Consider the following 72,089-nt stretch of genomic DNA (forward strand, 5'->3'; position numbering starts at 1 on the left):
AATATCAGGTAAACATGTATATTTTGTGTTAATTATTTCTCATTAACATATTTGTATTTCTCTTTTTCATCTATGCACCTCCCCATGATTCAGAAAAAAACGATTGCTGATAAGCTGTCTCTTCCCAAAACAGCAATTTTCGCCTCATCCATCTGTAATGGTTGGTTACAGTGGTAACGGGAGCGGTTATCCCCCGTATATGTTCCCATGGATACCAATCGCTTCCAATTAAAATTCCGCCAATGTAGTTATGCTTTTCACAAATAGCTATTGGTTTTTTATATTGTTGTTATAGAATCGTTTGTCGTGTCAAGGCATTTGAACCATCATTCAGGAGCACATAAAGCCTTTGTTAGTTTACGCAGTGGAGGATAGGTTGAAGAGACCATTCAAGGGCAGGTTAACCAATGCCAGGAAAACTGCGCACGAGTTAACGAGTGACAAGCGAAAATAAACGATATCTTGAAGGGATTCGTTTGTGATGAACAGGAATTGACGAAAACATTGTGATAGAGCAGGAAAAGAAACAGGAACTTGATAGAGTAATCGAGAGATTCGAGCGTTGGGAATGATGTTAAATAATTTCTTTATAATGTATTGTTATTATTATTAATGTTTATAGAATGATTTGTAATTATATACGAATGAAACACAAATTTCTGCATAACTCGAGCAATCGGAACCGAATTTGACATATGGAGTATTCAGGGGACAATAAATGTTTCTATGATAAAACTATCTTTCAAATATCAGGTAAACATGTATATTTTGTGTTAATTATTTCTCATTAACATATTTGTATTTCTCTTTTTCATCTATGCACCTCCCCATGATTCAGAAAAAAACGATTGCTGATAAGCTGTCTCTTCCCAAAACAGCAATTTTCGCCTCATCCATCTGTAATGTTTGGTTACAGTGGTAACGGGAGCGGTTATCCCCCGTATATGTTCCCATGGATACCAATCGCTTCCAATTAAAATTCCGCCAATGTAGTTATGCTTTTCACAAATAGCTATTGGTTTTTTATATTGTTGTTATAGAATCGTTTGTCGTGTCAAGGCATTTGAACCATCATTCAGGAGCACATAAAGCCTTTGTTAGTTTACGCAGTGGAGGATAGGTTGAAGAGACCATTCAAGGGCAGGTTAACCAATGCCAGGAAAACTGCGCACGAGTTAACGAGTGACAAGCGAAAATAAACGATATCTTGAAGGGATTCGTTTGTGATGAACAGGAATTGACGAAAACATTGTGATAGAGCAGGAAAAGAAACAGGAACTTGATAGAGTAATCGAGAGATTCGAGCGTTGGGAATGATGTTAAATAATTTCTTTATAATGTATTGTTATTATTATTAATGTTTATAGAATGATTTGTAATTATACACAGCATTTAAATTAATAATTAATTTATAAAACAAAAATCAAAAATATCGTCTTCATCCCTGATGTTTATCCCAAAAAAAATTTCTCTGATATTGTGCCAACAAAACAGCCATTATCGAATCGACGAAACGCTTTCGTTGAGTCGATTTTGAACCAACATTGTTCCACAAACCACAATATTACTTGACATGTGTGTTTACCATTTTTCTCTCGTAAAATGTACCAATGATTAGTACGGTAGAAAATGACTAGTGAATTGGTACACTGGAGAAAAACTTTAGTAAATGCAGCTACCAAATCTTTAGTAGTTGAAACATTGGTAAAATGTACACATTTTTTGTACATATTACCAATCTTCGGTAAAACTGATGTCAGATGCAAAGTACATTCCTACCAAAGATTCGTATATTTTACTACATAGCATTTGTAACCTTGTGTGTTTTCATGCCTAGCAAATGTGTGTGCAGTCGCCTTTTTTCTACTAGAAGCGAAGCGATTTGGAGGTAAACGTTTTGTTTTTGCTCTGATTCACTATATCTAAATATCTTTTTTCAGCTTCTAAGCGTAGATAACAATTTATTTACATATTATATGGCACGTTGGAGCAGCGTAACAGTAACGAAAATCAACGAGTGGAAAAACTAAAATTAATCAACAAAAATAAAATCCGTGCTCCGCTTGTTCGTAAGGATTTCACCAACAGCACTTCCTCGCGATCGAATTTTTCAGGTAAACAGGTTCATGATACAATTATAAACAAGCCTCTTTTGCTAAAATCCGCCACTTCTCCATTTCTACAGAAGTACTCTAGCGAAAACACCACACAAGGGAGTACCGAAAGACACAATTCTTTCACTATTTTAACCCCTCAGGAAGCGGCGTACAGCTGGGATGGATAAATCTGACTCCGAGGAGATTTGCTAGACAACAGCTGGACAACAGTATAATTGCTTATGTGCAATTTGGAATTCGGAGGTAAGTATTTTGTTTTCATTAAATATAAATTTGAATCCGTGGACCAATAAATCTGTCATTATTAAACCGACGAATCGCTTTTGTTCGACCAATATTGATCCAATATCGGTATAACAAATCGTAATTTTTGCTTGACATATTTGCCTACCAATTGTTTTTCGTAAAATGTACCAATGATTAGTAGGGTCGAAAATCACTAAAGAATTGGTAACATGTACCAAAAAATTGGTCATATTTACTAAAGATTTCTCTCAGTGTAATATTAACCAAAAAATTTGTCATATTTACTAATTATTCCTCTCAGTGTATGAACGCTAGTGACTATTTCACTTGAAGTTTATCGCTGCAAATGTATGCATCTGTGTTTTTGATGACGCGTGTTTGATGCTTGTTGAATGGCGATGCACGGAAGATGACTCGTTAAATACTCAGTGCAATGCGTGCATTGATTTAAAGAAACAAATTGCGACAACAATTCTACGAAACTACACAAGTCATTTAACCTTTTCAGGGTCTCCGGAACTTTTTACTAAAGAGTTATTTATGAACTTTCGACGTATTCACAAATGATGTTCGAAATGATAAACCAACAAATTAAAAAAAAAAAAAAAAAAGGTTGCGTAGTCCTACGTCCTAAGCGGTCGTGTCTCGGATACAACCCCTCGAATTATTTCTAAATCTGCAAACTACATAATTACATTTGCATTTATTTCATATCTACATCTCGATTATCTCGGTCATCTTGCTGCCAAGATGGGAGACGAGAAGGATGGAGATTTTTTTTTCTTCGATAACGATGGTATCATAAATGTAAACGGGTAGTTTAAATCGGTGCAGCTCCATTGCCTCTGCCAATGCTTACTCATACGATAAATGCTGAATGTTGTTTCTGAAAAGTTATAAAGCGGGTAGCTAATAAATTGTGGTTTGAAAAGTATAAACTGAAAATAGTACTCCAGTTATCATGAGTCATTCATGATCTACATAATCTGCCTGTATCTACAAATATATGTGATATCTCTCTTCCTCTGGACTTATTTGAGCATCGCTTTTATTTTGAATTCTTAAATCTTTGATGTTAATGCGATGAATTTGAATTTCTTATTTGATTTCTAAACGCTATAGTCTCGTATCTACAAGATCTCATTATCTGTATTTATATCATAAAGATACCAACAGACGCCAACCAATAGCGCAGATTACGCTTGTGTCCTAAATAAACATAGGTTCCATATAGCTTCAAGAGGATGTGCCGTATTAAAAATATATGACTATGGATATGGGAACAAAAGCAAAGGTATAAAAATGGGGTTTTCTTTCATCTAGGGGATTCCCTATTTCGGATGAGTTACCCATCTTTTGTCAAAGCACATTTGGTGAAAATATTTCATAGGGGATTATCAAATAATTTTTTATTTTGTTTCTGTCATTTCAATAAAAATTTTTATAATTAAAATTCTGTGGGAAATATACTTATTCATAACGTTGCTTAAATTTGTAAATATAAAATGTCTTATTGGAATCTAATGTACTCTACTAAGCATCCAGCTAGCATTTGCGCAAAAAAAATTATAATTTGGTTTTTCGTTCTGCTAATCAATCACTTGCATTTTTCATTTGAACACTTATTGCATTTTTCTATAGAAGCGATTCATGAATGTTACGTGAGGTCAACAATTTCTATCGTTGGCTCCACAACAATTACATCCGAGCTGTTATTGTTCAGTGGCCTAAGTAATTCATCCAAGTCTATTTTCTCAAGTAGCAGATCGAGATTGAGTGGTTCTAGCTCTACTCGACAAGGACGAACATCGGTGTGCTTTGCAAGACTTTGTTTATCATCAAAACATGCATCACAATAGTCACATTTATATGTGGGTATTTCGTCATAGCACACATACTCGAAAGGATCAAATTCATCCTCGATGAAACTCCTAGATTGAGTTGATTTCCGCCTTGGCCGACTGCCACTTGACGGATAATCACTGCCATAATCAGAGTTTATCGATGGTGTTCGTGCCGGGCTGGTGAAGCTATGGCAAGATGTTCGTCTTCGTGGATAGACAGCCTCCCCACAGGCCGCCCTATGCATCAATGATTTGTAGTGCTGTTGAAGTCCATTGAATGAGGTAAAGAATCGTTGACACCGTTTACACTCATACGTTTCAGGTTTCGCGTGTTTATGTCTGTAATGTTCGCTCAGTTCTTCTGCTGTGAGAAATGTTTTTGTGCAAAACTTACACTCTAATTCATGTTTCTGCTCAGAATGGTAGAGATCGATGTGTTGTCTTATTTGAATACGATAAGGGAATGACACATCGCAAAATCCACATTGAAATAGATTACTATCATCGATAGAACCAACGGTGGAAGTGCGAGATATCCGTCCATTTGAGTTTCTTATCGATGAATCTTTATTCAAACGAGCGAGAGGAATTATTAAAGAAGGAACTTTGCTTTCCCCAATACTTGGTCCTCGATTTTGCGGTGACTCTTGGGTGTCTGTTTCATAAGCAGCTTGTCGAACTGGAATATTTTCGTCCGCATCTTCATCACATTGTTCATCGAAATCACTCCACGATATATCACTTTCGCTCGTTGAAGCCTCCATCATGCTTCGTGTCGATTTTCTGCGCGAGTTTGCGCGTTTCCTTTTGTTAGCTGGACTTGGATCTGTTTGTCCAGGGACGGTGCGAATAACTAAACGAATTGGTTCATGCTCAGGAAGCGATTTTTCATGATTGTTCAACAGATTTTGTATGATCTTATTGTTACGCTGACACATTTCCAGAAATTGATAACTTCTATATATAGATGTTTTACATGAAACACAGATTGATGTGGGTCCTATCGCCGCATTCTCATCGACCTAAAAATCAGTCGCATAATGAGTATTAGACAATATATTAATTTGGCTTCACTTCTCTTTATTTGTAAACAAATACTTGAGAAAGTATGTCAGCATTACTTACTTGTACGCCGGTGCATGCAAAAATTTTATAAGCCATTGTATTATCTCCAGGGTGAATGAATATTGGTTCAGTGTCTTCAGCCCGCATAAGACATAATCGACAAATGTATCGGAATGATGCTGATCTGTACAAATTCCAGCATAAGTAGAATGATTGGTTAATGGTCTCTGAAAAAATTCGTGAAATTCAAAATATTTACCCGGACCCAGCAGGAGGGTTTGTGGTTTCCTTCGGTAAGTTACATTTGCAACAGGCTTCTTTCATTTTGGATGGAAACAATAAAATTACGATAATTTTATCTAGAATGCAACTTCTGTTAATCTTTCAAGGCGCCATGTTTTCATTTGCTTCAAATTTCATGCCCAGCGGGTGACGTATTATTGTTTGAAATGGATAAACATATGAATAATGGCTTGCAGAACACTGGTGGGCCAATTCGATTAAACAGTTGTGAGGCCGTTTAATACCAGGGACAGACATACAGCTGTACTTGCGCTGTAAAAGTACAGCGTTGTACAGGTACTATCGTACAATGACAGACATACTGGTTGGTTGTACATTGTACCGTATGTCAAACTGACAATCAGAATTTTTCCAATTTTCACCACATATTTCAATGAAACATGTGTTCTATTTAGCGTCTAAACTATCAAACACAACAAATATGTTTCCAATCTGAGTTATTAACTCAAGAGAAAGTCAGTGAAAAGAATGTTTGCCAAGTGTTTTGATTCGATTGTTCATGCTACCCACCACTAACCGTCTATGGGGCTGCGCACAGTACAACTGTAGCCATGTACAGCGGTAATACTTATGACAGACATACAGCTGTACTTGCGTTGTACTTCGAAAATTGTATGTCTGTCACCATGTACAGCGCTAGAACCATGCAAGCAACTCGGTACAATCGCTGTACCTGTACCGACCTATTTTACCGCTGTACATGGCTACAGTTGTACTGTGCGCAGCGCCATAGACGATTAGTGGTGGGTAGCATGAACAAAACGAATCAAAACATTTGGTATACAATCTTTTCATTGACTTTCTCTTGAGTTAATAACTCAGATTGGAAACATATTTGTTGTGTTTGATAGTTTAGACGCTAAATAAAAACCTTTTTCATTGAAATATTGGTGAAAATACAATGCAATAACTTCAAACTTCTGATTGTCAGTCTGACATGCGGTACAATGTACAACCAAAGTATGTGTGTCATGCTATCGTGGTACCTGTACAACGCTGTACACGTACAGCGCTAGTACAGTTGTATGTCTGTCCATGGTATAAAATAGGTCGGTACAGGTACAGCGATTGTACTGAGTTGCTTGCATGGTTCTAGCCAAGGAGCTGGAATTGCCAGGTGGTTCGTTTTCGACAGTCTGAGGATTAGGCATGGAAGATGCGAGAGGGGATGAAAAATGACAGCGACTATTTTTGTTTATAAACAAACCAGGTCCAATTTGTATGCTACATAGCGTTTCCTGCACACAATTACCTACGCTGGGCCGGTTTCAATCGAACTAGCTATTGTGCCCACAACCCGTACGATCAGTTGAGTCTCTAGCTGAAGCAGCAGTCGCCGGGAAACGACATGCCTGGATATCCGCAGCGTACCGCTGCGCTCACTCAATCGTAATGGGTCGTCAACGACTAAAGTGATCAAAGCGAATGGAACTAAGAGCAGTACGGTACAAGCCCGCCGGTTTCATATACCCACTAGCACAGCTCCCACAATCGCTGAATTACCAATCCCAGCAGCAACGGCAACAACCCTCAAGTCCCGTAAAACAGCAATGAAGACAATATCTTGCAGCAGTCACCGAAACACAACAATGATACCAACAGCGTAAACATGCAAATACATAGCGGTATGTACTCCTCGATTGCATGGCATTTGTAATCCTCTTTCTCGGAAACTCTAGCCGTTTATTTGGCCGCTGACAATTCGAACTCAAGTAATGGCTGAACAGCAATTCTGACATAACGTTCCACCTTATTATACCGCCTTGGTTCTAGCGCTGTACATGGTGACAGACATACAATTTTCGAAGTACAATGCTAGTACAGTTGTATGTCTGTCATAAGTATAATACTTATGACAGACATACAACTGTACTTGCGCTGTACTTCGAAAATTGTATGTCTGTCACTATGTACAGCGCTAGAACCATGCAAGCAACTCGGTACAATCGCTGTATCGGTACCGAGATGTTTTACCACTGTACATGGCTACAGTTGTACTGTGCGCAGCGCCATAGACGGTTAGTGGTGGGTAGCATGAACAAATCGAATCAAAACACTTGGTAAACGTCCTTTTTATTGACTTTCTCTTGAGCTAATAACTCAGATTGGAAACTTGTTTGTTGTGTTTGATAGTATAGACACTAAATAAAAACCTTTTTCATTGAAATATGTGGTGAAAATTGGAAAATTTTCTGATTGTCAGTTTGACGTACGGTACAATGTACAACCAAAGTATGTCTGTCATGGTACGATGGTACCTGTACAACGCTGTACACGTACAACGCTAGTACAGCTGTATGTCTGTCCATGATATAAGGGGATATTCTAGTGCAGAGGCACGAATTTCGAACGTTTTAATAACAAATAACACAAAGAATACCTTCACTATTTATTTTCCATTTTTTGTTTTTTTTTATTCTTTTAACAATACGACAAGGATTAAACGAAAAAAAAAATTCAAAATAAGAATAGTTACGAGCAAGGCGTTTTACTATAGGTGGACCGCAATGTCAAAATTGATGTCCGGCCATTGCTCGTGAAAAAACAAATTTGTTTACAAAACAAATCGTATCTTTTGGTGACAAATGTATTCGTTGGCAAAATAGCTGCTCGCGCTTTACTGTAGCTACTGTCCTCCCGTGGCCGAGTGGTTAGCGTCCCACATTATCATGCCTGGGGTTCGGGTTCGATTCCCGATCTGGCCGGCAGATTTTTCATCAAAGAAATTTCTTCCGACTTGCACACGCGTATTCTAGAGCTTGCCACTTCAGAACTAATGTATGCGTGTTTTTCGGCATAGAAATCTAAACTAAGTACTACTAATAAAAAAGACGCAAGTTATACCTACGTTGAGAAGGCAAAAGTTCCACTGGGAACGTTAGAGCCACCCAAGAAGAAGAAGAGCTTTACTGTAGCTAGGTAATTTTCAAGATGTCCATTATAATAATTTCTCATAATTGCTTCTATTTTTTCAGATATCTACAATTAGCGGTCGAATCATGACAGTGCAGAAGGATGTTTTTAGTATATCTTTTCGCTCCTAGCCGCGCAATCATGTTCTTCTGTTTGACTCTCATCGGTGGGAAAAGAGTACTATCAGCTTACGGCGATGGTGACAAAAAATAACGCTGACTTCAGGACTAGGACTAGGGTTTAGAACTAGGGTGGAACGAGTGAGATAGTTTGGCTTTATGAGTGTCACGGATAGAAAGTTCATATCAGGGCCGGTAGGAGACATATCAAGTGATACTCATATGGCTCACATCGCAAAGGTTCATGCCCTCGAAATTGGAAAAGATGTAAATAGAATTTCCCACATGTGCTGTGTACAGCGGAGGTATATGACCTCAAAAGGAAGCACTTATTTGAATAATTGACACCAAGCTCATTTGTATGCGATAAACGACTCCAGGACTAAAGATAGGAAATCTACAACGAAGCGTGAAAAACCATAAATAGAGCAAAAATTTAAGATCCCGAAGGCAAGTAGAAAACCATAACAGCGCAGGAAATCGCTGTCACACAGCATAGATGTAATTGTTTATGTTCCTGAAAACAAAGAGAAAGAGAAAATAAATATGCTGCGCATGGGTACTTATCGCCCATCTGTTCCCACGCGCTAAGTACAGCATTGGAAGAATTTATATTAGATGGAGCTGATCGGGAGGCGATCTGATGTAGTGGTAACATTCGTACCTCTCACGCTAAGGTCACGAGTTCAATTCTCACTCCCGACATTCTTCCAAAAAAAAAGTGGAAGTAAAGTGACGAACCAGCCAAAAGTGTTAAAAGTCACTATAATAGAGAAAACAAAACGGAGCCGGACGTTTATCGCTCACAGACGGGAGGTCTGGTAATAAAAAGAATAAACAAGGAATAGTTCTTTCCTGCTTTATGTTTGCGGTGGAAAACGCTAGCAAGAGTACGCGATATTGGTTATCGGTAGGTTAGGTTAAGTCTGAATATATGAGCTGAAATTTGACTAATAAACTCTCTTGCATTTGTGGTGTCCGGTTGGACACTTGCATTTTTAAGAGTAAACGACTTAGAACGTTACGAAACCTCTTTGGGAACTTGAGAAAACAACCAAGGGCTCTAGCAAGATTCGTTCAATCCAATTAGATCTCAAGTCTACGATTGACGCGTCTAGTCTACAGTTCTTTCTCTCTGAAGTGTTCGTAATTATTGTATATATACCTTGACTGGTATAATGTATAAATTGTAATTAGTGTGTATATTCTGTTTAACGGTCACCAACACAGTTATGGTGAAATCCCATAAACGCAGACTAAGGTCTGAACGAAGCGATAATAAAATGAGAAGTCATTTATACTCGAGTGCTCAGATCAAAAGTCGAGTTTCTATTATAAACCCGAAACAGAATTCAACACTCTGTTTCGGTCTTAGCAAGTTCCCGTTCCATCCAGCTTCGCCCCCTCGATTTTAGACGCCACAAGGAGGTTAGGGTCCACTGTAATTCATCATTAAATATTTATTTGCATTCGAAGAGCAATTCACGCTTAACTTTTCAATAAGACCCACAATGAAAACGATGAACTCTCGTCAATTGACCGAACACCTCAAATGCTGCGTGTAGTGATCCCCGATTTTTGAAATTAATCGTTCATCAGCTAATCGAATAGTTTTCAGCAGTTTGTTATTCGATACGATTAATCGACCCAAATAATCGATTAATCGATTAATCGCAACACTGAGAGAAATAATTAGTTAGACTAATACCTAAACCTCATTTGCTAGAAAACCATGTGGAATCAAAAATATGTTCATTCCGCCTGAAAATCAATTATTATCTTTACGCTCCCCTAAAATCGTAAACGAAGCTCAATTCGCGTTGACGGCATTGAGCTACGTTTATGAACTTAAGGGAGCGTCAAAGATAATGATTGATTTTCAGGACAAAACTGCAGCAGCCGTACGTTTTTTCCTCTCTGCGTTTGGATCGATTAATCGACGTAAATTATTCGTTCGCTTCGATTATTGGTTATGCAGTATTCGTTCGATTAATAATCGATTTCTGTAGGAAGTATTCGATTAATCGATTAATCGAACGATTATCGGGGATCACTAGCTGCGTGTACTGAGCGAAACACTATCATAGCAGCAGTTGCTTTTTGCATCTCTCTCTGAGCTATCATTCGAGATACAACGAAGAAATAATCGAGACTCGAATTGTGCAAGTATGAACAGTTCTAATTTATACTTGTTCAATATAATCATTGTTCTTCAATTTAATTTCAGAAGCCGATTGATCTGAACAGAGGCAAAATATGGATGACGACTCAAGACTTGCTGAAACTAATAAAAGTCACAGGAGGGTTGTGTCCAAGACACGACCGCATAGTTGACATAGGATTCCGTTAGGCTATTTGTTGATTTTGGATACTTTTGAAGAATTACATAGTTAAACTCATTGGTAATGATTTGGTGGCCCTGAAAAGGGCTGTTTTGTTGGGTTGTTGTGTATTGTTTGTTCACCACCAGTACTTACCAAGCGATGATGACAGAAGGATGGTAAACAGTCGTTGGATGGTGCGTATCAGATAAAAGATACCGAAGTGGAACGAGATATGATGAAAACCGCCCTGTTATCTTAGACGAGAAACCTCCTGTGTTATGAATTGATGAAGTAAAGAAAAAAAACTCACCAATGTAATATAAGATAATTACCAAGACCGAACACAATTATCAATTTTTCTCATCTGTAAAAACATGTTATAGAGAATACATATTTGAAATCGAAAAGACAATTTTCTTTTATAATTTTTACTTTCTGAGTGTTTATTCAAACCAATTCGAATTTCAATTGGACTAACAATACCTAATACCATGGATGGTTCCAATCGTATCAACGAGCGCTTGTTCAATTCTCTTATTTGATTCATTCAACGCACACAATAATATGTTTTAAATCACTCATGAAACAGAAAAATGACGCGTCAACGAAAACACTGAATGAACACAGCGTGAGAGTCATCGTTTGGTATTTGTGCGCGTGTTCATCGATGCTTGCTTATATCATTTTATGATTCGTTCGTTAGTTTCTGCCGTCGCTTTACTTTCGTTTCCTGATCCGATTGGGTGCTTAGCCTCGGAGCTTTGGATCGAATCGCTTTGTGATAGAGTGGTGTCGCTCTCAGAAAAGAATTGAATCGCAAGGCAAAAATGCGATGCGATGAAAATATAACTTTTCGATGTGCTAATGCTCGCAGGTGCGCACCTAACAGTTGTGGTCTAATAACTTTTAAAAAGAAAGCCAATAGGGTTCAGTTTGCTTACTAAACAGTAACTATATATAACCGCAATCTATAAAATAGAGGCGAATGAACTGAAAAGTTTAAAGCCTCTTTAATCCAACATCATCATCATCTATAAATGCTTCGAGTTTTGCTTGTCCAATATTTATTATAATACAAATTGTCAAAAGCGGATTTTTGTCCAATAGTGGAGGCACAAGTTCGCAGCCTATGGGGCAAACGATCGCACTTATTGAAATAAGCTTTTGAGATAACTTGTATCAAAAATCAATGATTTATCATTGGTAGCGTGTGAAAAAAATCATTAATAGCGTGTGTAGGCATCATCCAAGTGCTCCCTTGGCCGAGTGGTTAGCGTCATAACTAACATGCCGGGTTTTCGGGTTCGATTCCCGTTCTGGTCGGGGGAATTTTTCGTCAAAGAAATTTCCTCCGACTTGCACTGTGATCACGCGTATTCTAGAGCTTGCCACTCAGAATGCATTCAAGGCGTGTTATTTGGCATAGAAATCTCAACTAAGTACTAATAAAAATGACGCAAGTAATACTACGTTGAGACGGCGAAGTTCCTCTAGGAACGTTAGTGCCATTGAAGAAGAAGAAGAAGGCATCATCCAAGAGGGGATGGGTAGTTGATTACTTGCTGGCTAGACTGATTTGTTGTAAATTTCGAAAAGGCATACGATGCATCCTCATGAAGCTAGATCTCGTCCCTCTAGTTTTGTAACCTGGTTGTATCCGCGCTGGACTTTGATGGCTTTCGCAAAAACACCAAATCTTTGAAGAAATCGTTTTGTCCAATGGTCTGCAATGGATGATCAGTTTCTCAGACTGCTCACTCTCGACTAGAGATTAAACGGAATGTTGATTTTATTTTCACTCCGGATAATCGAATTTTCCGGATAATCGAATCATAAGAAAATTAAAAGGAAATCTCTCGGTAAACGTAAAATAACTATGATTTGCACTGACTTATTTGTACAATGCAGTATCTTAGCCACAAATTGACTAGCGCCCCATGGGGGAGGAATAATGTTTTGAAATTCGAAAAAAACATTGCCTTGTAACAGCTCATGAACCAAAATATTATTCAAATGATCAAGTCCAAATACAAGCAAAAGCTTGGCATCCAGGAGCCAAGGAGAGTTCGATGAGATGGTTAAGCGAATCAACATTAGGGATGCTATGTTTTGGGTGGCCGAGGCTTGGTACGAGGTACCGAATGATTCCATTGATCCCGTTGTCGGCTGTAAAAGAACGCATGAACGCATGAACGGTGATTCTGTGGTTTCCGGATGACTCAAACTTTGGCGTCTTTACGACAACAGTAAGTAAAGTCTGAACGAACTAAAATATTGTATAGTGTATTTTTTCGAGGTAATCTTTTTTTCAGGAAGTCCCATTCGTAAATTTGAGATGACCATTCTCATTGGCACTCTGCACATCGTTACTCGTGAATTTATTTTTAAACCAAAATAAATAATAATTTGCAAGAAAAAAATTAAATTAAATTAAATCTATTCTGCGATAATATCATAACATATGAAAATGCGAAATAGACATCTTTTGAGAATCCAATAAATCAAAGAACTATCTGATTCAAAGATTAATCACTTATTTTGTATTCTTTGCAACAATCTCAACACTCCTACCCCAACTTTTCCTTTTCCTTACTACATCCATGATTGTTCGAAAGATCATATGATGCACTGTTGATAACCGAATTAAAACATACTAAACAGACATTGCTCATCCTAACTATATCCATATTTCATCAAATTATCGTATTAGGTATATTTAAATATTAAATCGATGTATTCATTTAAATTTGGAATTGCCAACGTATATAAATTTACTGCAGATAATCGAAACTAGTTGTATAGATAATAATTCCAGCTAATAACCCCTTTTCCAGCTCTCTTCTCTATCTAGCTTCGTACAAATTTGTTCAAATAACCATATTTATAAAGTATATTAACAAATTGTTCAAAACTTTCGATCAAAAAAAATGGGTGGGTTATATCTATGATATAACCGCAAGGTTGACGTGGGACTACCTTAGCTTAGTAATCATTTGTTCGTATTGATCAAATTTTTGATTGAATGAAACAATTTCCGAATTCAATTGAATTTAATATATTTGCGTTGTGAGACCGTGTTAGGGAAACGCACTCTAGTCTGCACAAAGGCAAGCGAGTACAAAAGTACTCGCGGTTTGCATGTATTTGCAATGCCGATTTCCCCAGACACCTTGGTTTAGAAATCTTTATAGGTAAACAGATTCAGTCGGAACAAGAATACTCCCGAGCTGCATGAATTTGCAATCCCAATTTCCCTAGACACCTTGATTCTGAAGCCTATGTTGAGGAAACACATTTTAGTCGGAACAAAAATGCCCCCGACTTGCATGAATTTGCAATGCCAATTTTCCCAAGCTCCTTGGATTTGAAGTCTGTGTTAGGGAAACACATTTCGGTGGGAACAAAAGCTCCCCCTACTTTCATGTATTTGCAATGTCGATTTCTCCAACGCTGCTTGGTTTTGAAGTCTGTGTTAGGGAACATATTTCGGAGAGAACAAAAGTCCCCCTACTTTCATGTATTTGCAATTCCGATTACCCCAAGGCTGCTTGGTTTTGAAGTCTGTGTTGGGGAAACCGTAAAGCGGGCCAATCAAAACGAGGCAGTTTGGGCGTTTAGATAATGCTAAACATTTTAAAGTTATTCAATTATTTATCTAATGAAAAATAACATTTTATTAATTGTGATAGATGCGTAGAAATATTCCCTATCAATTGATGCAAACATCTTTCCGATCCAGTAGAAAATGTTCGAGTTATAAGCATTCGAAATCTTGCATTTTTTTCCTGCATGTTCAGTGTTTATGTTTCATTTTACCCCCCATATATTCCGGTTAGACGTAGTCCCACGTCAAAAAAAATCAAAACCAAAATACTCCGGATGATCGAGTCCGACCTGTACTTACTCTTTCTTAACTTATATTAAAATTATTTCAATATAACCCCAAAAAATCATAATTGTAACCTTTTCTGTTATTAAGTTCTTAACAGAAGAAAAGCTGTTCAATATTTCTTGCAGCATACGTGATAATCTATTAATATGTGTTCTTCGCCTTAACTCAGTTTTTAAAGTGATTTAATTCATCCTCTTTAAAACAAAATTATTGATTGTCGGTCTGGGAGACCATTTGCGCGAGTATATTAGGATTAAAAACAGGTTAAAAACGTTTTGTTGGGAGAAGTAATGGATACAATCTGGAACGTAACGTTATTTGATGGTGTGAAAAGTTCTTTCGGATTTACATTAGAACTTCATTTCTTTCCTGAAGAAACATTCCGCAAAAACTGAAATATGTATATTCGGAAGATTACTGTATCGTATTTATTTTCCATCGATTGGTGAAACGCTATACTCCATGCGAAAACTGGTAAATATTGACCATCCGGATAACATAAAAGACGGGTGGGTAATGTCGGGGACATAACCGGAGTGACGTAGGACTATACAAACGGAACAGCTTTTGTTAAATATATATTTTAAATATATTGTTTTATTTTCTTCTCCTACGTGAATACCTACCTATCTACCTGAAAAATTGATTAGTTTACTGTTTACTCTTTATGAACATGTTGATGGTTCTGAAAAGAACCTTTGGTGTTGTGTTTTTGTTATCACTCGATATTCCCATCTTGTTCGGTTAAACCTTCCTGTTTAGCTATTGCGTTTGCCACTCGTCACAGCTTTCACAGTTGGAAAATTTCTTCCTATCCAGCTTGTACATGTTGTTCAGTAAATTACATTTAATGCGACGTGCCGGAGAAACACTTTGCCACTCACTGAAACTAATTGTTGCCTTGATGAGCGCCGAACCGAAGCTGCTCTGTTCTTGATGCGGGTTTTCTGATTGTCGTGAGCAGCTTTGCAAGCCAACTCGAGCACTCCTACGGCCGAAACTCTATAATCGCTGCTAGGAATATTGGTGCTCCGGCACCAATCCGTTCGGCCTAGTTACCCTTGCGGAGCAATCAGTGAATGCGACCAACAGGGAACTGGAGACCTGCACGGTTCGAGTGAGACTTTGCCTTTCCCTTAACTTGTCCTCCTTTGTTACGTCCACGATGCCGATGCCGTACAACCACACGGGTTTACGGTTTGAAAGAAAATAAGATATTTTTTTGGGGTCCGCGTGTTTTATACTCTAGCGGTACACACTCACAGAATAGAGACAAATCGGCAGACTCAGCCAGAGTGGCGAGTCCAACGAGACGAACGAATGAGCGTTAAAAGGGAGCGATGGCAAAAAAATACATTCATTACGATTTGTTCGCTCGTTGGATTCACATGCAGGCTAAAAAGGGTCCTTTTCAGGATCACAAAATTATCTTCAATCTAAAGAGTTTATTGTTTTGTTATCACTCGATATCCCCATCTTGTTCGGCTAAACCTTCCTGTTTAGCGATTTGTTGCCACTCGCCACAGCTTTCACAGTTGGAAAATTTCTTCCCATCCAGCTTTGTGACATGTTGTACAGTAAATTACATTTAATGCGACGTGCCGAAGCGCCACTCAGTGTCGCATTGGAGGCGATTTTAACCTGTAATTGAACATTTGCGATGACAGTGGTACAGTGTCGACTTTCAATGTGGGGTCATAATTTGGATCTCTATGTTTACAAAAATGTCCAACTAAATAAGTCGCATTACATGTCCGTCCAATTAGCTAACTGTCGAACTAATTGTAAATTGCTGTACTTTCAATCTGGAAACAATTTAAGAATTGGTGAAAATTGAATAATCAGGAAAGTCCCCAACTATCAATAAGCTCAGAACAACTGCCAAATTCACATACTCATCAGATCCTGGCAAACAAATTATGAAAAAATCAATTTGTGTTTTATTATTATTTTGGATAATGTTTTAGAAAGCATTGAACTGTATTTCGTAAACTCTTTTTTGGAAGGTTTAATGGCCCTGAAAAGCGCCTTGTTTTATGGAATGGTTCCAATTTAGACAACTTAGTACTCGTGGTTTTGAAAAAAAACCATTTCGAATGCCCTCGATGCCGCCTTGTTCTGGATTTGCCACCAACGCAGTTAGTATAAAGAACAAACTTTTTTCTTCTGGTACCTGATGCCGTTTTGCGATTGCGTTTGCCACTCGCCACTCGCTGCAACTGCCTGTTGTCTTGATGTCCACCGAACCAAATGTGTTCTGTTCCGAATGCGGGTTTTCTTATCGTCGCGAGCAGCTTTGCTAGCTAACTCGATCACTTCGGCGGCCGAAACTAAACACGGTTCGAGCGGGATTTTGCCTTTCCCTTCATTTTTCCTCCTTTACCATGTCCAGACATGGCTGCTTGGGTTGGTTTGTTGATGTGTTGTGATGCGAACCGATGTGGTGTACGGTTTGAATGAGAGTGATCGTTACGGAAGGAAGGAAGGTCTTGAATTATAGAGACTTTAAACTTTTGCAGTTCATTCGTCTCTAGCCTTGAGAAAGGCCCTTTGAAAACTCTACTCTATTCTACTCCAGCGCTACCACCTCCGCCCTCTTGCCTTGAGAAAGGCACTCGATCCCTCGCCGTCCAGCCCGTCCAGCAACGATGTTGTCCAGTCGGTGTCCACACAAAGAATGATCGTTACGGAAGGAAGGAAGGTCTTGAATTATAGAGACTTTAAACTTTTGCAGTTCATTCGTCTCCAGCCTTGAGAAAGGCCCTTTGAAAACTCTACTCTACTCTATTACTCTACTCCAGCGCTACCACCTCCGCCCTCTTGCCTTGAGAAAGGCACTCGATCCCTCGCCGTCCAGCTCGTCCAGCAACGATGTTGTCCAGTCGGTGTCCACACAAAGAATGATCGTTACGGCAGCGGAGCGGGGATTTTTAAGCTGACTGGCTGGCTCGAGAATTACGCATGTGTGAGACTGCGACCAATGTATCGTTCATTTTTTTCTTTTTCCTTTCCAAGCGTGCTTCATTCTATTTCGCTGCTGCCGCTGGTTGCCCGTTTTGGTCGGTACGATTTGAGGAGCACAAAATGGACCAATCAAAAATGGGCACATAGTGCATTTTGACAACGCTTGATATTTCACAATTATTCAATTATTTATCTCAAGAAAAATGAAATGTTATTCGTTATGATAGATGCGTAGATATATTTCCTATCAATTGATGCAAAAACCTTTGCGATCTATTGAGAAATGCTCGAGTTATAAGCGTTCCAAATCTTGCATTTTTTCCTACTTGTTCAGTGCCTAGATTTCCATTTCACCCCCTATATCTTCCGGTTAGACGTAGTCCTACGTCAAAAATTCTTGCTATCAATTTCATATCATATCTGTGTGTATTTTCTCATGCACCAGACTTTTTTATTCGATGTTTTCTTCTTTACGTTACCGGTGGTCCTGTTTATTTTGGTCGTTAAAAGTTACTTGCTGGCGGTTTTCCAATGTCCTTTATGCTGCTATTCTTCGGAAGCAAACTACTGTACCACAAGCATTTACAAATCATAACATCTTTTATCGCATATACAATTAACCCACATTAATCTAAAATATGTATTACACCTGATAAATTTAAAGAATAAGTAGGGGACATTCAAAAACAACTGATCGAATAAAAATCGCCGCCCTGCTTATAAATATTTGTACGGTATGCATCACAATATACAGACATTTGCTGCATTGGCCCTTAAAACGCTTGCTGTCGGTATGATAATTGTTCAAATGAGTACAATCACGGGAAAATTATCGCTTGGCGATCCTTCTCTGTCTCATCCGCACACAAATCCGATTTACGGAGAGTGAATCATTGGTCGACAGAGCTGCTGTTCTTTCTACTTACGAGACAGAATGAACTTGTCTACCACATGTTTGGATTCGCTCACTCACTGAGTGGTATCGTATGATGCGAGACGAACACATTGATTGAAGAAGTTTTTTTCACATGCTGAAAAAAGTTGGATGCTTTCGGTGATTCTCTCGTCAATCGCCAACATTGCCTAATACTACTTGTAGATCATTAGGAAATCACTTTTTCTAATATTTCTTCACTATTACAATTATTCTCGCCGTATAAACTTTCCTTGAGTGAAAATGAACACAAGAAAACAGACAGCTTAAACCAAACGACCCATTCTCAAGCAGGAACACACCTTGGTTTTTATTTATGAAAATTGAAATAAATCGTTTCATATATCAAGTTATTTTTAACACAACTGCTACTATATACAATTTTACACTTACACTTGTGCTAAATTTTTCACAATACACGATCGGTCATTGATATGAAATTTCACGAAACAACCAACATTAAACTTCCACAATTAAATTTTATTTGCTAGAATTAATCGTATCACTCACCTTACTTGCAATATAAAAATGGATCCGACTTGCATATATTTGCAATGCCGATATTCCCCGGGCACCTTGGTTTTGATGTCTCTGTTAGGGAATACATTTCGGTAGGAACAAAAGTTCCCCCTACTTTCATGTATTTGAAATGCCGATTTTCCCCAGGCAGCTTGGTTTTGATGTCTCTGTCTCCGTATGTTCTCAATTTCGTCCAATCAGATTCAGGGTCAGGGTTGAGATTTTCCAATTGTTCGATAGTTAGTTTCATGACATATATTATTTTCTTCAATATAAAAAATTGTTGTGGAGTGCCGAAATCGATTGACGCAAATATTTCATCAATCTATCATTAAATTACTGAGCAATAAGCGTTTGAAATTCGACAATTTTCACGATGAGAGCGATTTTCGATTTTCAATTTGTACCCCAATATGTTCCCGAAAGACGTAATCCTACGTCAAAATTGTCGGAGCTATGTAGGTGCTGCTGCTGTAGAGTCGCTCTAATTCGGCTTAAGGTAATATTATATTATCAGACACGTAGCGTAACCGGCACGGCACGTTTCATGCAAGACAAATATTATTGCGTGTGTTTCAAATGTACATGCGTATATATAGCGGAACGGCTCCGGACATACACAGCACGTTTCAGGCAAATGCATGAAAAAATTCTCGAAAAGAATATTTTGCCGGTGCCGGGCACGAGCTACACGGGCGAGTAGCACCATACATACAAATCAAACGTCGAAGTTCGTGGTATGGGTGCGATCGTCGCTCTTCGGTACGACATCGGTTCAATCATCAGTAGCATTTCTCCGCTCCGTCTGCGCTGTCGGTCCCTACAGAGAAGTTGCTATGCCTGATGATATGAATACATCATGTATTTGTCTGCCGGTGTCGGTACGTGCCGTTAACGCTACGTGCTGGATAATATAAAACGGCCTTTATACGAATGATATCGCAAACCCTCCTGCTCACTATCCCAGAACAGGAGGAAGTATAATTACTTAGTATAACCGAATAGATTATGATAATTGCATAAATATAAAATAATATTGTTATTTGTGATCAATGGGGTTTCATTGGTTTTCTGTTTACTTAAAAACATTAACAACTCAACCTTAATATGGATCGAGCTGCAAGCTCGTCGATGTTATGCGCATATTGGCAATAAAGTGACGTCAAGTCGATCGTTGACATTGTATTAGACTCAATTTTGGCAGGCAAAGCGGAATTTTGGGTCTTAGGGTGGGTTTAGTGATATATTCATGTGAAGAAATATGATGAAATTTATAGAAATCGCATCAACCATTTACACTAGCGTGAATTTCCATAATGAATATATTCATATTTTAGGTGAATTTATTCACCTGAAGTAGAACTGCATCCAACTTTAGTGATTTCTCACCAGTGAGAAATTCTCAAGCGTTTACATATGCTGAATTTATTCATGTTATATATACCTCGAATAAGTGTATCATATTTATTCTCACTCGTTTACACCTATTTCACGTGAATAAATCCATCTATAGCTATAGATCTCCCTAATGTAAACCCGCCATTATCTGTTTCGATTGATTCTCTTCATCGACATTCTCTACCGTTAATAATTTAGCGGTTAATATATTTAATGATGTGTTCGACAATCCAGAGTGTAGAGGGAAACCTCATTTATCAAACTATATTGCAGAACTAGCGCAAAATCTTTTTACAAGACCGTGGTTATCGAATCAGAAGGTCAACGAGATAATTGATCAAAACAGATAGGTCCTATTGAAAAATTAAGCGTTAGTTCGCTCCCGTTAGTGAAATGAACCACCGTTCTTAGTTCTGTGGCAGTAAATAATTCAGTAATGGCTTTAATTGAGTGGCTCAAAATGAAAGGGGTGTAACTGACATCATCGATTTCTCTACATCGACTCTCTCATTTGGTCATAACTTAGCTGCATACACATTTCCAGCTGTATTTGACAATGTGGAAGATAGGTCAGAACCTCATCTATCGGATTCTATAGCAAACTCAAATTGGAACATTTTTGCAGTTGAGTTATCAACTAAAGAAAAAGTCGATGAAGAGAAATCGATCAAGTCACTTACACCGCTTTCCTTCTGAGCCCCTCAATTATGAGAATTATTAGAACGCTTTCACTTAACTTCAATTGTGTGTGCAGGTTGTCATATTTGAAAAGAACAAGATGCTGAACGATAGGTGTTTCGTTATTGGCGATCTAATACTTATGACAGACATACAGCTGTACTTGCCAGGTGTATGACACGATTATCGCTATCTCACTCTACCTACCGTCACCGCCTATCTCACTATCCCTCTGCTGTAATGGGCACCTTACACGATCAACCGGATTGACAATAAGTGTCTTCAATATCGTGACAGCTAGGCTTTCAACATCTGATCTAACCTCAATCAATATTTTTCCACCTTACACGGTCAATATCGCCCTCAACCCGAGACAACGAAAATATCCGCGATGGCTAGTGGCGACATTCGAGTTTGGGATCCAAACTATTCTCTATCAGATTAGAAGGCTAAAAGGCAATTTTCAATTGGTAAAATTTGAATGAAAATATCTACTTAGTAATATTTAATAAGTTGAAGCGCGTAGTCCTAACCTTAACTTAACCTACTTCCTCTGAATTTTCAGATATTCCTACTAAACAGTATTATTATAATATAACGTCAATTTCAGACATAATTTTTGTATGGGATTTTCTCACCACTTGCAGAAAAAAAAGTGATTTGCATTCACATAGAATACTAATTTGATTCGTAAAAGTTAATTTTCGTTCATAATTTACACTTTAGAATTCGGTTTTTCTTCTCAAAAATACATCATAATACTCGTTTCACAAATACAGACTGTTCCTTTCAGTTTCAGAGATGCCAGATTATTTTAGTTTGCGAAAATATATGCAAGTTATTTTATCTGCAAGCAAATGTTTATATTCCATAAATGAGACTATGACAGTAGAACCCCGATTATCATCGAGCGGGTGATCCGCCCTGCGGATTATTCGTGACTGCGAGTTCCATAGTAAATCAATAGGCCTTTCCGGAATTTGTTAGTGAGTGGTAGGCCCATGCTCTTTTGTTGTGGTCATGGCTTTTACATTATTTAGCCACTGGTGTACACGACCTTATAGGTGGATAGTTGATTGATTTTTGTATTGATAGAACATAGTTTTTATGTTGAAACATCTCTTTTCGTGTTTGCATTTTTTTGTCCTTTAATGGGTCATCGCGATATTCGTTAATCGCGGTGAGTTTGCCCGACTATTCCGCGGAGAATCGGGATTCTACTGTAGCTTGAATTAACACATGATGTTTTTTCATCTGTGATTTCCCCAGATCTTCTCATTCTCCAAATTTTATAGCGGAGTGTGAAGAAACACACAACCCGCTCACTAGCGCAAAGAATGACCGAGTTCAACGTTAAAAAATTCCTAAAACGTTGTTAAGTTTCATCCACTCTCTCACCATCACATTGTCAGTTTACTTTGAAGTTTTGATTTGTATCGTGAAAAGTATCGTATTTTGCTATTCAAAGTATCGGTTTTCCAAACCAAAAGCTTCCATTTATGATACCTACAATTTCAGTAGTTTATAAATTTTAATTGCAATCGCAAAAAAGACTAACAAAAATTAAATGTGCGCTTGCATATCTGGCAACTCAGTCTGGAAGTCCGTGAGGTAAAACGTCAACATCATGCATCTATATGAAATGTCACGATATTGATGCTCGAAAATCAGAAAATCCGGATTTCTGCGTCGTCGGCCATGTTCAGTTGTCATTATGCTCTCAAATGTCATCATATTGTCAATAAAGTTGACCGTGTAAGGTCCGCTTAAAAGTTCATCATCGACATCACGATATGTCAGATGGTGGTAAATTGGTAATTCGCGATGATGTCGACGTCTGGTGGCGACTTCAAGTTAGAGCCATAATTTGGGTCCCAAAGTCGTTAGTGTGATCTCTACCAGATTAGAAGACACGGAGTCGGTTTTCAAATTTTAAAATTTGAATGAAAATTTTCACATTATGTTATTTAATTATTAGAAACACGTATTTCTGACTTTCATTCATCCATATGGTTATACAATTCCAAAATTGTTGCTGATTTTTTTCTCTATAATATAAAGTTGTCTTCATAACCAATTTTCGTATGAGACTTTTTCCCCACCTGCAAACAAAAATGTTTTTAATTCAAACAGAATACTAATTTGATAGGGAAAAGCTAATTTTCATTCATAATTTTAATTTTGAAAACGTTCACTCCGACTGAAAATCAGCTGTTCTTTGACGCTCCCCTAAACTAGTAAACGAAGCTCACCGCCGTTAACGCGGATCGCTGTTTTGAAGAAAACAAATACTTCTGACGTGTGAGATGTTGGCATCAAAAACATGGCGGGTGCCATACGGCTGGTACTTGCGCTGTACTTCGAAAAATGTATGTCTGTCACCATGTACAGCGCTAGAATCATGCAAGCAACTCGGTACAATCGCTGTATCTGTACCGACCTGTTTCACCGTTGTACATGACTACAGTTGTACGGTGCGCAGCGCCACAAACGGTTAGTGGTGGGTAGCATGAACAAACTGAATCAAAACACTTGGTAAATATTATTTTCATTAACTTTCTCTTGAGTTAATAACTCAGATTGGAAACTTGTTTGTTGTGTTTGATAGTTCAGACGCTAAATAAAAAACTTTTTCATTGAAACATGAGGTGAAAATTGGTCGAATTTCTGATTGTCAATTTGACATGCGGTGCAATGTACAACCAAAGTATGTATGTCATGCTACGATGGTACCTGTACAACGCTGTACACGTACAACGCAAGTACAGCTGTATGTCTGTCCCTGGTATAATACTTATGACAGACATACAGCTGTACTTGCGTTGTTCTTCGAAAATTGTATGTCTGTCACCATGTACAGCGCTAGAACCATGCAAGCAACTCGGTACAATCGCTGTACCTGTACCGACCTATTTTACCGCTGTACATGGCTACAGCTGTACTGTGCGCAGCGCCATAGACGGTTAGTGGTGGGTATCATGAACAAACCGATCAAAACACTTGGTAAACGTTCTTTTCATTGACTTTCTCTTGAGTTATTAACTCAGATTTTAAACTTGTTTGTTATGTTTGATAGTTTGAACGCTAAATAAAAACCTTTTTCATTGAAATATGTAATGAAAATCGGAAAAAATTCTGATTGTCAGTTTGACATGCGGTACAATGTACAACCAAAGTATGTCTGTCATGGTACGATGGTACCTGTACAACACTGTACACGTACAACGCTAGTACAACTGTATGTCTGTCCATGATATAATACTTATACTTATGACAGACATACAACTGTACTTGCGCTGTACTTCGAAAATTGTATGTTTGTCACTATGTACAGCGCTAGAACCATGCAAGCAACTCGGTACAATCGCTGTATCTGTACCGAGATGTTTTACCACTGTACATGGCTACAGTTGTACTGTGCGCAGCGCCATAGACGGTTAGTGATGGGTAGCATGAACAAATCGAATCAAAACACTTGGTAAACGTCCTTTTTATTGACTTTCTCTTGAGCTAATAACTCAGATTGGAAACTTGTTTGTTGTGTTTGATAGTATAGACACTAAATAAAAACCTTTTTCATTGAAATATGTGGTGAAAATTGGAAAATTTTCTGATTGTCAGTTTGACGTACGGTACAATGTACAACCAAAGTATGTATGTCATGGTACGATGGTACCTGTACAACGCTGTACACGTACAACGCTAGTACAGCTGTATGTCTGTCCATGATATTATGACAGACATACAGCTGTACTACCGTTGTACTTCGAAAATTGTATGTCTGTCACCATGTACAGCGCTAGAACCATGCAAGCAACTCGGTACAATCGCTGTATCTGTACCGACCTGTTTCACCGATGTACATAGTTACAGCTGTACTGTGCGCAGCGCTATAGACGGTTAGTGGTGGGTAGCATGAACAAACTGTATCAAAACACTTGGTAAACACTCCTTTCATTGGCTTTCTCTTGAGTTAAGAACTCAGATTGGAAGCTTGTTTGTTGTGTTTGATAGTTTAGACGGCAAATTAAAACATTTTTCATTGAAATATGTGGTAAAAAGACGGGTGGGTAATGTCGGGGACATAACCGGAGTGACGTAGGACTATACAAAGGGGACAGCTTTTGTTAAATATATATTTTAAATATATTGTTTCATTTTCTTCTCCTACGTGAATACCTACCTATCTACCTGAAAAATGGATTAGTTTACTGTTTACTCTTTATAAATATGTTGATGGTTCTGAAAAGAACCTTTGGTGTTGTGTTTTTGTTATCACTCGATATTCCCATCTTGTTCGGTGAAACCTTCCTGTTTAGCTATTGCGTTTGCTACTCGTCATAGCTTTCACAGTTGGAAAATTTCTTCCCATCCAGCTTGTGACATGTTGTTCAGTAAATTACATTTAATGCGACGTGCCGGAGAAACACTTTGCCACTCACTGAAACTAATTGTTGCCTTGATGAGCGCCGAACCGAAGCTGCTCTGTTCTTGATGCGGGTTTTCTGATTGTCGTGAGCAGCTTTGCAAGCCAACTCGAGCACTCCGACGGCCGAAAATCTAGATTCGCTGTTAGGTATACTGGTGCTCCGGCAACAATCCGTTCGGCCTAGTTACCCTTGCGGAGCAATCAGTGAATGCGACCAACAGGGAACTGGAGACCTGCACGGTTCGAGTGAGACTTTGCCTTTCCCTTAACTTGTCCTTCTTTGTTACGTCCATGATGCCGATGCCGTACAACCACACGGGTTTACGGTTTGAAAGAAAATAAGATATTTTTTTGGGGTCCGCGTGTTTTATACTCTAGCGGTACACACTCACAGGATAGAGACAAATCGGCAGACTCAGCCAGAGGGGCGAGTCCAACGAGACGAACGAATGAGCGTTAAAAGGGAGTGATGACAAAAAAATACATTCATTACGATTTGTTCGCTCGTTGGATTCACATGCAGGCTAAAAAGGGTCCTTTTCAGGATCACAAAATTATCTTCAATCAAAAGAGTTTTTTGTTTTGTTATCACTCGATATCCCCATCTTGTTCGGCTAAACCTTTCTGTTTAGCGATTGCATTTGCCACTCGCCACAGCTTTCACAGTTGGAAAATTTCTTCCCATCCAGCTTGTGACATATTTTACAGTAAATTACATTCAATGGCGTCGCATTACCACCACTCAGTATCGGATTGGAGGTAATTTTAACCTGTAATTGAACATTTGCGATGACAGTGGTACAGTGTCGACTTTCAATGTGGGGTAATAATTTGGACCCCGAACTCTATGTTTACAAAAATGTCCGACTAAATATGTCGCATTGCAGGTCCGTCCAATTAGCTAAATGTCGAGATAAGTGTAAATTACTGTACTTTCAATCTCGAAGCAATTTAAGAATTGGTGAAAATCAATAAGCTCAGAACAACTGCCAAATTCACATACTCATCAGATCCTGGCAAACAAATGATGAAAAAATCAATTTGTGTTTTATTATTATTTTGGATAATGTTTTAGAAAGCATTGAACTGTATTTCCTAAACTCTTTTTTGGAAGGTTTAATGGCCCTGAAAAGCGCCTTGTTTTATGGAATGGTTCCAATGTAGAAAACTTAGTACTCGTGGTTTTGAAAAAAAACCATTTCGAACGCCCTCGACCGCCTTGTTCTGGATTTGCCACCAAAGCAGTTTGTATAAAGAACAAACTTTTTTCTTCTGCTACCTGATGCCGTTTTGCGATTGCGTTTGCCACTCGCCACTCGCTGCAACTGCCTGTTGTCTTGATGTCCACCGAACCGAATGTGTTCTGTTCCGAATGCGGGTTTTATTATCGTCGCGAGCAGCTTTGCCAGCTAACTCGATCACTTCGGCGGCCGAAACTATATAACGCCGGCTAGGTGGACTGGTGCACTGGTACTAACGCGCTCGGCCTAGCTACCCTTGCGGGGTACTCCAGATCAACACGGTTCGAGCGGGATTTTGCCTTTCCCTTCACTTTTCCTTCTTTACCATGTCCAGACATGGCGGCTTGGGTTGGTTTGTTGATGTGTTGTAATGCGAACCGATGTGGTGAACAGTTTGAATGAGAATGATCGTTACGGCAGCGGAGCGGGGATTTTTAAGCTGACTGGCTGGCTCGAGAATTACTCATGTGTGAGACTGCGACCAATGTTTCGTTCATTTTTTTCTTTTTCCTTTCCAATCGTGCTTCATTTTATTTCGCTGCCGCTCTGGTTGCCCGTTTTGGTCGGTACGATTTGAGGAGCACAAAATGGACCAATCAAAAATGGGCACATAGTGCATTTTGACAATGCTTGATATTTCACAATTATTCAATTATTTATCTCAAGAAAAATGAAATGTTATACGTTATAATAGATGCGTAGATATATTTCCTATCAATTGATGCAAAAACGTTTGCGATCTATTGAGAAATGCTCGAGTTATAAGCGTTCCAAATCTTGCATTTTTTCCTACTTGTTCAGTGCCTAGATTTCCATTTCACCCCCTATATCTTCCGGTTAGACGTAGTCCTACGTCAAAATTGGTCAAATTTTTGATTGTCAGTTTGACATGCGGTAAAATATAGAACCAAAGTATGTGTGTCATGCTACCGTGGTACCTGTACAACGCTGTACTCGTACAACGCCAGTACAGCTGTATGTCTGTCCATGGTATAACGTACACATCTAGGCGGCGCTGCGGTGAAAGTGATGATGGTTTTAAATTTTGCCACGGTTTGTAGTTCTTTCCATAAATTACAATGTTATAATCATAAAATATTATTTGATTGCGATGAGTTTATAAGAAATTTTATTCTGCGCAATTTTATATATAACATGTTATTTATTTATCTCTTTCAGTAGTGAAAACTATAAAAATGTTGACAATGGTTGAATTAAAGAACGAAATTCGAGAGCACAATCAAACACAAGTAGAAAAATGCACGATTTCTGCATGTGAGAACTACCTTGGAAAGCCCGGAAGTAAAATATACGTGATTTGTTTTTGAGTTTTAGATTACATAAGCATCATTTTCTTAGTTCTAAAACAAAATCCAGATGTCTCACCGATCGTTTACGTTTTGCGTTATACCAGGGACAGACATACAGCTGTACTTGCGTTGTACGTGTACAGCGTTGTACAGGTACCATCGTACCATGACAGACATACCTTGGTTGTACATTGTACCGTATATCAAACTGACAATCAGATATTTTTCCAATTTCCACCACATATTTCAATGAAAAAGGTTTTTATTTAGTGTCTAAACTATCAAACACAACAAACAAGTTTCCAATCTGAGTTATTAACTTAAGAGAAAGTCAATTAAAAGAACGTTTATCAAGTGATTTGATTCTGCTTGTTCATGCTACTCACCACTAACCGTCTATGGCGCTGCGCACAGTACAACTGTAGCCATGTACAGCGGTAAAACAGGTCGGTACAGGTACAGCGATTGTACCGAGTTGCTTGCATGGTTCTAGCGCTGTACATGGTGACAGACATACAATTTTCGAAGTACAACGCAAGTACAGCTGTATGTCTGTCATAAGTATTAGATCGCCAATTGACACTTTCAGGACATGACGTGAGACGAGAAGCGAGACGTAACTTTCAGAATTATTTAATTTTTGTTTGGATGTGTGGTTATGGTTTCATATCAACTCGCTGATAAAAATAACTGAAGGAAAAAATAAGCAAATATATATTCGCGAAAAATAGTGCACAACCTCCTTTTGCTCTAGCCAATTACTTGTAACGGCCCTTTTCGTATCTTCTGGATCTGGTAATCTCCTTCCCGGTATATGCACAGTATTCTCCTCCTCCCTGAGCGAAATCAGTGGAGCCACAATCAGTGTTATTTCTTGTCACCATCGCCGACGCTGATAGTGCTCTTTTCCCTGCCGATGGTAGCCAAGCAGAAGTACTTTTTGCTTGAAAAGAAAGGCATTGATTGCGTAGCTAAAAGCGAAAAGATATACTAAAAACATCCTTCTGCACTGTTATGATTCGACAGTAAAGCGCGAGCAACTATTTTGCCAACGAATGCATTTCCCAGCAAACATTATATCGTATAATTTTGCACGTGCCAAGTCTTACAAGAAATCCGAATAAATCATAATCGCATATAATATCAATCAAAGTATGTATCGTGTATATTTGAAATCGCATAAAATGTAAAAACTCGATTTTATATACCATTATCAAATTAAGTCGCAATGCGGTATAATAATCATCAATTTTATGATGTACATTGTCGTAAAATATATTTAATCCGCATCATATGCGTATATTACGCTGATGCAGTTTGTGTGTCGTATAAGTGTATAATTTAAATCGATTTAGTACTGTAGTAAATCGTGTTGCATGCTGAAGAAAATCATGAAACAGTAAATCATATTAGATCCTAATAAAGAACATATTACATCATATTGAAATGTCAATGAAATTCTGATGCACTCGAAAGTTTTAACCGCTGTTGAATTAAATTTCAGATAGCCGCGCGAGATAGCTGGTGGATGATAATCCAGACGACCGGAGTTCGAACCTACATCGGAGCAGTTTTCACCAAACATCAATCTGTGCCATTTTAAACATTCATATTCCACTCCCACCACAAGTCAATCAAACAATTATTATTTCTACAAACATAAATACTCATATATAAAAATGGCGATTCATGAGGCTATAATAAACATTTCACGAAAATATTTTGCGCCATTTGTTTTTTTTCTTTTTTTCTGTAATAAATCGTATATGAGTATGGCAAAAGTCGTATTTGGTGCTTTGACAATTCATGAATATATTCATATTAGATCGAAATTCAATTTCAACATAATCGCTATTATAGCCGGTCAAAGTTGCATATTCATCCAAACAAATTCGGTAGGCATTTGCCATGTATGTATATGGCCTCCACTTTTGCATGCATATGCCAGTTAGGCGCATTATATGCCAACCAAATTTTAGGGCATATGATGTTATATATACGCTTGTTATGCGATTTAATGTTTGCTGGGTTGTCACCAAAAGATACGATTCGTTTTGTAAAAATTTTGTTTTTTCATGAGCAATGGCCGAACAGCAATTTTGACATTGCGGTCCACCTATAGTACAACGTCTTGGAAAAGAATAAATTTCGTAGTAAAGCTATTCAACACATTATAGCGCTATAATCGCATGGAAGATTCTATCACTCAATGCCTAAATTCAGCAAAACATGTTTGTTTACATAGCAGATCATGAAGAGAGTGTAAACATCTTTTTTTTAAATTTTGAAGAACAACCAAAAATAAATTGAATAATGTCGTGGTTACAAGATCTCGCTGGGAAGGCGGAAAATATTCTAACAAAAATCGACCGTAACGCGGCAACAGTTCTCCAAATTCAGAATCGTCAATCGTCGGAAAATGGTGATGTGGAACTCATAGAACCATTGTTGGAAGTTAGTACAAATGCAGGACCAAAATTTGAATACCGAAATACTACTGTTCTACAAGTCCCGATAAAATCAAATTCAACTAAATCGTTATCATTAGCAGTCAAATCGCCTAAAAAATTGAAAAGACCAGATCCTGCATCCCAAAATGATCGAATTGTCATCACCGATGCTGATGTGGAGGAAGGACTTCCGAAATCATCAGACAAACAATATTCATCACGCAGGTGTTCGATTGATTCCAAAACTGATGAAATTGAAGGAACTCCAATGCATATTACAGAGAACAACTGTGTTTCAAACTCGGACCATTCGATAAGCGAAGAAATAGCGGCGGCTCAACTTCTGCTTGAAGAAATTAAAACGGAAAGAGATGAAATGAAAATTGAGGTGAATAGTGGAGAATGCCGTAATGCAGAATCTAGATTGAAAGAACTTGAATCACTTTACCAACACTTAGTCGATGAAAACAATGAGCTGCGTATCAAATGTTTGTCAGTTGAAGAGTCCAATGCAAAATATATGAAGTCTATTCCAGAATTGGAATCCATAATCTCGAAACACATTCAAAATGAACATGTATTGAATCAAAAACTTGAGATGTCTCAATTGGAGACCAAAAATGCTACCGTAGAGCTTCAACAGTATCGAGTGAGAGCTCATGCTACACTTCAACTCAAAGAGAATATTATTGAACAATTGAAACAAAAGTTATCCACAAATGCTGATGGACATGATTCTAATGAAAACAGTAATTCCGAACAAATAATGCTAATAGAGTTGGAGCAGATGAAAAACGAACGAATCAACATGGAAGAAGAACTGTCCGCCCTGAAAGATAGATACGAACAATCGAAAATGTTATGGGAAGATATGGAGAGTAAATTTAAAAAATCAGCTTCGGCTTTAGAGACCAGAAACGATGAGCTTCTAGTGCAGCTCAACGTTAAAGTAACCAAGTTGCTTCAGCTGGAAGATGATCTAAATATCAAACAGAGAGAACTGATGTCTACCCGTGAGGAATTGGCCAAACAAAAGACAGCGTTTGCTCTTAAGCTTCATGAAAGGTAAGTTTCATAAACATGCGGATGCCATGTGCTTTTGATTTTTTTTCTATAATAATAATAAATTAATTTTACATATTCATTAGAGAAACAGAGGTTGCAAAACTGCGCAACAGGATCAAGGATAGTTCAACCAGTTCATCGTCAGATTTAGAGCTACGACTAAATTCGCTTACCCAATCGTTGGTACAAAAACAGTCTTCTATGGAATCCGTAACAGCCGAACGGAATGCATTGCGGCTTCAATTGGAAAAATTAGATGTAAATGGCCTTCTACAGACTGTTTTTTTTCGTGACTTAACTCTAGTGAATATTTGCAGGCTCAGTATCGAAGTACTGTGACACAAATTCGTCAACAAAGGGCGTCTTATTTGAGCTGTAATGAAACCGATGATGGTAAGAAGTTCCATTTGCCCGCGATTCCTCATAATAAGAAGCTTATTTTTGCAGCAAAATCACAATTGCCGAATTTTATGGTTGAAAATCCTTTCGATAACAATGTGGCCAGAAGAGTGAAGCGAGCGTATTCATCTCTTGATTCGGTTGGAATACGATTGGGAACATTCATGAGACGCTATCCCCTGATTCGAATATTAGTCATTGTTTATGTTGCAATATTACACCTGTGGGTGATGTTTGTACTCCTATCTTCGACACCGGCTGTATAAGATAAATTATAGGAATAGGAACACATTCCGCCATGTTATATTATAAATTTATAACTGTGTTTATAACTTTTGTTGGCATCTGCGGGCATGCGCTTCTAAGATGTTTTTATGTTTATTTGGATAATAAAACAATTGATTCGGAAATGACACAGTGGTCCGTTATTTCACTAGCGACTCGTGGGATGCGAATTAGTAAAAAGGTACAAAAACAAACAGAGGAACGGAATGATTGAACGAACACAGAACGTTCTAGTCGTTCTAGTTCTAGAACGATTACTAGTCGAAAATTGAAGACAAGTCAGATGGCTCTTCAACTACTGCCAACACCTCACGTAGCTTTAAGCCCGCTGAGTATGAATAAGTAGCAGCATGTCATCTCGATCGCTGAGTCAATTCAAGGCCAGTTGTTAATGTTAATACATGCAAGAAATGGTATACTAGGTTCCGAAGGGTTCACCCACATCTCGATTCCACGGTTGAAATTCAGAATCGTTGTGAAATATTGAATCAATCCACTTTTATCAATATGAATTGTGTTTAAACATGTTTTTCAACTAGAAAATGTTTCTTCCTATCGTTTCAAGATGTTTTCCTCGCGTTTTATATATGGACTGATGAATTATTAACAAAAAAGCGTTTGTCCGCGTTCACGTTCACGGGACCTCTAAACCTACCTTTACCAGTGTGGTGATTAGTGATGAGTTGGAAATTTCAACCTATGGCCATACAGAGGCCTTCGCTGGATAGAAAGAGGTATGCTATCGGAGTTTATTCCAAAGACAGTTACGTGAGCCATCTCGTCATGAATGGTCATAGTACACGAGAAAAAGCTTGGCGTTGCCATGTTTAACGCAACTAATGAATGAGCTGAATTGAAGTAGAAGGTGGTGTCACACGCTAGGTTCATGTAGTTGCTCCATGTGATTATATGAACGACATGAACGTGACAATACTGTAACAGTTAAATATGTACAATTTTTTGACGTGGGACTACGTCTAACCGGAGTATATGGGGGGTAAAATGAAAACCTAAACACAGAGCATGCAAGAAAAAATGAAAGATTCCGAATGCTTATAACTCGAACATTTCTTACTGGATCGGGAAGATGTTTGCATCAATTGATAGGGAATATTTCTACGCTTCTATTGCAATTAATAAAATGTCGATTTTCATTAGATAAACAAATGAATAACTGTAAAATGTTAAGCGTTATCTAAACGCCCTAACTGCCTCGTTTTGATTGGCCCGATTTACGGATTCCCCAACACAGCCATCAAAACCAAGCAGCCTTGGGGAAATCAGCATTCCAAATACATAAAAGTATGGGGACTTTTGTTCTCACCGATATGTGTTCCCTAACACAGATTTCAAAACCAAGCAGCGTTTGAGGAATCGCATTGCAAATACATGAAAGCCGGGGTTATTTTTTTCAGACTGTAATGTGTTTCCCTAACACAGACTTCAAATCCATGGAGCGTGGGGAAATTGGCATAGCAAATACATGTAAGTCGGGTGCATTTTTGTTCCGACTGAAATATGTTCCCGTAACATAGACTTCAAATTCATGGAGCGTGGGGAAATTGGCATTACAAATACATGCAAGGGGGTATTTTTGTTTCGATTGAAATATGATTCCCTAACACAGACTTTAAATACAAGGAGCGTAGGGAAATTGGCATTACAAACACATGTAAGTCGAGGGCATTTTTGTTCCGGCTGAAATGTGTTTCCCAAGCACATTGAATTCGGAATTTTTTTCATTCAATCAAAAATTTAATAAATACAAACAAATGATTGCTAAGCCAAGGTAGTCCCACGTCAATCTTGCGGTTATATCATAGATATAACCCACCCAGTTTTTTTATTTTTAAATTTAAAAAAAATTGTTTAGTCCAATACACTAAATCCAGATCTCTACTGTCAACAACTAGACCGTTTGAAGCTGGTAATTGACCTTAAACGTCCAGAATTGGTCAACAGAAGGGGTGTTATGTTCCATCAGGAATATGCAAGGCCACCCATTTCTATAGTGACTCGTCAGAAACACCGAGAGCTTGATTGAGATATTTTAATGCATCCACCATATAGTCCGAACATGTCACCAAGCAATTACCACCTTTTTATCGTATTGAAAATCTTCCTAAGTGATAAGAATTTGGGACAAAGAGAAGATTATAAAAGTCGATTGCCAGAGTTTTTCGCCAATAAGGACCAATACTTTTATGAGAGACGCCTTACAAACTTTACAACAGAATGGTCTACTTCGGCAGTCGCCGTCAACAGAAAGTGAATTGACAAGCATTGAGAGCGAGGATGTCTGATGAATTCTCGCATAACTTTTGAAAAGGTCCAATGTTTTTTTATTTATAATGATACTACATCCCATTGAGAGATTAGATCTTCTTCACAATTTTTCGCCCATAATCCCGATCCATGGCTGCAGTTCTCCAACTCCCGGCTGCACCGATTCTTGCCAAGTCCTGCTCCACCTGGTCCAACCACCTCGCTCGCTGGGCTTCTCTCCTTCTTGTTCCTACCGGATTCGATGCGAACACCATCTTTGCAGGGCTGCTGTCCGGCAATCTTGCAACATGCCCTGCCCATTGTGAGTCCTCTTCAAGCATTGTCCATGCTTCGTGCCCATAGAGAACAACCGGTCGAATTTGGGATTTGTATATGGTACACTTCGTACGGGGTCGGAGTTTGTTGGACCTCAAGGATTTGCGGAGCCCATAGTAGGCTCGACTTCCATTGACAATGCGTCTTCGAATTTCACGGCTGTTGTTGTTGTCAGTTGTTATCAACGAGCCAAGGTAGACAAACTCCTCTACCACCTCGAGCTCGTCGCCGTCGATCACAACACTACTACCAAGAAGAACTCTGTTGCGATCAGTCCCTCCTGCTAGCATGTATTTAGTCTTAGACGCATTGATCCCAAGCCCAATCAGCCCTGCTTCGTGTTTCAGTCGGGTATACAAGTCGGCTACCGTCGCATGTGTTCTTCCGATTATGTCCACGTCGTCAGCGAAGCAGATAAACTGACTAGACTTGTTGAAAATCGTGCCCCGCATGTTGAAGCCCGCTCTCCGCATAACACCTTCCAGCGCCACGTTGAAGAGCAGACAGGAGATTCCATCGCCTTGGCGAAGTCCCCTGTGAGTCTCAAATGATTCCGACAGCTCACCTGAGATCCGCACACTGCACCGCACACCGTTCATCGTTGCCTGAATCAGTCTTGTCAGCTTTCGGGGAGAGCCGTGTTCGTCCATGATCCTCCATAGCTGTCGTCGGTCGATTGTATCATATGCGGCCTTGAAGTCGACGAAGATGTGGTGTGTAGGGACCTGATACTCGCGGCACTTTTGGAGGATCTGCCGCAGTGTAAAAATCTGGTCCGTCGTCGAGCAACCGGGCATGAATCCGGCCTGATAACTTCCCACAAATCTACTTACTATCGGCGATAGGCGGTGGAAGAGGATCTGAGACAAAATTTTGTAGGCACCATTCAGGATTGTGATGGCCCGATAGTTCCCACAATCCAACTTGTCGCCTTTTTTATAGATGGGGCAGATTACCCCGTCCTTCCACTCATCCGGTAGCTGTTCTGTGTCCCAGATCCTGACTATCAACCGGTGCATACACTCTACAAGTTTTCTCGGCCCTCCCTTGAAGAGCTCCGCTACGAGGCCATCCTTACCAGCTGCTTTGTGGCTCTTGAGCTGATTAATGGCCTCCTTAACTTCACCCATCGTCGGGGGTGGTACGTCGTCGTTGTTCATTGCACCGGTGTAGTCCTCCTCAACGCCGTCTAGGTCTCCTGTCTGCGCGCTGTTCATGTGTTCATCGTAGTGCTGCCTCCACCTTTCGATCACCTCGCGTTCGTTCGTCAAGATGCCTCCTTCCTAGTTTCTGCACATTTCGGCCCGCGGCACAAAGCCTTTGTGCGAGGCGTTTAGTTTCTTGAAGAACTTCCGCGATTCTCGAGAACGACAAAGCAGCTCCATCTCCTCACACTCTTTCTCTTCTAGGCGGCGCTTTTTTTCCCGAAAGAGATGTGTTTGCTGCCTTCGTTTCAGTCTGTATCGTTCCACGTTTTGTCGAGTCGCTCGTTGCAGCATGGCTGCGCGTGCTGCATCCTTCTCGTTCAGGAGCGCTCGGCACTCGTCGTCAAACCATTCGTTCCGTTGTCCTCGTTGTTCATACCCGATGACGGTCTCTGCTGTGCTGCTAATTGCTGATTTTGTAACTGATTTGCTAATTGCTGATTTTGAAGGTCCAATGTAACATTTTCGTCAACTCGAGAAAAACGAAGTTGAAGTCCCAAACATAATTCCGCGAATTGTCTTAAAAGCTTCCGATCTTTATCGCTACTTTCACCACTAGCAGTCAAGAATAACTCTGAAAAACCAATCGTAACTGTTGTTCCGTGATTTAAGATTAAAGTTGAAGACTAGGAGCGATGTTACATTGGACGTTTTGTCTGCCCGCATTTGCACATTGGACATATTACGTTGCACGACAAAAATTTGAAACTAACTTCTAAGCAACAATTCAAATAACAGCATTTCATTCTAAAGACGAATTATTATTGTTATCACTGGTCGAATTGCATTGAAATCGGTAACAACAGCTGTAAGAAACAAAAACTCAAAACGACCGAAGTACGACTTCGTATTGTTTTGACTGCTTTGTTACTTCGGACGTTTCGGGCGTCGGAGGAAAAAGGCGTCTGAAGTAACAGCCGGACGCTTCAAATCCGATTCTGTACATTGGATATTTTTTGCATCGGCGATAAAAAGATGAAGAAGATAGATACGTGAACAATTGTTTTTGTAATGCATTCAATGATTGAAAACTAATAGCGTGCATCCATTAACTCGATTTGTTTACATTTGTTACATAGGACCTTTTCAAAAGTTACGCGAGAATTGTTCTAGTCAACACCGGGGCTCTGGCAACCCTTTCCCATCCAATGCAAATTGAGCGTAGGCAGCATAAAACAGGGCTCGTACTTAGGGTGCTCATACACTGTTTGACCGAAGCCAAATATTTGATTCTTTTTGACAGATAAAATTTGTTCAACGTGTACTGATCAAATATATTCTACACAAAACACGACAAGCAAATATTCAATTATTGGATCCCTAAAATATTTTTTCAGTCTGTTCTTCGAACCTGTCGGTACATGGTTAGGTTACCTTGGATATTTCAGTTGATTTTTTTCCATGTTCGGTGTTTGATATTGTTTACTACTGTTTAAAATTGAAGAGTGGTAAACAAAATAGTGTTTGTTCAAATATCAAATCAAACCTTATCTATCAAAAAATATCAAATATTTGACCTCCGGGCAAACAGTGTACGGTCACCTTTAGGGGGCTCACGTATTGTTTAATGTTTGGAGTCATATATGTTAATATGTATTTGATTACGTTAGATAGTTTCCTTTGGCAAGCGATGTTTGGATACCCATCTGAAAGCTTTCTTGACGATGCAATTAAAGCTGAGAGAAACAAACAATTTTGTTCGATAGAAGCTGGTGAATTCGATAGTCGATATTCATTTTTCATTTCTAGCATGCAGTTTGGCCCAGGGCCTGAAATCTTCGAAGATTAATAGCGGGTTTTTGATGCGATCCATTTAATGTTTTCGGTCGAAAGGTGTAGAACTCATACATTGTAGCGTTTTACGTAATCAAGCTACAAGCTTCATTAGATGCTCAGGAACATAGATACTTATAAGGAACCTGCTAATTGATGTGTCGTATACCGAGGATTGTTCTCAACCCGCGTCTCGATTCGATTATCATCAATTGCGCACACGCACTTGCTGAACAACTTAATAACTAGATGCGCATTCCAGAAAATATTACAATTCAACGAAGCATCGCTGCTAGTGAGACTTTTCTAAAGATACGGTTCCCGTGAAAGAATTTGTTGTTCGAGTTCTTAAAAAACATAAACGAAAAGGTTTTAACATTGACAGCGGAAGCTGAATCGAAACATCGAAAACAATGTCGTGTATTTTCAATACTACAACATTCCAACATGCTTTGGTGACGTTTGAATCCTGCTGATAGAAGCGTCTCAATTCTAATCGATAATCACAATGAAACTATGAAATTTCCACCGCGCAGTACTATCAGACTGCCTTATATTTAGAAATACGGATAAATTGCCTGGAAATGCAGGAATTTCATATATTGTTGAATACAGATATATATATATTTTTCCAAAATACTAATTAGTGTCCATGTGGATGTAATCTATACCCTCTCTCCCTCACCGTGGACAAGCGTGGACATTTTCATGACCCCTAGCCCCCTTGACTTGTCCACGTGGTATGTGGACAGCCTCTGAGGAGTGTGGTTCTCTAATGAACCAATTCATTTAATTGACAACATAATCTGAGCCGCTCATTGAAATGAACCGTTATGCACATCCCTATTCTTAACATGTATAAACTGGCACCTCTGTCCGAAATATTACACACATACTAGGGTTTTGTTGTTGATGACTGATTGCGGAAAGGTAAACATAATCGATTGGAATTGAAGCAAACTCAGGTCGCAGTGAAAACGCTGGCTCTGTCCAAATGGATTTCGACAGTCCGGACGTGGAAAAGGACTTTCCTGGACTGTATGCCTCCGAAACAGGTGGCAGGAGCAAGAAGGATGACAAAGACTGTGAGTATCGCCTTAAATCATAACAAAATATTTGTTTATCAGCAAATACTTATCTCCACAGTTGTCGAACCGGAAACAGAAAAAATAAGCAAAAAAGATTTATTGATTGGAAGGAGGAAGGATAGAAAGGAAAAGAAGACGGCTTATGCAGCTCTCGAGGGAGAAAGCTCACCAGAGGAAGAACTGGAAACAAAGTAAACAATTATTTATATCCCATTTGAGGTGTTTATAACAGTTGAGCTTTTGTTTACAGAAGTCCTTCGAAGTCTAAAAAGACTAAAGCATTCAAATTTCCTTCAAAGAACAAGGAGAAAAGGGAGAAATCTCGCGAGAAAGAGAAACTCGACACTTCTAAAGCGGAAGAAGTGAAGCCGGTAGAAAAACCGGAAAAGGAGAAGGACAAAGAAAAGAAGAAAGATAAAGACAAAAAAGATAAGGATAAGAAAGAAAAAACAAAGGAAAGGAAGGATAAAAAGTTAAAGCAAAGTAGCGTGAGTGAGGAAGTGTTGGAGCTGGGCGATGTTCAGCCGATATTTGGCGTTTCTCTTGGACTTGCTGTGGAGCGTAGCAGATGTCATGACAGTGTAAATCTTCCGCTGGTAGTTCGTGATTGCATTGATTATCTGCAAGAGAATGGGATGCAAAGCGATCAAATTTACAAAGTAGACGCCGTTAAAGCGAAACTTCAAACCCTCAAGCGGGCGTATAATAATCGCGAGGGAAGTTGTGTCAATGAATTTGATATTCCGACGGCGTGCGGATTATTAAAGTTGTTTCTCCGAGAACTGCCAGAACCAATACTGACAACAGATTTATCGACGCGATTTGAGGAAGCTGCCTCACACTCACAGGTGTCCCAACAGGAACAGGAACTAGTCAATCTAGTCGAACAATTGCCCAGTTGTAACAGAACGCTGTTGTCATGGGTAATTCTCCATTTGGACGCAGTCACACAGAATGAATCCTACACGAAAATGAATGCCCAGAATATAGCGATGTTCCTAAGTCCCACACTTCAAATGTCGCACCGTCTTTTCGTCGCCATCCTTTGTCATTGTAACAACTTATTCGCTGACACGGAGCTACTAAAGTGAGTAATATGAAACATTGTTTATGATTTTGCCTCAATCGTGGTTTTATCGTCGTAGTAAATTTACTATTAAGTGTGTGAATCCCACAAAAGCAACTGCTAACAGCCAATTTTTGAAGTAATTATTCACGTGTATTAGGCTCCTCAGTAATCAGCATTTCAAAGAAGTCAGAAAATTGAATAGTCCACACCTACTTTTATCTGTTAACACTAGTGATGAGACGGATAGTAGTTCGGCCGGATATCGGATATCGGATATCCGGCAAGCTTCGAGGCCGGATAGCCGGATATTCGGCTCTTCATTTGCGAAGACGGAACTGGGAGAAAGCCCATGTTTGCATGAAGCTAATAAAAGGGGAAAAATAAACACGTCTCTATATAACAACTATTAACTATTATTAAAATTTCCATGTAGAATGAACATCCCTTAATAGAGTATCAAGTTTTCTGCAAAGAATATTGAACACATTTTTTTACTGTCAAAAATTTCCAATGATGAAATTTTTGTGGATATATCGAAATAAGTTTAATACAAGTCGAGTTAAAGTAAGTACTACGAATGCAAATAAGCAAAGAAAAATAACAATAAGCAATTATTTTCGTTCAAGATTAAAAACTTGGAACTGTCTTTAGGGATGATAATCTGAGAGAGGACGAAACAAAGAAGCAAAAGAGAAGAAACTGAATTAAACCCGATACGCGAAGCTCACGTCACCTTTTGAGACAGTTTCAGCGAAGTGGCAAATGAATATGATATTCATGGTCGCGAAAAGAAAACAATCCCATTGCTAACGAAATCAATTGATATGCGAACAAATTTCGAATGAATCGCAATCACGTTCCTTACGTTTGGTAGTAATTGAACTCTAAGCTAAACTGACCAGACGTCCCGCATTTCGATAAAGTGTCCCGCGTTAGATTATGTCCTGCGAAACGTCCTGCATTCGGCAAAAGAAGCAAAAATGTCCCGCGATATCAATATATTTCAATAATTACAATTTTATCATGTTGATATTCTTAAGGGGGACCCCTGTTTGGAAGGTCACAAAATAATGAATTTTCGTTATTGTTTTTCGGATGTTAGGAATAAAGTGAAGTGTCGGGTATTTTGGCTATTGTTTAAGGTATATTTGAAAATGTATTTTCCATTTTTTGAATGTACGAATAATGTTTATTACGCTGTTGCCAGCTGGATGCGTATATGATGTCTGAAAATAGGTACCTTGCCGGTGATATCAGTTCTGAAGCAACGGGGTATCGCAGAACGAATTCCAATGAATATTTTGAAACTTTAGGAGAATACCTAAAGCGATACATAGCGGTTTTTGAAAATTCGAAAAATTGCCAAAATGGCGGCCATTTTTGTTGAAAATGAGTTATTTTTCATGAAAAATTGCTGTTTAGAAGCTCAAAAAAATCGAAAAAATGAGATATCAAAAAACGACTATGTAACGCTTTAGATAATTCATTTTTACATGCTGATAGAAAATTTGAACGAAATCGGTCGAGTGACACGGGAAACATTTCTCAAGGCATAAGCTTCCCAAAAATGCAAAAAACAAAAACTCGATTTTTTCGATTTTCCAGACAGCGATCCCCCTTAAATAGATGAACCTCAAAAAAAAAAAACTTTATTTGGGAATCTGTTCAAGAACGTTCCAATGAATCCGAAGCTCAACACGTTGAGCCAGTTTCATCGCACCGAAAATAGACTTTTTGTTTAGAGAGTGTCAACTGGGAACGACAGCAACAAAATTGAAAAATTATTTTTATAAAAGTGTCCTATTGATCCGCTGGGATCGACGTGAGTCAAACGAAAAATTAATTCTCGGTCCTCTAGCTCGGTCGAGGCTCAACGTGTTGAATAAGCTGGAAGAAGGCAGAGATGTTTGAAAAAGTATCGTATATGAAGTGCCTGGCGGCCATACGGCCGGAACCTCAACCATGGTCGATAAAAAGATGGATGTTTTTTAACCTTTCCATGACTTTGGCGGTCAACCCTCTCCGTTTTGGTCATTCAATTATCGGAGGAAATCTTCCGTTTGAAGTTCGTCCAGAATTTTTCTATCCTTCGCAGCTGGGGGATGTAGGTAAGGTTGGTGGTCTTCGTTGCAATGTTTATCTTCAGCCGATCCATCTCCTTCAGCGATCTCCTGGCATAATGGACCGCTGCCAGGTTCGGTTTAAAGACCACATCACTTTTGCGTGATACCTCTGTATAAAGGCGGCAACTTCCGGTAGACACTTCGTACTGTATATCTTACCGTTCACCGGAAGACTCGAAAGAAGAGCGGCTTGAACATTCCCTTCTGGCCGATCGTCAGCCACAGAAGGACCTTCTTCGAGAACTTGGTGTGGAATATATGTTTGACGTGAATGCTTATCTCCTTGGTGGGGAGGGTAAAGTACCCGGTCCCTTGCCATTCGTTGAATTCTAGTGTCAAGTCGTCATTCATTATGAACACGACAGCGATTCGCCGGAAAGAAGTTTTTCACCAGCACCTCCAGCTATTCCATCTGACCTCGTCTGACGCTTCCGCATAAAAATGTTCATTCTGGCCACATTCTTCTCCACCGTTTGGCTGTTACTTCGATCTCCCGGCTTAAGGAGCGGCAGGGAAAGAATATTGTTAATACCCGATTGGCTATATCCGGTGGACTCGAAGTGTATGCAAAAATCATCAAGTTGATTGACTGTTTTCACCACGGCTGCTGCGAATCACCAGCGTTGAATCATTTTTATTGAAGGCTTAGTAAACGTAAGATTCATGAAAAAATGGTTCCATTGAATTATTTTTAGCCTAATTTGGTTTCATTTGCTTGATTAATTCCCGAGCAATGCAGAAATTTGTGTTTCATTTGTATGGCAGTCACCCCTTAGAGAGTGGGGTGGAGAGTCTAACTACCATAGAAACATTTATTGCACCCTAAAACCTCAATATGCCTGATTTGGTTTCATTTACTTGATTGATTCTCGAATAATGCAGAAATTTGTGTTTCATTTGTATGGCTTGTATGGTTTGTAAGAGTTTATCTTTGAACTCCTAACAGTAGTGTTTACAAAGAAAGATTGTTCACTGAAGCTGGCCTGGTGTACAAAGTAATCGGAAATCATAATAATATTTTTTATTGATTTTTTTTTTATCATGGTGGACATTAGAGGCGTGCAAATCAGCTCATCATGATGAACAACAAGGAGCCGATCTGGCGTAGTGGTAACATCCATGCCTCTCACGCTAAAGGTCACGAGTTCAATTCTCACTCCCGACATTATTCCAAAAATGGAAGTAAAAGTGACGAACCAGCCAAATGAGTTGAAAGTCACTATAATACAGATAAAAAAAAAAAAAAAAAAAAAGATGATGATGATGAGATGAGATGAGATGATGAGATCAAGATGAACAACTCAGATCAGCTCAGCTCATCTAAAAGAACTGTTCTTTATGAACAGCTCTTCAGCTCAGTTGTCAGTGTCGATGTCTGGTGGCGACTTTCAATTCGGGTCCCTAACTCGATTGTGTAATCTCTATCAGATTAGAAGACACGAAGCCAGTTTCTAAATGTTAAAATTCGAATGAAAATTTTCACATAATGTTATTAAATTACTCGAAACACGTATTCCAGAAGTTAATTTTCATTCATAATCTTTATTTTAAAAACGTGTTCATTCTCCCTGAAAGTAAATTATTATCACTGGCTCCCCCGAAACTAGTAAACAAAGCTCAATGCCGTCAACGCGAATATAAGGGTGCTCATACACTGTTTGACCGAAGCCAAATATTTGACTCTTTTTGACAGATAAATTTTTTTTTTATCCTAAATATATATTTTTATTAAGCCTAACGGGACCGGGAGTTCAATATTTCGACAATGTTTGCTTACAAATATGTTAGTAATATGTAACCGATTACGATAACAGATAAAGACAGATAAAATTAGGTCAACGTGTACTGATCAAACACAAAACACGACAAGCAAATATTCTATTATTGCATGCCTAAAATATTTTGTCAGTCTGTTCTTCGAACCTGTCGGTACATGGTTAGGTTACCTTGAATATTTCAGTCGATTTTCAAAATTTCAATAGTGTTTGTACAAATATCAAATCAAACTTTATCTGTCAAAAAATATCAAATATTTTACCTTCAGGCAAACAGTGTACGAATTTTTTTGATTTTGTTTTTGTTTTTATTATTCTCAATGTATGACCTGAAGAAGTTTAGACAATTTTGAACAGTTTTTCTTCTATGTTATATTTTTTATTTTGTTTTTCTTTTTTTTATTAAATCGTTTATTTTTACAGGCTCAGTTACATAAGTTTAAAGGAGCCAAACTCCTGACTGTATTGTTACATTTTTCCTTAATTCTAATGTTAATGGTGTAGAAAACCGATTACTCGCGGTCTACTCGAGTTTAGAAGGGTGACATATTTTCTTCAGGAAAAGGAAGGGATAAAAGGATATGTTGACAATGTTCACTCTCACATTCACACTCACATTCATTACACTCAATTCTTAAGCCTATCTTATATCTAATATGTTTTTACATTTCACCTTATTCTATTGTCAATAAGAAGGGATTTGATTTCTCGCGAAGGAAAAGGAAAAGGAGAATATAAGGACATAAGGACAATCAGACACGAAGATCGATAACTTTTAGGAAGACATATATTTGGGACATGTAATCAAGGTCTAAACCAGCCAACACATCTCTCACCGGCACATTGGGCTGCCTTCCTCTAGCCCGAAGAGAGTTTTCTAAATTCGATCTGGCAACATGATACTCTTCGCACGACCAAACAACGTGTTCGACGTCGTGGTAACCTTGGTAATATACAAAGAAGGATCAACCTGCATGGAGATGAATTCATGATATGAATTCCAATCCAGAATGAAAATTTAGCCCGATCAGCTGCTCAAAATTTCCGATCACCAATGGGTTCATAACCTTACACCGGATGAGGAACCGAAGAGATATTAAATTGAAACGGTCTTTTAGTGGGAGTACGCCTGCCAAAACCTCGAGACTCATGGTATGCGTTGAGGGCATACATCCCAACGCAATACGGAGACAAAGATACTTAATTCGCTCGAGTTTAATGAGGTGTGTTTTGGCAGCTGATTGAAAACAGAAACTGCCATACTCCATCACTGAGAGAATAGTTGTTCGATACAACATTATAAGATCTTCGGGATGGGCTCCCCACCAGGTGCCGGTAATTGTACGGAGAAAGTTTATTCTTTGTTGACATTTTTTACTCAGATTCCTAATATGGGCCCCCCAAGTACATTTGGAGTCGAACCAGACCCCAAGATACTTGAATGACATAGCATGAGTGATCGGTTTACCCAAAAGTTGAAGCTTTGGTTTTGCTGGTCTATGCTTCCTAGAAAAAACCACCATCTCTGTTTTCTCCGTGGAGAATTCGATCCCTAGCCCAATGGCCCAGGTTGAAAAATTATTCAAAGTATCTTGTAAGGGTCCTTGCAGGTCTGATTCGTTTGATCCTACGACAGACACCACTCCATCATCTGCAAGTTGTCTTAGGCTGCAATTTTGTGTAAGGCAATTGTCGATGTCGCTTACATAGAAGTTGTACAAAAGGGGGCTTAAACATGAGCCCTGGGGGAGGCCCATGTAAGAGAACCGACTTACTGCCGAATCTCCATGAGAAAAGTTCAAATGTTTCTCACAAAGCAAGTTATATAACATATTATTCAATAGAGGCGGCAGACCCCGAGAGTATAATTTGTCTGACAAAACCTCTATTGAAACAGAATCAAAGGCCCCCTTTATGTCCAAGAATACTGAAGCCATTTGTTTTTTCCGGCGTAAGCTATTTGAATTTCTGAAGAAAGCAACGCAAGACAATCATTCGTCCCCTTGCCCCTGCGGAACCCATATTGTGTATCTGAGAGTAAGCCATTCGTTTCAACCCAACGATCAAGGCGAAACAAGATCATTTTCTCCAACAATTTCCGTATACAAGACAGCATTGCTATTGGGCGGTACGAATTGAAGTCGGACGCGGGCTTTCCGGGTTTTTGAATAGCTATAACTCGTACTTGTCTCCAATCATCTGGAACAATATTATGCTCCATAAACCGATTGAATAAATTCAACAAGCGATGTTTCGCCACATCAGGGAGGTTTTTCAGTAAGTTGAACTTAATTCTATCCGATCCCGGAGCAGAATTGTTACATGAAAGGAGAGCAAGAGAGAATTCTACCATCGAAAACTCGGAATCAAGATCGCACCTATCTTGTGAAATATCTCGAACGATTTTTTGTACAGGAACGGATTCGGGACATACCTTCCGTGCAAAATTTAAAATCCATCGATGTGAATATTCCTCGCTTTCATTCGTTGAAGAGCGATTTCTCATGTTTCGTGCGCGGAGGAATAATATCTTGCCAGATCTTTAGAAATTTGAATGACATTTAGAGATTTTCCTTTTGGTTTGGGCCGGAAGAAAACAACCCATGGGCCAGATCCAGGTGAATCTTCTGGATAGACCTTGACACGAGGAGAGGAAACAACTGAGGGGGAGGACGAGGTCGATTGTTGAGCGGGATCAGGAGCAGTAGGGCTGGGAGGCAAGTTCGGAAGTTGATCGGAAGCGGGAGCAGGAGATTGAGGGGGGTGAAGAGGAAAGGTTTGCAAATTTTCTTGAGGGGGGCTTGTTTAGGTGACTTAACTCTCCCTCTAAAGAGACATCCGAGGGGGGAACGCGTTTAAGCGACTTTCCAGCTCCCATAGATATGGAGGTGTAGACAGTGGATTCAATCTCCATGTCAACGGTTCCTTCTTCATCTGCCATTTAAAGTGGCAGATGTACACTTTTTAGTTAATTTTTCAATTTTTTGTTTGTTTTTTCTTAACCTAATAAACTTAACCTAATAAAATTATTTATACTTATAATGCACACCACATCAGTGCGGATAATCTCCAACGCGTATCAATCCTTCGGTGCAGCTGAACCGGTGTATCGCACCACAGCACGATAATGGTGTCGATGACGAGAGGCGATAAATTCACCAGCACACAGCACACAGCGCCCGCGCTGCAGGCCTTCTTCCTCCTGCTTGTTGTGTCCGCTTCAATGCAATACAGTTACAATCTAGGGAATCCCGTTATTGCGCACAATCACTTGACCAGTCACGAGAATAACGGTATCACTTCAACGATACACGATCACGAAATATATGCGTCCGGCGGCTTCGAACTTAGGAAGACGAATGATTTTTATTTTGTTATGATCTTGGTGATGATGGACTATTTTTATTTTAATTTTGTTTTTTTTATATTGTAGTAGTTGAAAAAAAAAATAAAAGTAGTCTACAAAAGTTTGAGCGTCGCGCGTCGTACAGATATAAAGGATAAGAATTTAAAAGTTTTGTAAGAGCCGGTTTAGAAATTTATGCCATAGAAATTAAACACAAATTTCTGCATTACTAGAGAATTAATCAAGCAAATGAAACCAAATTGCGCATGGTGAGGTTTTACGGGGCACGAAACGTTTCAATGGTGAATACACTCCTCCCCCCTCTCTAAGGGGGGGCTGCCATACATATGAAACACAAACTTCTGCATAACTCGAGAGCTAATCAAGCACAATTTGGGATGTGAGGGTGTTTGGGTATGAGAAATGTTTCTATGATGGTATGGCACTCCTTTCTCCTCTGGAATGGAGAGGGGGTCCCATAAAAATATTACACATATTCCAACCAAACATGAAAATTGAAAATTTTCGGAAAACTCTGGAGGAAAATTAAATTACCATATGTTCTACAATTACATAGTGACAAGCGTTGTTAGTCCATTTGATGTTTGCGCTAATGAAATTGATCTTTGTTCGAAACTGGAAATGGGTTTTCAGGTGATGAAACGCACTCATATATCTTCTTCTATCTATACAAATAAAAATGTTTCGCCGAATGTGTTGATAAGAACAAAACTCGAGGAAGGAACTGTCCGATTTAGGGCTGTCTTTATTCTATCATATTTTCAGTATCAAACATTTATTCCATGTTACGGAGAAACATGTTATTTGCAAGTGATAATCGGGTGTTATAATGATGAGTTTTGGTAGAAGTACTAGGAATTTTATAGTAAAAGGTAAATTCAACGGGGTCGATTAGAAGATCAATCAATAAACAGTTCTGCGATTGGACTCATGAACTTGGCTTAGTAAGAAAACGTGAATGTTTGGAGGTATTGATAACAAAAAAAAACAAATTTTGGGCGGGACGCAGTTTGCCGGGTCAGCTAGTCTCTTTATAAAGTAATAGTGTTAATGAATTAATTTTATGAGTTAATTTTAATTTAATCTTGGAAAAATACGATTCATTTTGTTTTAATTAGAAATTATTGATCCGGTATCCGGCCGGATAGTGAGTCACTATCCGGTATTCGACCGGATATCAAATATTGGCCGGTAAGGCCGGATGCCGGATATTCGTTTCATCTCTAGTTAACACATTGCACACCATTCTTAACAGAGTGGATGCTGCGCAAGTGAGGATCAGAGATGAAATTATCAATGATACGATAAAACACTTGTTGCTTATGTAAATAAAGATAACGTATTCTCTCATCTCCACGGTGTAAGATGCGAGGAAGAATGAAGCATTTGTCAATTCCGTTGTTTTCACCATAATCATTATAGTGTGAAATGAAGCGATTTACAAAACATAGAATATTATCTATGATATTTAAGCGGTGATTGTGTTTGAACAATTATTATTTAATCGAATTGATATGTTTTTTTTCGCAGATATGTTCCACCAATTACAGCCTCGAGTCCAAACCTTCCGGAAACACCGGATGAAATTACTGTTGAACTGAAGAAACAAGAAAGCTTGTTGGCACAAATTCACGCTGAAATGAATGCGGGTTTTATTACAAAGAAACGAGAGGAGCAATTGTGGGAAATTCAACGAATTATCACTCAGCTGAAGGTAAATACTGAATATACCATGAGATTTTTTCTGTATTTCGTGGTCTGAAAACGTGATCAATTTTCAGCGAAAGTTGAGAACATTCGAGAAAAAATCTGATTGTACCCAGAAAAGTTTGGACGACACAATCGATGGAGATAATTCCATGGAATTGAACAAGGCTAAGCTTTCGTGTTCGGATGACGAATCCTCGATTAAAACTGTCACCGGAATTTCAACCGAGTCGGCTACGAACACAGAAACGAAAAATACGCCTCAGGAAACAGAGGAATCAGCTTTGCTCGAACGGAAAGTGGACGAGATTGATTCGCCCGACAACGCGAAGCTAGACAAGCTAACTTCCGCGGTTGGGAGTGGTGAACCACCGGCAATAAGTGATACAGTCACAGTTACAGATAATGGGTTCATGTTGCTACCGGAGAATCATCCAAATTATTTGACACTGATTCGTTTACAACTCGAGAACCAAGAGCTGTTGAACTGGAAGTCTCAATTGCAGGCACGCATCAACGCCGAAAGGACAGAAATTGTTCGTATGAAGCGGCTATTGAATCCGGACAGTAGTGCCATTCACGGCCCGAGCAGCTTGGATTGCTCCATCAGCGATAATGATGACTATGAGAGGTTAGTCGCACATTACGCGAAAGAGAATGCACTTCTTGAGCAAAAGCGACAGATTTTGGCGAAGGAAATCTTCGAAGAGAACAAAGCGTTGATCCAAATGCAGGTGGAACTTGCGTTGAACCGTTATCGAGTTTGAGTTGCAAAACATTTGACATGTTTGCACACGTTGATAGACACAGTCTCTCCCAATTGTTTGTTTAATTGATTATGCATATTATATGGAATAAACTTAACTTATTATTGGACAAAATTGTAACTGTATTTTTGTTTGAAAAAAAAAACGATGACGATGCACTCAATTATTGCGAAAGGACACAGTCTTTACGATGACTGACCAAAAAGGAAGAATGAAGACTGAAGAGATTTCACCAGGTGTTAGCTAGAGATTTGATGCAACCTTGTTGACGTGTGGCCACACTAGTTGATGAAGAAGGGCCAGCACGTACGGTATCCCTTTGCAATCCCTGCAAATGTTCACGTTACCAATGGTACCAGAATTTCTGCACATGTAACTGGAGCTGTTGATAGGTCGAGGCGGTTCGTTGGTATATGGCACAGGTCCGAATCGGGCAGGGCGTTCAACGTGGTCCGGACGAGAAAATGGGCTGGTGCGGCTAGATCCTCTAAAAGTGGAAGAAGTGGTATGGATTTCATTTGAGCTTCAATCTGAGTGTTAGGGCTGTACACATGTCTCCGAATGATAGTCGTGTTGAGCCGAGTTGACGAAACAAGTGTTTCTTCGCCACTTTAAAGGCCGCTTCCCAAAGGCTACCGAAGTGTGGTGTCTTTGGGGGAGAAAAATGCCATACGATTTCTTTGTCAGTACAGAAGGAAATAATTTTCTCTCTCTCGGTTTGCTTTTGTTGTCAAACAAATGAATCCGCAAGTTGATTGCTCACACCTTCGAAGTTCTTCCCATTATCCGAATACACATGGGCTGGACGACCACGTCTGGCGATGTATTTCGGACGGAGCATAGGAAGGCCTGAACTGTTAGGTCGCTTACCAACTCCGACGAAGAAACAGAGGTAAGATTTTGCAGTGTACGCTCTTTTGTGTTTCGATTTCAGGTAAAGAGGAGCTGCATCTTCTTCTGTAGGAGCATTGTACCACTGCGACCATTAGTTTGATCTATTGTAGTGCACTCCAGTTTGCTATGTATGTAGTGTCAGTTCGTTCCATCACTCAGGGAATAAGTGATAGTCGCACCAGGACTTTGCATATCCCCCCACGAAGGTATGGCTTCCTTTATGAAGATCCTTACCTGTTTTGGTTCAGCAGACCAAATCTCGTTCGGCATAAGAATGCCCTTTCCAAGAATTCGCAGTCTTCGCTGAATTAGTGTACTGCATTGACACAGTAAATGTTCCGAAGTCTCAGCTTCTAAATTGCAGAAACGACAGTTATCATCTGCCAGTTTTCCGATTTTTTTAAGGTGATACCTGCTCGGACAGTGTCCGGTCAATAGACCGGTTAATGTACTCAAATCTGCCTTATTCAAGCTGAGTAGGTTGCGTGTTATTCTGTTACAAGGTGTAATGAATAATTTGGATTGTCTTGGTGTTGATAGAGCCCTCCAGTTGGCTTCAATCATTGATATTTCCCAGGTTTTGAGCTCCGATTTTATGCATGATGTAGAATATCCACAAAATGTCTCAGGCCCGACGAATTTAGTTGAAGATCCTAATCTTGCTAAGAGATCGGCTTTTTCATTACCTTCTATACCGCAGTGACCAGGCACCCAGTATAGGAGTAATTCCAAATGAAACCGACAAATGACAAAACATGAGTATTTTTGATTCGAATGAAAGTGTGTATTCCGTTTGGGTTAGAGGAAATATGAGTTTTCCACAGCAATTGGGAATTTTTTTCAATTTTTTCATATAAAATAGAAGTCATGTAGAAAATTTAAAAAATGGGCCCAAGATGGTAAAACTATTTTTGACGAACTTTGTGAAACATCGAACTTTTAGGAATTTTCGAAACTTCGAATTTTTGTATGTTAGCAATCATTCTTAGCCACAAATTATGAATACTGATGTGATTTAAAACAAAAAAGGTTATTATCAATCTCCTTCTAAATGCAACCATTCTCGAGATATTTAAAAAAATATTTCTGATTATATTTTAATTTTATGTTTGCCGTGTTATACCGTCATGTTCATGAAATTTTGTGAATTTTCTTATAATTTCCAACAATTTTTTGATTGATTGAAGTTTGTATTAAGATAAAAAAGATTTTTTAGTTTCGCTACGTTTTGTATTTACCCACATGTCTTCGAATGTTTCGTAACGTAACTCCTAAACATATGTCTTCACCATAACGATGTATTTGGAAAAGATGTTGGGAATTATAAGCGAATTCATAAAATCTCATGAACATGATGATATAACTCGACAAACAAATTTAAAGGGCCTATTTACTATTAAAAGACTCTCGAGAATGGCTACATTTAGAAGGAGTTTGATAATAACCTTTTTTGTTTTAAATAACATCAGTATTCATAATTTTTGATTAAAAATACTGCTAACATACAAAAACACGAAGTTTCGAAAATTCCTAAAAATTCGATGTTCCAAAAAGTTCGTCAAAAATAGTTTTACCATCTTGGGCCCATTTTTTAAATTTTCTACATGACTTCTATTTTATATGAAAAAATTGAAAAAAATAAAAAATATACATATTTTTTTATATCGCAAATTAAAATTTTATTTTGTAAATATAAAAAATAGTACTAATTTTTCTTCTCAGTGTGTATTTTTTTCAAATTAAGCCAACAATACTCTATAACTCTTTCTAAGACACTATTTGGTAGGACTCATATTTTTTGAGATATAAATTATCAAAGATTTCTTTTACTCAAATCGATAAGCCCTTTTCAAAAGTTACGTTTGAGTCAAAAAATGAACCATGCTGATGTATTTGGAAAAGTTTTTGGAAATTATAAGCAAATTCATAAAATTTCATGAACATGACGGTATACACGACAAACATATTAGGCTGTCAAAAAAGTCCTGCGGTATTTTTTTTTGAATTTTCATTTGTTCATAAAATTAGTTACAATCATCTGTTTTAAGTCAAATATGCGCCGTTTTGTTCGATGACTTGTTCCCAACGAGATGCCAACTTCATAATACCCCTGTTATAGAAGCTCGCTTCCTTATTGGCAAAAAACTCGGATAGCCAATTTTCACAGGCCTCTTTTGTGGCTATCTTCTGACTACCTAGCTCGTTCGCTATGGACAAAAACAGGTGGTAGTCACTTGGTGCAAGGTCCGGACTATACGGCGGATGCAAAAGAACCTCCCATCCGAGCTCCCGGAGCTTCTGGCGCGTCACCAAAGAAGTGTGTGGCCTGGCGTTGTCCTGATGGAAGACAATGCGGCCTCTGTTTATCAAAGATGGCCTCTTCTTCATGAGTGCTACCTTCAAGCGGTCCAGTTGTTGGCAGTACAGGTCCGAATTGAGCGTTTGGCCATAGGGAAGAAGCTCATAATAGATTATTCCTTGACAATCCCACCAAACACACAGCAGAACCTTCCTGGCCGTTAATGAGGGCTTGGCCACCGTCTGAGCCGCTTCAGCGGGCTTCGACCACGACCGTTTGCGCTTCACGTTGTCGTAAGTGACCCACTTTTCATCGCCAGTCACCATCCGCTTCAGAAACGGGTCGATTTTGTTGCGATTCAGCAGCGATTCACATGCGTCGAAACGGTCAAATATGTTTTTTTGCGTCAACGTGTGTGGCACTCATACATCGAGCTTCTTTGTGAATCCAAGCTTCTTCAAATGGTTAATAACGGTTTGATGACTTATCCCCAGCTCTTGGCCGATGCTACGGCTGCTACTATGCCGGTCTTTCTCGGCTAATTCGGCGATTTTGTCGCAATTTTCGACGACAGGCCTTCCGGAGCGTGGCGCATCTTCGACGACCTCTACACCAGAACGAAAACGTTGAAACCATCGTTGTGCGGTGGAAATGGAAACTGTATCGGGTCCATAAACTGCACAAATTTTATTGGCAGCTTGAGATGCATTTTTGCCTTTGTCATAGTAGTACTGTAAAATATGTCGGATTTTCTCTTTATTTTGCTCCATATTTGCGACACTATAACTTACGAACGACTTAACCAAACAAAACACTGCCATGGACTATATTATAGCGCGCACCTTTCCAACAAGCTATAGTATGACTCGATACAATGAATACAACTAGAACTACGCGCTTACAACGACACCTCGCGGAAATACCGCAGGACTTTTTTGACAGCCTAATATTAAAAGGGATTATTTAATATAAAAACGACAATAAATTAGAAATATTTTTTTAAATATTTCGAGCCCATTTGGGCCCATTTTTCAAATTTTCTACATGACTTCTATTTTATATGAAAAAATTAAAGAAAAAAATTAAAAAATATGTATTTTGGATATTGCAAACTGAATTTTATATTTTGTAAATAAAAAAAAGAGTGCTAATTTTTTTTCTCAGTGTACATTTTTTTCAAATTAAGCCAACAATACTCTATAACTCTTTCTAAGACACTATTTCGGTAGGACTCATATTTTTTGAGAAATTATCAAAGATTTCTCTTACTAAAATCGATAAGCCCTTTTCAAATGTTACGCTTGAGTCAAAAAATTCCCAATTGCTGTGAAAAACTCATATTTCCTCCAACCCAAACGGAATACACACTTTCATTGGAATCAAAAATACAAGTTTTTAAAATCTGCATTTTTAGGACGATTTCATTTGGAATTGCTGATAGGTTAACTTCGTTAGTAGCAGCTAGTTGTTTTAAGGATAGAATACATTCCCAAACTAGCTTTGACTGACATGTGTATGCTTTTACTGCATTAAGAGCTGCTTGGCTATCTGATAAGATACAGATATTGGCATACCTGTATTTTCTAGTCAAACAAATATTTGTACATGTTAGAATAGCTTGTATTTCTGCTTGAAAAACTGTAGGCCACTGTCCCATTGGAATTGACATGTCGATTCCTGGTCCAGTAATACCAGCTCCCGTAGATTTACCGATTTTAGATCCATCGGTATAAAACACGAGTGATCCTGGACGAGTTTTGGGACCACCTTCTTCCCATTCGTTGCGATTGAATTCAATCACTTTGAAGGGAACACTGAAGTTAGTCTTTGTTTCCATCCAGTCTTCATTCATGCTTACTATAGTGTTCACTTGAAAATCTTTCAGGATTTGTAAATGCCCTGTGAGATCTCCTTCTAGAAAATGTTTCAATCTTGCAACATGCCCTGCCCATCGCACTCGCCCAACCTAGGCGACTTTCTGGTGTTGGGTTCGCCATAGAGTTGCGCCAGTTCGTGGTTCATTCTCCTACTCCATACTCAGTTTTCCTGTACACCACCGTATATTGTTTTGAGCACTCGGCGTTCGAAAACACCAAGTGCTTGTGAGTCCTCTTCAGGCATTCTCCATGCTTCGTGCCCATAGAGAACAACCGGTCGAATTAGGGATTTGTACATGGCACACTTTGTACGGGATCAGAGTTTGTTGGACCTTAAGGATTTACGGAGCCCATAGTAGGCGCGACTTCCATTGACTAAAGGGTGTGTCACATCAAATTGCATCACGGAAAAAACGCTGTAGAAATTTAATTTTTAGGAATTATATCTTCAGCTTTCGCTTATAATCAGATAAGAGTGTATAGATCACGTTGGCCATGCTTCACTGTCAATTTTTCGTAAATTTGGAAAAATGTCGTCGAACGAAAAAGAGCGTCGTGAATTAATCCTGTGCACTCATTTCGAGAATCCGGAGTTGTCACATCGGGACATCGGTAAGACGCTGGGAATCGTCCAATCCACGGTCAGCAGAGTACTAAAACGATACTTCGAGAACCTAACCATCGACCGGAAGGTGAAGAACGGCAAAAATGGATGCTCCGTCAGTGAAAAAGATCACAAGCGCGTAGTTAAGCAGTTTAGACGTGATTCGAGAAGTTCGGTCCGGGATGTCGCCAATAAGCTGAATTTCTCAAGTTCATTCGTCCAGCGGACCAAGCAGCGGGAGGGCCTGCCTGCAAGGTTCAGAAGGCTCCTAACCGCGACGAAAGGCAAAACATGGTGGGGAAGATGCGAGCCCGGAAGCTGTACACCGAAATGCTGACGAAGCCGCATTGCCTGGTAATGGACGACGAAACCTACGTCGAAGCGGACTTTCGTCAGCTGCCGGGCCTGTTGTTCTTCTCCGCAGAGGACAAATTCAGCGTTCAGGAGGAGATTCGCAAGCAGAAACTATCCAAGTTTGCCAAAAAGTACATGGTGTGGCAAGCGATCTGCTCTTGCGGAAAGCGGAGCGCCCCCTTCGTGATGACCGGCACGGTAAACGGGCAGGTTTACCTTAAGGAGTGCCTACAGAAGCGCTTACTACCACTATTGAAGCAGCACGAGGGCCCGACCATCTTCTGGCTGGGTCTCGCTTCGTGCCACTATTCAAAGGACGTGTTGGAGTGGTACGAAGCCAACGGGGTCACCTTCGTGCCAAAGGAAATGAACCCGCCCAACGCGCCGGAGCTTCGCCCAATAGAGAAATATTGGGCGATTATGAAGCAGGCCCTCCGGAAGAACCCAAAAGTTGTCAAATCGGAGGCGGACTTCAAGAGAAAATGGATTTCTGTTCAAAAAAAAACTACAACCTGACGTTGTACAGAACCTTATGGACGGGGTAAAGAGGAAGGTGCGAGCATACGGGCTTGGGCTCGAAGTATGAATAAAAAGAAAATGCCAAAAGTTGTTTAATAGTTTTTATTTTACTGTCTAAAATTTTCAAAAGGATCGGTCTACTGGGCGAATTTCTACAGCGATTTTTCCGTGATGCAATTTGATGTGACACACCCTTTATGTGTCTTCGAATTTCACGGCTGTTGTTGTTGTCAGCTGTTATCAACGAGCCAAGGTAGACAAATTTCTCTACCACCTCGAGCTCGTCGCCGTCAATCACAACACTACTACCAAGAAGAACTCTGTTGCGATCAGTCCCTCCTGCTAGCATGTATTCAAGAGTATCCCACTTTGTGGCCAATAAAGCGTTAATCAATTTCTACTTTGCATGTATACACTCACTATTGCAATATGGAATAATAGTATGGGGGCATGCATGTAAAACAAAACTAAAAAAAATACAACTGTTGCAGAATAGATGTTTGAAAATCATATACAGACTACCAATTCTTCATCCTACTTCGGACTTGTACTCTGACAGAATCCCGGATATGCTGCCTGTTGATCAGGCAATCTTTTCAACATAAACGCTCAATTGAGTGTTGGGTTAGGTTGGGAAGAGATTGGGAAGTTGGTTGGGAAGGAAATTTACCTTGGTTTTTCCAAAAACTCTTAAATATAGCGAAACTTAAATTTTGTAATTATTTAACTTTATAACTGCACCAATGGAAAAATCTAGTTAAAATAAAATACTGATTACACTACTTTTTTCTATTAACGAAATAATATTCCACTAAAGTACCTTTTTGTACATTTTCGCACTTAAAGAAAAACGTTCCGCTCTCTGACCGCTTCGTAAACGAAATGGCCGAGAGTTCCAAAAAATTACAGGTTCTAACTGTAGTATGACAAGTGGCCATTAATTTCCGACCGTAACTTTCTTGCAAAGAAATTATATATTCCCTTCTCGTTTACAATCATTTAAGAGGAGCTGGACCCCAAAAAAGTAGTTGAGAACTACGACGCCTAGATGGCATTGCGTATAATTTATTCTACACTTGTTGCTATAATTTATTATAGATATGTTTTTGTTCATTTTTATTTGTAATAACGGGACAAAGTAGATGGACCGTTATATTGCCCTTCGTATCTTTGCATCGTACGTAGGTGCAAGCGCCATATGCACCTGCAGAGGCGTCAGAAAACGTGTGCAATTGAAGAATGGCGTTTGGTAGGAAAGCGCAGCGTTGTATGCGATATGAGGAAATCAATGGCAAACGCTGATGATATTTGTCCTAACTTTGTTGAATGTTCTTGGGAACAGGCTCGTCCCAAGAATAAGATAATAACCACAAATTCTGCATAAGAATCTTTGCTCGCACAACTATGGGCGAAATCAATCCTAGCGGATCGAACAGTCTGGCGATCGTGGATAAAATGCTACGTTTTGTTGATGGTTCATTATTGTGACGAATATTCGATTCGAACAGAAGCATCTCAGCTTCTGGTTCCCATGTTACTCCTAGAGCCTTTACTATCTCATCGGGACTGAAATGCATAGTTGACTGTGTTCCAATTTGGTCATCATTTAATCCTTGCAACACCTCTAATTTATACGAAGCCCATTTGCGGAGCGTGAATCCGCCTTTGTTGAGAAGTTCACCCAATTCGTATTGAAGCTGTATTGCTTCTTCCACCGATTGTGTACCACCGATAAAGTCATCGACGTAGAAGTTTTTCTGCAACGCTGGACAACCAAGTGAGTATGGTTCCGATCACTTGCCAATTGTTAGAGAGTACGAGTTGCCAAAAAAGCCGAAGAAGCGAGACCGTAAGTCACTTCATTTGCTTCAATGAGCGAGAATCCTGTAGATGTCTTTGCCGAGCCATCAAATACCACGCGTACTTTTTGGTCTTACTGCGATGACGCAATGACGAGGCACGCAATATTGCTTTCCGTTGGCATATTCTCTTTCTACCAACCGCATATGCCCTAGAGTGAGGTAATCGTGCATGAAATTATGGTATTCAGTTCGTAATTCACAGCTTTGTTTTAATTTTTTTTCCAAGTAATTCAAAGTGATGAATGGCAGTGGCTTTTGAATGGCCAAGCATAGACTCGAAGTCTGGCTTCTTGGGCAAGCGAGCAATGTATCACCCTTCTGAGTTGCGTTCAGTGGTCGATTGAAATAAGGTTTCACATTGTCGCTCTTCGATCGAGAAATTGTCTTTGTTGAACAACTATTCGGATTGTCAAAATCGTTCGATAGAGTCCTCAAATGAGAGCATAGATATCTCGAAAATATTGGAATTGTTCGTTGGTGCATTTGCTTGGGCAGAGCCTACGATAATTCATCCAAACACGCTGTCCGCGAGTAAAGGAAGTTCAGGGCCTAGCTCAATACGTGCTGAATGAGGAAAGAAAGAATAAAAGTGTTTGATTTCCAACACGATGTCAATGGGCTGTGATTTGTTGAATTGCGGATCGGCAGGAACTAAATCGCTTAGGATTTTCCATTTTCCATTAATGGACGGAATGTTTCCAGTGACTTTGTCCATTACCAGGAACTCAACTCCGCAGGAGAATTCTTCTTTTCTCGATTTTACTTCTGTAAAAACAGATTCACGAACTGCTTTGGACATTTTACCCGCTCCTTGTATGGTGGCATTCACTTTTGTTTGTTTTAGCTTCAGTATTTGTGCCATTCGATCAGTAATCAGGTTTGGCTGGGAGGCACTGTCCAATATTGCACGCGCTAGATGATCGTGTCCGTAGGCATCAACCATTTTTACGACAGCTGTTAATAGAAAAACAATTTTTACGATAGCTGTTTGTGGTCCTTCACAGATATTGATTCCAGCACTTTGATTCTACGCTGTAGAAATTGAACAAGGCAAGTATAATTCGGATCTTCCTCACGCGAAGCATGATCCTCCTACGCTTTCAGAGATTCCTCTGCTCAAGAATTGTACTCCAAGTATCAGTTGGTTCTTCTAATTGGTGCGAAACTTTAATATGACGTTCGAAATCGTCTACTAGTACATGAAGGGTAGTCGCTGATTCCTTTTTGACCAGCTGTATGTCGAAGAGTGCCTGCAGACATCTCTCCTTCAATAGGTAGTCGTTAGAATATCGTGATTTCAAACTGTGCCAATCTAAATTATAGTTAGCGGAACTAATCGCTATCGACTCAATCAATTGAGCTGCTTCACCTTTGATCGCTGCCTGCATATAGTGAAACTTCTGTATTTCTGGTACGTCGGGGTTGGAGTGAATTAGAGCTAAGAAATCAGTGTCGTGAAATGCGATCCAATGCATTAATCTCTATTGAACTCGGGAAGTGTTATCGTCGGCAATTTGATTCCAGAGAGAGTGGAGTTAGTGCGTGCAGATTGAGGGATGCGAGAGTTATCAGTAAGTGGAGAAGACAATTTAGAAACAAGATTCGATTTTATTAGAAAAATTCGAAATTTTATACCAGCGCGAATCTCGTCATGCTCTTTCCTACCTTCACCTTCCTCTTCCAGCTCATCTAAACTATCCTGAACATCTTCCAGCTTCTTCCATAGCTCATCTAAGCGTTCAATCCTCAGCTGCACTTGCGGTAGATCTCTGTTCTCATTGAAATTTGCCACGAATGCCTCTGCCCACCCCAACGTTGCAATCAAGGAACTTCGTCGCGAGATAAGCTGCTCTGCACTCGCCATCGTTGATACTCGAACAGATTTTTCGAATTATCCTTGCGATAAAAAGACCAAGGTAGGCCATACAAACAAATTCTAGCAAAGGTGCTCACCTGTTCCAAGGCAATGAAATGCCTTGTACAATATAATGAAATTCTCGGTTGAATAGAAAATCCTTTTTGAATTTCAGCACGTTGTCTCGTAAACGTAGAAGGAAATGAGTCCACACTCCGTTGTATCACTAACAGGTTGAAGGCAGCTGCAGTTGAACTCGATGATCCAGAAACGCAGTATCGAAAATCCAAGGAAAAATTGGAAATCTAAAGCGTATCTGTTGCACCCTGTGAGGATACACCCATACCTCGCTTTACGGCCTAGATTCGTTCCACAAAATTTGGCCGCAAAGCGAAAAGCCGTATAAGGAATCAATTATTCTAATACAAATTCGTACAAATTCAATCGAATCGAATCCAAATTTAATTAATATGTAACATGGTTTGTCATTCAAAATGCATTTTTTTATTTCTTTTAAATCTAAAATACATACATAACAAGTACACACATAGGTTCAATCCCAGCTGGCGTCGTTGGGATTTTCTGAGGCGAAAAATCTCTGGTTACGTCTTCCTTCGGAGCGGAAGTAAAAGAAGTTGGCCCGGCTCATGAGTTGTTGAGTCTGATAGGTAGGAACAGGTGGAGTCGCCTCCCTGATGTCGGTGATTGGCACTAAAGTGGCGGAAATAGGCCGACGAAAAATAAGCGAAGATAAAAAAAAAAGTACACACATTTGTACAAAAAAATAATAACAGACTCCGAAAACCAATAATACTCCATAAACAAAAATTAAACAACTTCATGCTACATGTTACATGTTACAAAACGATATAGCGGTTCTGTATATCGTCATCGAAAAAAGTTATTTTTGTCGTTATAGCGAATCATTTTTGGCCGTAAGTTGAAAACGTGCCTTACTTGATGAGGGCCGTTATAGCGAAATGTCGTATAAAGAGCGGCCGTATAGCGAGGTATGTGTGTAATTGGAAAGGTCTTTACCTTGTATCCTTATACAAAAGGCCTTGTACTATTGTATAAAATCCTGTCAAATGGCGATGGCTTTCAATAGCTTGACAATCGATGATGTTGGAATGGACAATTGTCTGAATTGTCCGAAGTCCTTTGAAAGGGTTCTTTCACGGCAGTTTCAAAGAAAACAAAGGATTCAAAAATCCTGGTCGACACCAAATGTTGAGATGTTAAAGTTCATCTGAACTAGATGGTCGGGCAGATTTCCTCAACAACTCTGTTTTTAAAAAAGTGTTGCCATAATCTCTATTGGTATTCGTCTATACTACAATTGCACCCACTCACGGGCGAAGAATGCCTTGAAATGTTTCAGACTTATCGTTTTCCTGAGCAGCACTATATTCTTCATTACAGTCTGCAGATTGCAAAATCACCCAAGGGGAGAGTACATGAAATCGGGGTTTTCGAAAAAAAGAAAAATTGATGCCAAATGTCCTAAAATTGGATGAAACGAGATTTACTGATATCTCGAAAAAATGTGAAAAAATTAAAATAAATTTTTATTCTCATAATCCCGATATATGTACTATCGGTTTTCAAAAAACATAAAGTTTGACGGCTGTGTGACACTAGTAAATGATATTCTGAAATGCAAATCAACATTTCACAGCAAGTTCCGTATGGAAAATCGAGATATTTATTTTCATTGGCATTCTAAACTATATGTTTTGTCTCGTATTCCGAGTCCTTGAGAGTCGATTTTTGACAGAAAAAAAATCTTTCGAGATGACAGTAGATCTCGACGATTCATGCAATTTGAAGACATTTGGCATCAACAGAAAAAAAATTGAAAATCCCGATTTCTTGCACTCCCCCCTTGCGTGATTTTTCGGTTTTCAAAAATCTCATACTTTGACGGCTGTGCGACACTAGTAAATGAAGTTGAGCTGAAATTTTGCATAGGGTAGTTTTTCGTGGAAATCAACATTTGCAATCAAGTCCCGTTTGAAAATTCGAAGGTCACTTTTTTCCCATACATTCATTGGCACTCTATTGTACGTATACAGTCATTCCATGCCAAACCGATATAGTCGTTCTCAGATTTTCGTGAAAATTGGTAGATTTGTTCTTTATCGCAAATAATCAGACGCGTATTTTTTCATTTTTTTCGTTAGGGTGACCATTTCCATTTCAGAGTGGTCTGAAATATCACTCTTTTCGCTTTTTTTTTTTTCCAATAATTACTTTTTTTTATAACTTCCATAATTGATAACTTTTGATCTACTGGATCGATTCTGATGATCGACATATCAAATTAAATCCAATCAGATTTGACCGATAGTTCAAACAATCATTTTCCCCTTTATACCAAAAATGACTCTTTTCAAAAATTCATAACTTTTCAAATACTGTACCGATTCAGATGATTGATACCAAATTAAAGCACTTGAGCTAGCTTTCTTTGAAAAAATATCGCACTAGCGAATAAATTAGATTCTAGTTGAATAGATCCAGTATAAAGGGTGTGTCACATCAAATTGCATCACGGAAAAAACGCTGTAGAAATTTAATTTTTAGGAATTATATCTTCAGGTTTCGCTTATAATCAAATAAGAGTGTATAGATCATGTTGGCCATGCTTCAGTGTCAATTTTTCGTAAATTTGGAAAAATGTCGTCGAACGAAAAAGAGCGTCGTGAATTAATCCTGTGCACTCATTTCGAGAATCCGGAGTTGTCACATCGGGACATCGGTAAGATGCTGGGAATCGTCCAATCCACGGTCAGCAGAGTACTAAAACGATACTTCGAGAACCTAACCATCGACCGGAAGGTGAAGAACGGCAAAAATGGATGCTCCGTCAGTGAAAAAGATGACAAGCGCGTAGTTAAGCAGTTTAGACGTGATCCGAGAAGTTCGGTCCGGGATGTCGCCAATAAGCTGAATTTGTCAAGTTCATTCGTCCAGCGGACCAAGCAGCGGGAGGGCCTGCGTACATACAAGGTTCAGAAGGCTCCTAACCGCGACGAAAGGCAAAACATGGTGGGGAAGACGCGAGCCCGGAAGCTGTACACCGAAATGCTGACGAAGCCGCATTGCCTGGTAATGGACGACGAAACCTACGTCAATGCGGACTTTCGTCAGCTGCCGGGCCTGTTGTTCTTCTCCGCAGAGGACAAATTCAGCGTTCCGGAGGAGATTCGCAAGCAGAAACTATCCAAGTTTGCCAAAAAGTACATGGTGTGGCAAGCGATCTGCTCTTGCGGAAAGCGGAGCGCTCCCTTCGTGATGACCGGCACGGTAAACGGGCAGGTTTACCTTAAGGAATGCCTACAGAAGCGCTTACTACCACTATTGAAGCAGCACGAGGGCCCGACCATCTTCTGGCCGGATCTCGCTTCGTGCCACTATTCAAAGGACGTGTTGGAGTGGTACGAAGCCAACGGGGTCACCTTCGTGCCAAAGGAAATTAACCCGCCCAACGCGCCGGAGCTTCGCCCAATAGAGAAATATTGGGCGATTATGAAGCAGGCCCTCCGGAAGAACCCAAAAGTTGTCAAATCGGAGGCGGACTTCAAGAGAAAATGGATTTCTGTTAAAAAAAAACTACAACATGACGTTCTACAGAACCTTATGGACGGGGTAAAGAGAAAGGTGCGAGCATACGGGCTTGGGCTCGAAGTATGAATAAAAAGAAAATGCTAAAAGTTGTTTAATAGTTTTTATTTTACTGTCTAAAATTTCCAAAAGGATCGGTCTACTGGGTGAATTTCTACAGCGTTTTTTCCGTGATGCAATTTGATGTGACACACCCTTTAGTCTCATAAAAATATTCAACGAAGACTAAAAACATGTTAAATTTGAACTTTTCAACTACTGTACCGATTCAGATGATTGATACCAAATTAAAGCACTTGAGCTAGCTTTCTTTGAAAAAATATCGCACTAGCGAATAAATTAGATTCTAGTTGAATAGATCCAGTATAAAGGGTGTGTCACATCAAATTGCATCACGGAAAAAACGCTGTAGAAATTTAATTTTTAGGAATTATATCTTCAGGTTTCGCTTATAATCAAATAAGAGTGTATAGATCATGTTGGCCATGCTTCAGTGTCAATTTTTCGTAAATTTGGAAAAATGTCGTCGAACGAAAAAGAGCGTCGTGAATTAATCCTGTGCACTCATTTCGAGAATCCGGAGTTGTCACATCGGGACATCGGTAAGATGCTGGGAATCGTCCAATCCACGGTCAGCAGAGTACTAAAACGATACTTCGAGAACCTAACCATCGACCGGAAGGTGAAGAACGGCAAAAATGGATGCTCCGTCAGTGAAAAAGATGACAAGCGCGTAGTTAAGCAGTTTAGACGTGATCCGAGAAGTTCGGTCCGGGATGTCGCCAATAAGCTGAATTTGTCAAGTTCATTCGTCCAGCGGACCAAGCAGCGGGAGGGCCTGCGTACATACAAGGTTTAGAAGGCTCCTAACCGCGACGAAAGGCAAAACATGGTGGGGAAGACGCGAGCCCGGAAGCTGTACACCGAAATGCTGAACAAGCCGCATTGCCTGGTAATGGACGACGAAACCTACGTCAATGCGGACTTTCGTCAGCTGCCGGGCCTGTTGTTCTTCTCCGCAGAGGACAAATTCAGCGTTCCGGAGGAGATTCGCAAGCAGAAACTATCCAAGTTTGCCAAAAAGTACATGGTGTGGCAAGCGATCTGCTCTTGCGGAAAGCGGAGCGCTCCCTTCGTGATGACCGGCACGGTAAACGGGCAGGTTTACCTTAAGGAGTGCCTACAGAAGCGCTTACTACCACTATTGAAGCAGCACGAGGGCCCGACCATCTTCTGGCCGGATCTCGCTTCGTGCCACTATTCAAAGGACGTGTTGGAGTGGTACGAAGCCAACGGGGTCACCTTCGTGCCAAAGGAAATGAACCCGCCCAACGCGCCGGAGCTTCGCCCAATAGAGAAATATTAGGCGATTATGAAGCAGGCCCTCCGGAAGAACCCAAAAGTTGTCAAATCGGAGGCGGACTTCAAGAGAAAATGGATTTCTGTTCAAAAAAAACTACAACCTGACGTTGTACAGAACCTTATGGACGGGGTAAAGAGGAAGGTGCGAGCATACGGGCTTGGGCTCGAAGTATGAATAAAAAGAAAATGCTAAAAGTTGTTTAATAGTTTTTATTTTACTGTCTAAAATTTCCAAAAGGATCGGTCTACTGGGTGAATTTCTACAGCGTTTTTTCCGTGATGCAATTTGATGTGACACACCCTTTAGTCTCATAAAAATATTCAACGAAGACTAAAAACATGTTAAATTTGAAAAAACATAGCTAAACGAAAAAGAACACATCTCTGATTTTGGAATATGTCATTAAAAAAAATCCTCAGCTTTCAAGAAAAACGTATAAAAAATATAGCGGCTTTAGTCCCGAAACCATTTAAATTATGAAAAACATATACAATCAATAATCACGAAAACAAAATTCAATCTTTTCGCAACAATGTTTTCCCAAAGAACTATCTTTCCGAACTATCGATTAACTTTGAAAAACCATTAGAAAAAGAATACAATCATACTAATGAGATATTTTATGTAAAAAATTCTCAACCTTCAAAAAAAAATATGTAAAAAATATAGCGCGCTTCGTTCCGACACCATGTAAGCTATAAAAATAAATGTAATTAATAATTACGAAAGCGAAATCCAATTATTTCGTTTTCGTAATCATTAATTACATTTATTTTGTAATTTAATTTGTAATAAAAAAGGCTAGTTAATTAGCTTTGATTTGATATTTTGATCATCTGAATCGGTTCAGTAGTTCAAAAGTTATGATTTTTTTGAAAAAATGCATTTTTGGAAAAAAGTGATTCTTCGGACCTCCCTAAAATGAAAATAGGCACCAGTGTTGCCACATTTGAATCTGTACCAGAGGGGTCAAAAATCTTTCCCATCAGTACTTTTTTCCCATAAATCTGTACCATCGAAAATATTCGTTGTAAAGAAAAAAAAATTATTAGAATGCAAAAAATACTCATTTATTTACTGCAAAATATTACGTGTTTTTTATAATGCTTATACATAGTTTTTTTAAAATTTAGATTGCATACCATCATTTTTTAAAATTTTTGGGCTGTCACCACGATGTTTGACCAAATCCTTTGACCTCAAAACAGCGTATCGTTGCTGAGCCGATTTCAAAGCTTATTTTTGTTCTGATTATATTCAGAAAAAAAAAATCACTCGACAGAGGCCGAGGAGGTTGCCGAGGCATAGTGTGAACGTTACACACAAGGCATCGAAGCGCCGAAAAGGCGAGCGAACCGTCAATTCTTTTTAGGCATCCTATTTTTGTCCACCAACCCGACACATGCTCGTTTTCTGAAATTGTGATTTCTATACGGAGTAATGAGTATTAATTCTCCACATCTTGTACATTCCCATTGCAGTATCCTGGAAACGCTTCTAACACAACGTTAATGTTATTCAATTTGGAAAAGTTTCTGGGATTTAACATTGTCGTAGACTTGAACGTCGAATCATCAAAATCGAATCTTTTTCTCATTTGTTTGATCAGCACCACGAAAAAACTGCGACAAATATCCTTTTTTTTTATTCTTTATTTTTGAGACTTTCAGCCTCCTGGGCTGGTTCGTCTCAGACAAATATCTTTTGAAATTATCTGCCTTTCGCTGTCCATTGATCTGATAATTTCTTCTGCTGCTATTCCAATCTAAAATTCTTGTGGCTTTTCAAATGATATTTAAGGGGCTTAGAAGGAAAGGGGTGTAAGTGATTTGATCGATGTCTCTTCATCTTTTTTGTCTTTGAGTTTTCATTTGAGTTTGCTATAGAATCCGATAGATGAGGCTCTGACCTATCTTCCACATTGTCAAATACAGCTGGGAATGAGTTCACGGCTGAGTTATGACCAAAAGAGAGAGTCGATGTTTTAATAGGATTGGACATTGAAACAACGTAAGATTCCGCGCAGATATTAGTGAGAATGATCAAATAAAAATCTTTCAGCTCTTCATGTAGCATCGTGAATTCAGGGTTTTCAGCCTGGAATAAACGATTCCATATGTTGACATACGTCGCACCGTCCGATGCGAATCCTTGTAAGGAATTTCGTCCTTATGAAACTGATCAATCATTGTATTGTAAATGCTTTTATGATCAGCAGCACCAAGCGATACCGCTGCGTAAAAGTCGTCATGTACCTCAATGTGATGAAAAAATCTGTACCAATCTGTACTTTTTGAAAAAAATCTGTACTCTGTACTAAAAATAACGAAAAAATCTGTATCATTCCAGATCAATCTGTATGTGTGGCAACACTGATAGGCACCCTAACGAAAAAATAAAAAATCGGGTCTAATTGTTTGCGATAAAGAACAAATCTACCAATTTTCACGAAAATTTGAGAACCATTACTTCGGTTTTGCATGGAATGACTGTATATAAATAAAAATGGATCGTCGAATGTGTTGATAAGAGAAAAAGTCGAGAAAGGAATCGTCTGATTTAGGGCTGCCTATATTCTATCATATTTTCTGTATCAAATATTTATTCCATGTACCGGAGAGACATGTTATTTGCAAGTGGTTGAAAAACCTTGAACGAGAATTGTTTCCGAAAATAATCTGATATTATAATGACGAGTTTTGGCAGAAGTACTAGGAATTTTAATGTAAAAGAAAAAAATTAAAGGGTAGATTAGAAGATCAATTGATGAACAGTTCTGCGATTGGACCCATGAACGTGCGCTTAGTAAGAAAATGTGGATATGATAACGAGAAATAAGTTTTCGGCGGGCCGGGTCGGCTAGTATATATATATGAATATAGATAGATTTTAATGATGTGCAAACTTTCGATGCAGTGTAATAAAAATAAAAACAAAAAATTAATCTAAATAGGGCAGCTCGATGTGGATTTTCGTCTGCAGATGCTCATTGTGATCGTGTAATTTTTTGGGGTATTTTTTGATACGTGAGTGTTTTACCATCACTTTTCTTCCAGCGAATCAGCGGTGAGTTTTCTCATTTTTACTCCAGAAATATTGATGAAAAAAATACTAATAAAGTCGGTTAAGACGGATATCTTTTCTTTATCTTAACCTATGCTCTCTTACTGCGTTTGCAAAAGTAAATGAAAGTTATGGACGAACCATCGGATGGAAGAAGCTGTAAAAGTTGTTAAGGAAGGGTCCCCCGTGAACACAGCTGCGTTCAATTCGAACATTCCAAGAATAACACTCATATGGCAGCTGAAAAAATCAATTTTTTTACCACAGATAGGACCATTTTCGACAGTTCTCAGTCAGCAGTAGAAAGAAGAGCTAGTGCGACATCTACGCGATTCCTGGGAAGTTCATGACGGAAGTCAGAAAATTGGCTTTCGAACTGGCGAAAAAAAACGGACTGAAGCATTCGTTAAATAAACCAGCTCAGATGGCTCAGATGGCTGAAATAAACCAACTTAAATGGCTGGTTTGGGCACCCGTGGCCGAGTGGTTAGCGTCTCACATTATCATGCCGGGTGTTCGGGTTCGATTCCCGTTCTGGCCGGGGGATTTTTTCGTCAAAGAAATTTCCTTCGACGTGCACTGTGGTCACGCGTATTCTAGAGCTTGCCCCTCGGAATACATTCAAGGCGTGTTATTTGGCTTAAGAAATCTCAACTAAGGGGCTGTCCACATACCACGTGGACAGAAAAAGCATGATTTTAGACACCCCCCTCCCCCTCCGTGGACAAGCGCGGACATTCCTTATACCCCTCCCCCTGTTGTCCTCGTGGACATCAAAACCTGAGGTTTTGAGGAAAAAATCAAGAAATAGTATTTTTTTCGTTTAAATTTCATTTCAAGCTTGTTTCTATTTTCTATTTCATATGTTTATTGATAAAAATTATAGCCTTACCAATGGTAACGATTTGTCTTGAAATCTTCGATTTTTTCCAAAATTGTCCGGGAACTCATTATTTTCTTCCGAATTCCATTTACGTTATCTCCATATCCATTTTAAAATATCAATTGTGAGCTTATTCTCGAGCATTTTTATTAAGGCTGGCTGGCTGTTTGAGTTTTCAAAAAATCAGACAATGAAATCAAGCACTTTGTTTGAAAATAGAATTTTCTCGTCTAAACATCTTTCTGACTTTGACTTTCGCTTTTACAGGTTCGGTAGTGCCTGATGGATATAATGAACCTAGTAAAAACAAAACTTCTGCAGTATCATCGTGATCGATGATTCCGTTGACCTACAACCCTTAATTGTTAAATCATGCTAAATATTGTCTAGAAAAGTTCGTGCCGATTCTAAGAAAAAAACCAAAAGCATATTTTTTGTGACATACATTTTTTCGATCATATATGCACCATTTTATCCTGAATATTTCAGCATCCTTCATGCAACTTGAGAATTCCATCCTCTGAGAACTTATGCTATGCAGTATGTTGAATTTCTTACAAGAATCTTAACAGTTAATAATCTGAAGATGCAATATCTAGTGTGTAAGGCCGGTGGAGTTATAGAAGTGCCCTAGAAACGTTCTGGATCGTTGATCTTCATACGTTCAGCTGCTAGCAGTACTTGTTGGAATTCATCGAAACTAGTTGGTTGGTAGAAGCTCATGATACAGATTTTATTCCAGTCCTATCAGATCCATCCATAACTTTCTTCAAGCGAAAACCTGCTTCGGGTTTCCATTCCATTATTTACTGATTCAGAATCTGTTCGATTTGTTTGTTTCAGATAACCAGAAGGGCTGGAATCGTGTACGTAATGGCACAACTTTTTTTTTAACCCCCTCACTTGATCAACTTCTAATTATGGATATATTTTTTCTGTTCAATTTTTGTTTTATTGTTGAAAGATAGATAAACAAATAGTGTTATAATGGATGGTAAAAATATTCTTTGTATTACTTTTTCGGAGCTCGAAGAAACGTCCGAAATTCGTGTATCTTACCCTCTTAATCTGATCGAGTCAAATCCTATCGGATTGTGCAAATGTTGCAACCTTGAAATGCAGAATGCAAAAGTTTATTTCGTTCGGATTGTGATATGTCAAATCCGATCGGGTTCCGTAATATGGGTTAATATGTAGTGCATGCATTGTTGCATGCATGTTTTTCGTGATGTTTCGTTTCTCATGAACGGTGATTTTCGACATCTGTAGCGAATTTACTAATTCATGTGCATCAAGGATTCATTTTTTCTTTTGATTAATCAGCAGTAGCAGCATGAACTTTCCAGACAACTCAAAAGAAGTGTATTACAAAAATTACCAGACATCAATGAAGAGCAACATCATTGCAAGAAATAGATTTCCAGAGATACGGCCCGTACACTCATGGAAGAATTTGTTGTTCGTTCGCTCAGAAATCCTTGAGAGTTCTCGAAAAAAAAAACCAAACAGTTTTGTCATTAAGAGCAAAAGCTGAATTCAACCCGCACTTAAGTCGTGATTTTTAATACTACAACATTCTTTGTGTCTTATTTGGGTTCTGACGGATTTAATGGCCCTCTATTACCGATTGGAATAAATTGATGGATCCTAGTTCATGTGCGTTACCTTCAGAATACACATTTCAGGAAAGAGTTTCAAAAAATCGTGTAAATACAAAACAGATCTCATTGAGTTTTGACTATTAACTTGAATGTTTTACTTTAAAAATACTTAACGTGTCCACGTGGACATTATCAAAAGCCCCTCCCCCCTCATCGTGGACAAACCCCTACCCCCCTAAAGTTGTCCACGTAGTATGTGGACAGCCCCTAAGTATTAATACATGACGCTAGTTAATGCGTACGTTGAGACGGCAAAAGTTCCACAGGGAACGTTAACGCCATTCAAGAAATGGCTGGTTTAGCGGTTTTTAAAGGGTAATCCGAATCTGTCACTCCGGAAGTCGGAAGCTTATGAGAAAAAATGGAAAAAATTAGAAAAATTAAAAGGCCCTTCTAGGTGATTTTAACCAAGCCTTTTTGTTCAATAATTTTTAAAGCCTATTTGAAGTCCTTAAATTATTGAGTACATCAACATGAATTTAAAAATATAACTTTTCAGTGAGTGTCACTCTTTCCTGACTCATTTTTATTTCTTCAAAGATGCCGGACACATTCATTTTGCAAAAATTCTACCTCAAAATCAAATTTTATTGTAAACAGAGACTTTGACTAACAATTTGTGGTGAGATAGCTATATATTTTATTTGGACAATTCACGAAAAAAAAATCAACTCTTACTTAACACTCCCATACTCGCGCACTGGTCTCACAGACCGGGAAATCAATAATTCGTTCATTTCTAAGAAAATATCAACGCAACGACTTTGCGATTTTCTTCAGCTTCGTCATTCGTTGTCGTCACTATTTAGCGTATCGCATGTGTTGGTACGAAGGGGTCGTGTGCCATTTTTTTTAACACTTTCGGCCTGTGACACCGACGCGAGTATAGGTGTAACTTTTTTGGACAAGTGACTTTTTTCCTAATTTAGAATATTGTTCAATGAAATGTTTGATTTCTTGTTTGATTTTAGTTTATTTTATCACCGGATTGAACGGATTCATATATTATCCGTCGGTATGTTCGTTTTTAGATTGCGCTAGTCAATTTTTGGCTACGACATTGCAATACACAAATAAATCAGTATAAATCATAGTTATTTTACGTTTACCGAGAAATTTTCTTTTAATTTTTTTCATGATTCGATTTTGATTCATTAATTTGATTATACGGAGTGAAAAATAAATTGACATTACGGATAATCGAGTCCGACCTGCAATGATAAGAGTGCGGATCGGGACGTTCGTGCTGTGTAAAAAT

General features: G+C 39.0%; 3 protein-coding genes across 3 annotated transcripts; 2 read left to right on the forward strand and 1 right to left on the reverse strand.

Moving 5' to 3' along the window:
- Window positions 1–3,758: 3,758 nt before the first annotated feature.
- Window positions 3,759–5,691, reverse strand: LOC129777219 (GDNF-inducible zinc finger protein 1-like). The gene is made up of 3 exons (XM_055783367.1): window positions 5,532–5,691; window positions 5,333–5,456; window positions 3,759–5,229 (listed from the first exon to the last, which is right to left on the reverse strand). The coding sequence occupies exons 1-3, from the start codon at window positions 5,594–5,596 to the stop codon at window positions 4,021–4,023; spliced, it is 1,398 nt and encodes a 465-aa protein (XP_055639342.1). The 5' UTR covers window positions 5,597–5,691; the 3' UTR covers window positions 3,759–4,020.
- A 24,828-nt stretch (window positions 5,692–30,519) lies between these two features.
- LOC129776683 (golgin-84) lies at window positions 30,520–32,623 on the forward strand. Its single transcript, XM_055782476.1, has 4 exons — window positions 30,520–31,811; window positions 31,895–32,069; window positions 32,129–32,204; window positions 32,259–32,623. Exons 1-4 carry the CDS (start codon window positions 30,610–30,612, stop codon window positions 32,474–32,476), a joined length of 1,671 nt encoding a protein of 556 aa, XP_055638451.1. The 5' UTR covers window positions 30,520–30,609; the 3' UTR covers window positions 32,477–32,623.
- A 6,361-nt stretch (window positions 32,624–38,984) lies between these two features.
- LOC129779272 (ralA-binding protein 1) lies at window positions 38,985–50,090 on the forward strand. Its single transcript, XM_055786667.1, has 5 exons — window positions 38,985–39,159; window positions 39,221–39,353; window positions 39,413–40,249; window positions 49,027–49,210; window positions 49,278–50,090. Exons 1-5 carry the CDS (start codon window positions 39,069–39,071, stop codon window positions 49,968–49,970), a joined length of 1,938 nt encoding a protein of 645 aa, XP_055642642.1. The 5' UTR covers window positions 38,985–39,068; the 3' UTR covers window positions 49,971–50,090.
- Window positions 50,091–72,089: the final 21,999 nt, after the last annotated feature.

Source organism: Toxorhynchites rutilus, chromosome 3 (assembly GCF_029784135.1).
Source record: "Toxorhynchites rutilus septentrionalis strain SRP chromosome 3, ASM2978413v1, whole genome shotgun sequence".
NCBI classification, from domain to species: domain Eukaryota; kingdom Metazoa; phylum Arthropoda; class Insecta; order Diptera; family Culicidae; genus Toxorhynchites; species Toxorhynchites rutilus.

Excerpts from the sequence above, each read along its gene's own strand:
- LOC129776683 (XM_055782476.1), top strand. The coding sequence starts at position 30,610 with ATGTCGTGGTTACAAGATCTCGCTGGGAAGGCGGAAAATATTCTAACA. Across the intron at positions 32,070-32,128 it reads TTCAATTGGAAAAATTAGAT|GCTCAGTATCGAAGTACTGT; the intron begins GTAAATGGCCTT and ends GAATATTTGCAG. Across the intron at positions 32,205-32,258 it reads CTGTAATGAAACCGATGATG|CAAAATCACAATTGCCGAAT; the intron begins GTAAGAAGTTCC and ends TTATTTTTGCAG.
- LOC129779272 (XM_055786667.1), top strand. The coding sequence starts at position 39,069 with ATGGATTTCGACAGTCCGGACGTGGAAAAGGACTTTCCTGGACTGTAT. Across the intron at positions 39,354-39,412 it reads GAGGAAGAACTGGAAACAAA|AAGTCCTTCGAAGTCTAAAA; the intron begins GTAAACAATTAT and ends TTTTGTTTACAG. Across the intron at positions 49,211-49,277 it reads GAATTATCACTCAGCTGAAG|CGAAAGTTGAGAACATTCGA; the intron begins GTAAATACTGAA and ends ATCAATTTTCAG.
- LOC129777219 (XM_055783367.1), bottom strand. The coding sequence starts at position 5,596 with ATGAAAGAAGCCTGTTGCAAATGTAACTTACCGAAGGAAACCACAAAC. Across the intron at positions 5,457-5,531 it reads AACCCTCCTGCTGGGTCCGG|ATCAGCATCATTCCGATACA; the intron begins GTAAATATTTTG and ends GAATTTGTACAG. Across the intron at positions 5,230-5,332 it reads TTGCATGCACCGGCGTACAA|GTCGATGAGAATGCGGCGAT; the intron begins GTAAGTAATGCT and ends ACTGATTTTTAG.